Here is a 55,170-nt window from a genome sequence, read left to right as displayed (position 1 = left end):
TTTGACCATTTCTTAATTTTCTTTGGGGCCCAAACGGCCCAAACCTCACATGCACATGCACATGCAATATTATATATATATATATAGTCATCTTATATTATCTTTTATCTGATTACCATATTTGGTTATCAAATAATATAAGATACTGATGTTACTATTGGTAATATTTGAGGTAATCTTATTACCTCTATTTTTTTAGGTATTTTAAGATTACCAGAGTTATATTTTTTTGTTACAATTCTATCCATTATTAATAAAATTTTAGGACAATAATGCTTTTATTTTTAAATTTATTTACATGAATATAGCTTTTACTATTTCACCCCAATTAATTAACTTTTTGGACAAAATTACCCTTGAATTCAAAAAAAATTACAACCCACCCAAGCCACCACCCTTAGCCACCCGCCGCCGGTAACCATTGCCGTGGCCGCCGTCGGAATGGTGCATAAAAGGTCGAAAATGGTCGTCGTCGTGCGCCGATATGGCATGGTCGTCAATAGCCATCGATCTAGCCGTTGATTGCCAGATCAATGGATCTGGCCGTCTGTCAAGTCTGGCCATTTCCGACTAGATCTCTAGTTGGAAATTGCCATACGGCAGATGGAGGCCATTTCCTGCCTTCCGTGCGCTGTTAGGTTGCTAGATGCCGGCGGCCTGTGTTAGAGTCATGAAAGTGACTCTATTTTGATGATAAAAATACCCCATGTGTGATTAAATTGAAGTATTTTGAGACAATTAAAGAATTCATATATTTATTCACGAAAATCAGTTCCTAATATTTTTCTTATGAATTTAACGTGTTTGGAATGATTTTGGAAATGATATGAGTTGATATTAGGTTGTGGTTTATGGATTAGGGGTGATTTTGTCTCATTTATGCTGTTTAGGGGGTAAACTGTCATAGGGGGTAAACTATCATATTTATAAGGTTGATTTGTCACTTTTCAATTATGCAGGGACAAAAGTGATATTTTGCATTTTGTTCTATAAAAGAAAACGAAAAGTCGCAGATCAGGAGGCGCTGTTCATCCATCTTTTCCGCCGACGCTTCATCTTCCTTTCCGGTGACCTCCGGCGACGGTTCAGCTTCCTCGTGCACAGATCGTCGTCATCTCCATCGTCTCGGATCACCATCGTGGGAACCATCACGACACCGCAACTCTTCGTCTTCCACCACCATGACGTTTCGTCTTCCAAGCCAGTTTTGGCTGTTTTCCGGTGACGTTTCGGCTCCCCAAGACCTGATCTGAACTCCCTATCACCAGAGCTTTTCATCGGTATTTTCGGATCCCATTTCCGCCACCGTTTTCCGGAAGACCTGTTGGAAAATTAACGTTTTTCGGCGAGTGCGGTTGTTCGTATTCCGGGTTGTCTGTTGGTCGTTTTCGCCCCTTCTTCGCATCATATCGCTATCGGTTACCTCATTTCCGCCATGGTAAGCTTCGTTTCCACCGTTTCAGCCTCCGTCATCATCACCATGAACGGCTAAGTTCCCGATTGTCTGTTACGGCATAGGCGAGATCGAGATTGACTCCACGACTCTCCTCATCAGCTCTCGACTAGTTGGATGAGCCCGATTATAGGACATTTGGTAGTATTGTGCTTCAGATTATATTTGTTTTCGTTTCATGTTTGATTTCGATACTTTAATATGATTTGAGCATAACTTGTGATGAATATTGTTGTTCATTATGATTTAATGTTTTCATAGAACTTGCTGGATGATAAACGTTGGTTTGAAATAATTAAATAATGAATATTGCTTTTCATTACTTCGCATCGATTGTAATTGAGTTGTGTTCGGATTTAATTTAATTTCTACTATTGTTGCGTTTATTGTGAAGTTGGTTGATTGGAATATACGTGTTGACAAATTGTATTTGTTAATCGCATACCAACTAGTGGTATTGTCTTGTAGCGTTTATCGGCGTTCAATGATAGTCTTTAACCAATCGAACTTGAGTGATCGAGTGAGATATGATAGATTATACCTAGAGTGTCGGGAGGCCATTTCATTGATTTACCTTGCCTTGTCGGTTTAGGGGATCGTAGAGGGTGGAGAAGAATTGTGTGAGTCGGTCTCGTGTCGAACCAAAACTGTAACGGCAACATTTTTATTATAAAGTCTTTATTAGTTTTAATTTCACTTTTTCATTATTTGCATTTAGTCTATTTAGTTTCATTAATCAATTGCCACTTTCATTTCCGCTACTCAAAATACATTAGGTTGTTAGTCTTGCTCTCTGTGGATTCGACCCTGCTTACCGCTAACTACGGTATTTAGGTTTAATTTTGTGACTGTGACGACTGGTTCAACAGCCTGCGGTGGTTGTCAGTGGCCGGCAATGGCTGGGTTAGTGGGGGTGCTTTGTTGATTTTCTAAACTTTTATTTTGTAGTTGTTTTTGCTATGTTTTTAAATGGGGGGGGGGAGGGGGTTATAATAATCCAAATAATAATAATATTTAATTAGAAGACAATTCAGTAATTTAAATAACATATCCACCAATTTATTCCTCCCAACCAAATATATTAATATAACATACCCACCAATTAACCAAACACATTTTCCTAAAGATTCCCAGTAATCTTCAAGGTAATCTATCTTTCTAATAATCCAACATTCCTTGTATATATATATATATATATATATAACCTCTTTATAATCATAATGGTGAGACTAACTAATTTTATTACTATAAGGAGATTATAATTTAATGGAGGTATAGTTACAAAAATTATAGTTTTGACTTCTGATTTTATAATTCATGTTTTAGTAGTACAGTATTAGGATTTCAATTCATATTTTAGTAATATTAGGATTTCAATTCATATTTTAGTAATTGCCTACTTTTGAAACAGATAAAAGATCGTTTCTTAGAACTAGGAAAAATAAGTGGCATTGATGGAATTGTAAATGCAGTTGATGCATGGTCAATTGATGTGAAGCCATAGACAATTGTCAATGGTCTTAAGCGCTACAAAATTAGGACCATTAATGTCAATGAATTGCAAGTTACAAATGAAGTGGATGATGAGAATAAAAGAGTCACTATAGAATTGAGTGATTAGATTTGACAACTTCACTACACTAATTGAATGGATATTGATGTCTTTTTCAATTATCCAAATGAGCAACAAATCGTGTATGTTTTAACCAAAAGAGAAATCATTATTGCAATTGGACAAGAAGAGAAATGAAATAATCTTAAGGATAATAGTACGGAAATACAAAAAGTCTTGTGCCATGAAGCTCTAAACATGTTTGAGAAATTAAAAATATTTTAGCTTCTACAAGAAGGTATCCATACTAACGAGCTATTATGTACTCGTAAGGTAAAAGATTTGATAATAACTCTAAAGCATAAATCATTGTCCCAAACAATTTTAAATAAATATTTTATTTTATTTTAAACCTTTAATTTTACATAACATATATTTTTTTTGTAATTAATACAGATAATTATTACTATGTAGATGCAACTTTCCTTAAGGCGAGAATTAGAAAAATTATAACTTATTACAATGTAGAGTTTATTCTTATTTATAACTATTCCAAATTAGGACTATAATTTTTATGACTATATAGAGTTTATTCTTATGTAAAGTATCACTATAGAGATGTTTTACTCTCTATATATATATATATATATATCACATTAGCATTTGAGACGGTTGCCGTTTGCCATTTTCCGATCCAAATGTTTTGGCCTTTATCAAAGTGAATGTGAAGTTGCTGCTAGAGCATTTTGGGTAGAGGTGTTAAAAAAATGCAGAAATCAAACTGAACTAGTTTTTCGATTATTCGGAAAATCGGTTCGGTTTCAGTTCAAATAAATACAAAAAATGGTTTTCTGGTTCGGTTACCGATTTATCAGATTATGGGAATTGGTAAACCAAAACCGGTTTTATAAACCAGTTTATTATAAAAATAATAAAATAAAAAATAAAAAAATAAAACCAATTTATTATAAAAAGAATAAAATATAAAACCGGTTTAAATTAGGGAAAAATCAAAATAAATAAGTTAATTGTTTTTCTAGTTAACCGAAAAACCGGTTTTTCCCTTAATCGGTTTGGTTTTGGTTCAATTTTCCTGAACCGAAAAATCGGTTCAATTTAGAAAATCGGTTAATCGGTTTTGAACATCTCTAATTTTAGGTGATAGAAACTAAATAGAATATATGCATGGTTAACCTTAACAGTAACCATAGCCTAAGCAAAAATTAAAATCCTACTGATCTATTCTCATATATTCGGGTAAATTAATATAAGAAAGTTCTTTTACATTTTTCAAACCAAATAATTAACAATAATTTTTTTTTTTTTTTAATAAATACTATATTTTCATAAACTCTTCTTCTATAAATCTTGGTCGAACAAGCCGTACAAAATGGACCCTTAACAATATCCTTATAAATTAACTATTAATTCCTAATTAAAAATTGATTGTTATTAAGGTAATTTAATACTAATTGTTGAATGGACGACAATCCACTTGCTGTTATAAAATGATTTTCTGTTTTTTTTTTTAATATAGAAGACGATGATAATGTGTTCGTGTGTTCTAAATAAAGGAGAACTTGTTCTGTATTGTTATGTAAATGGCTCGGTAAATGATGGGCCATGAAGCCCATTAATTTGTGAAATTGGGCTTTGTGAAGGGCCCATTATGTGCCCAGAAGTCCTTAAACCTAATTTTCCCCATAAACCCTAAGAGAGCTTCAAAACCTTGACACACTTTTGAGTCGGATCCGCACCACCAACGGCACCAGAAAATGGCTAGTCTAATCCCTGAAACAACCCAGAAACTCTTCAATCCGGAGACCCTCCGCTCCGCCGCCAAACAATCGGAGCGCTGCCTTATCGTCCCCGTCCGTCTCCGCCGTGCAATCAAAAGATACATCCGAGGTTAGCTACTGAGTAACTATCTTATCATACAAATAATTTTGTTTTTAACATATATATAAACAAATGAAATTAATATTTCTTTTTGAAAAATTATGTGTAGAGCAAGATGAGCCACACATGAAGAGGAAAGTGTTGAGGTTGTCAGAATCATTAAGCGAAATAAAGGGTGTGAATCGGATGCTAACAGAGTCCTCTTCAAAGGAGCGTTTTGAAGACCCTTTTAAGTCCATGGAGCAATCAAAGAGGTGGAAGATCAAGAGCGCTTATGGAGACATTGGTCTTAAGTACAGGGACGATGAGAGTATTGCTTATGTTGCTTCAAGAATGCCTGCCGTTTATTCTGCTTGTTATAGAGTTCTCTCTGAGGTATTCAATATTTAAATTTGTTGGGTAATTTTTTGTATTCTTTATATTAGCTTTATCATATAATATAGTAGTGGAAGCAATGGGGCAGACGTTTTTTTGGCAAACCATCTGAAGAATAGAGGTTTTGATGAGAAGATTGTATTGAATTTGTAAATATAATTTGGGTTTTCAGGTTCGAAGGAGGTTACCAGGTTTCTCACCTGCAAGAGTACTAGATTTTGGTGCTGGCACTGGTTCAGCTTTCTGGTAACAGCTCAGTTTGATTGCATACTTATGGTTTTCGGTGATTGAGATGTGGGATGGTTTTCGTCTTTTTTATTGTAGCGGACTTTTATGTAACTTGAATGAAATATTGTCAGGGCATTGCGAGAAGTTTGGCCTCGCTCTTTGGAAAAAGTGAATATAGTTGAACCATCCCAATCAATGCAGCGTGCAGGTCAGAGCCTTACACAAGGTAATTGTCAATCTGAATATTTTTACTATTCATTTGATTAACCATGGTTAGAAATTTACTTGATAGTGGGTCAATTTAGTAATTGCTCTCTGCCAGTCGCAGTTGTACAATAGTTCAATTAAATGACTATAGGATTGTGGAATGTCTGAATTCATGAATCCTACAGAACCTCATTATACAATGGTTTGTTTGTGATTTACATATTTATGAACTTGTTACATAGTTTAACTAGGTTTGGCATTCATTCAAGACTTTTGACTCCTGACCAACTCGTTAAATGTTTCCTTACATGTCCGACATCCTTTCAAGCAGTTGAATGGTGAGGCATTTAAGTTATATTACTGGCTGTCATCATATGTGATTAAAAAGTAGATGTTCTGTTTACTTTCCAGTATTACTAGATTGTATGTATTTTGATTATTATTATCATTATCTTTTAAACCAAAACTTATGTATCAAGTAATGTAATCGATTATGATTTTAACTCATTTCGTAATTGTTTTAGGCCTGGAGAATTTGCCTCTTATTCATAGCTACGATAGCATTCAAGCGCTAAGTAAAGATATCAAAAAGTCTGAGAGGGAACATGACCTTGTAATTGCTGTAAGTTGTATCTTTAGGATTCTTTGTAAATTTGCCTGAAATTGTTAGATTTTGGCTTTGCATGAATTTTTGTTATAACATGTTTGTATTTGATAAAGTATTTTTCAAACCAGTGTAATGTGCTTCTTCGTATGTGGCCTTTGGCTGGTGCTAATTAATATTGATTATCTTGGCAATGGGGTTAAGTCTTACGTGCTTGGGGAGATACCGTCGCTGAAGGACCGAATTACTATAGTTCGCCAACTTTGGGATCTTACAGGGGATGTTCTGGTACTGTTCCTGGCTTATCAATAAGTTTCATGTTTCACTTTATAATTGTGCATGATGGAGGGATTCTGATGATTATATATTTCTACTTAATGCTATGCATGAAAAAACACACAATCTTTACATTTTGATAATATCCTGATTTATAGAATTGCTCGTCAATCTGTTATTATTTGCAAAGTTTTTATATTGGCAATTTTCAGTCTAACATGTTTTCCTTTGATTTCTGTATCATCAAATGCTGGACAGGTTTTAGTTGAACCGGGTACACCACAGGGATTTAGTATCATATCTCAAATGCGGTCTCATATATTATGGATGGAGAAAAGGGTGAGCTCATTTAGGATGCCTATTCAACATTTGTCACAGAGAGTGTCTTGTGTTTGTCATTTTATGATTTTACTTTTTTTTTTTTTTTTTCTCCAATTCTCAATTCATTCCTCTTTCATCATTTCCTAGAAAAGCCGGAAATCTGAAGCTCGTAAGTCTAAAGGTGTAAACAACAAAAATTCGAACGAGGTCGCAACTCTCAGAAGTGGTGTGCATATAGTTGCTCCTGTGAGTACGGAAATATTTTCTTGTTTTCTCCTGTGTGTCATGCTAATATACTCACTAAGTTTCCTCACCTCCTTATTCCTTCTTCTACCCAGTTTTCTTGTCCAATATTTTATTTTCTTGTTGCAGTGTCCTCATGATGGACGTTGTCCATTGGTGAATTCCGGAAAATACTGTCATTTCGTTCAGCGTTTACAGAGGACAACATCACAGCGTGCATCTAAGGTTCCTCCTTGACCCACTTTTTGCATGGTCTCCCCCTGCAAGAATCTTTATTTTACCTGTTATGTAGCTGTAGTGCAGTTTTTTGAGTGTGAACTAGGAATTGGTTTCTTTTCTTATCATGTTAACCCATTTGCTTTGTTATCATAAAGGTTAATTGCTACGTAGTCTTATCCTCACTAGTGTCAATGTTACTTTGACAGGGGTACCCAAGTAAAATTTTAAGCTATTTTTGGCACAGCATTTTCAACTAGAGTTTTAAATAATAGAGGCTTATTTGTGATTGTTTTGTAGCACACGAAGGGTAAGCCTTTACGTGGATTTGAAGACGAGAAATTTTGCTTTGTTGCTTTCAGACGTGGACAAAGACCTAGGTTAGTAGTCTTGAGTGCTGTTCTTAAATTTGTGAATTGGGTTATTTACCAATTAAATGTTTCTATTTCTAATATAGTCAAGTATCAATAAGATTCTCTACGAAACCAATCGAACCTGCTATTTTTGCCATGTCATCTAGTCAAACAAAGGATTCCTTTGCTGCAGAATGGAATTGTGTGAACCACCTTCTGATTTGTCTATATATTTTCTTTTTTGATGATTGACTAAAACAATCATACGAGCCCTGATTGACCATGCTGATGAGCCCTGATGACGGTGTTATCGTGGGGGCAATGATTTGAGTTCTAGGGGTGATGTCTGCATGAATTATATTAAGGTTCACAGAGAAGAATCAAAGTCAACTTGTTGGGAGTTGAATGATCTAAGTGCATTCACCTCATAAAAAAAAAAAAAAAAAAAAGTTTTTCTCAATTATTTATCTCATGATTGGGACAGGGAACCCTGGCCGCTTGATGGTATGAAATTTGATACTTTGAAGGAGCAAAATGCTAAAAGAAATCCAGAAGATCTTGAAATCGACTATGGTACATCTCAAACACTCTGTATTCCTCTTAGCCCTAATTACCCAGTGTACTGAAATAATTAATAGGTTTCATCTAGTAACAGAAGATCTGTCGTGCTCTAATTTTGATATTCTATCGTTGGTACTTACAGAGGATCTACTTAAATTACAAGCCGAAGCCGAAGATAGGCGACATGAGTTAGTAAATCCAGTTTATTATGACTCTGATGGTGATGATGATGTTGACAAAGATTTAGAGGTGGAAGAGAAAGAAGATAAAACAGGCCTTGCTAATGTTGGGGGTGGCTGGGGAAGGATTATCTTTGGTCCTGTTCAAAGGGGCAGGCAGGTTACCATGGATGTCTGTCGATCAATCAAAAGGGATTGCTCAGAGGGCACATTTGAGCATGTTGTTATGACACGGAGCGAGAATCCTAAATTACATCGTCTGGCTAGGAAATCTTTCTGGGGTGATTTGTGGCCCTTCTAAACCCAAATTAACCTATTTGTTTTCCTTTTAATCACTTATGTAAATAGTTTAGTATCAGTAAGAAATCATCTTTGTATTTTGCCCCAAAAAACTGCGAATATTTCAACAAATGGTGATCAAATGTCAGACTTGGAATGTCACAAGTTCATATTCTTTGTATCTCAAATTTTATTTTAGATATGGAATTGAATTTCTACTTCTTGTCTCAGCAGACAGCAGCCTTCATTTGTTTTCTGTGCTGGCCATTGAACACATTCACACTTTCATTGAGCTTTGTCAAAGATGTCTAGCTAACGGTTCACATTTATTAGCCGTGTTTAGATGCGGATATTCCGGAATTTCTGATGCTCAAATAGTCAAATGGTTATAAATATATCAACTATAACAGATTCTTTTCTCTCCTCACAGAATTATATTTTCATTAAATTAATGTTAAGGATTATAATTTCAAGATTTTTTTTTTTAATGATTATGGTATCAGCTTAGGTTATACGCACCTCAACTAATTTTTCGAGGCTTTGAAATTATTGATTAAATAACAGTTTTAGTAGTTACCCTTTTATACAATCAAAGAACGACTGGAACTCGGAATCTTTTGAGTAATACACAGTTCTTGTGGGATCACTCAACCACCTAGATCAATATTATATTTTATTCTTGGATCTTCGAAGATTACGTAGACAACAATCGCCATTAAGGGTGTGTTTGGTTTATGGAATGTTGGATTACTAAGAATGTTAGATTACTGGAATCTTATACTACCTTGAAGATTACTAGGAATCTTTAAAAAAATGTGTTTGGTTAGTTGGTGGGTATGTTATATTAATATGTTTGGTTAGAGGGTATGTTATATTAATATGTTTGGTTAGAGTGTATGTTATATTAATATGTTTGGTTAGAGGGAATAAATTGGTGGGTATATTATTTAAATTACTAAATTGCCCTCTTTTTAAATATTAATATAATATTATTTTTATTATTAATTTTTTAATAATTTTTTTAACCCCCAATATTGCAGATTTAGCTAAAACACCCCAACTTATATAAAACTCTAATTTATGAAAAAATCACCACCACCCCCACCCCTTGCCACCGCCTGTTGCCACCGTAAACCACTATTGGAAGTCGCCGTGAGTAGCTCATCGTGATCGCAAGGCTCCGATATGGTAGTTTCTAGCCATATTGATGGCCGAAAACGGCCATATGAGGCCAGATCTATTATGGCCATTTCTTGCCAGATCCTTGGCCATTAGCGGCCAGATCTGGGCGAGATCTAACCGTTAATGGCCAGGTCCATGACCATTAACTGCAAGATCCCTGTTTCCGGCTATCAATATAGCTAGAAACGACCATATTAAAGCCTCTCGGAGCCTCCCAACGACTCTCGATCATTTTTAGGGACTCCGATGACTTTCTGACGGTGGTTCGTGGTGGTTGTCCCGTTGTCGACAGTGGTGGCTGGGTGGTGATGGTGGTTTATAATTTGTTTTAAAAATAAGGACATTATTGTCCAAAACCTTAATTAAACAAGGGTAAAATTGAAATGATATATCAATTATTATCTAAAATTTTTATTAATAAGGGATGAAATTGTAACAAATATAAGATTACTTTGATAATCTTATAATACCTAAGAAAATGAAGGTAATCAGATCACCTTTAATATTGTTAACAGTAACAACTATTGATAATATGAGATTATCAAAATTTTATATTATTGAATAATTAAACATAATAATCAAATAATATAAGAAATAACTACACACGTTAGATCAGCTCCACCCCTAATAGCTAAGAAAGGAATGCAAAGTAAGAAAGCCATCTGACAAAACTGACGTGACAGACCAACTTATTTATTCTTTAGTTATGAACATGATACAAAATGGTTGGTAGATAATATTATTTAATGCCACTAGAATATGCTGGTTGGCTACTTCTAATTGACCAGGAAACTCAACGCAATAGATTTACAATTTACAAACATTCATCAATCACTAGAGACATTAACAATCAAACAGATCGAAAAGGACTTAAATCGATCAAGTTGACATCCAGTTTACTTAATTGAGAAGCAGATCATCCTGATCATACTCTTCAAGAAATCCATCAAGAAAGTTTAGAAATGAATTATCGCATGCATTATTATCAGTCAAACTGTAGCATTCTTCGTTCATGTGAGCGTTGTTAGCTTCTTCTTCTTCTTCTATAAGAGGAGGCCAGCATGGAGCTGGAGAATCATTCAACGCAACTTCTGGATCATCTGCTTTAATAATATTATCTTCTCCAAGGCTAGATAATGACGATGATCCACTTGCCACGTTCTCAAAACCCATGTTACTGATTGCATGGAAGTATGGAGAAACCTTAACAGCCTTGGGTAGATACACTTTGGTCTTTGTAATTGTCTCTTCGTTTGCAGTCGTTTTCTCCTCGTTCTTCTTCTTGAGTTTCTTTTCAGTTGTGGACTGGCTCCTTTTCTTCACCGCTTTTGATGTTTTTGGTTTACTTTCTTCACCTTTTTCCACTCTTTTGCTCAGATGAGAATTCCAGTAGTTTTTAATCTCATTGTCGGTTCGACCTGGAAGCCTTTTAGCAATGAGAGACCAACGATTTCCAAGAAGAGAATGAAGCTTGATGATAAGTTCCTCCTCATCTGGTGAAATGTTTCCTCTTTTAATATCAGGTCGCAGATAGTTCATCCATCTCAGCCTGCAACTCTTCCCACATCTAAGTAGCCCTTCACACAAACAAATCAAACAATCAAAATCTGACCAATAAAACTGAATGAATTAACATATATACATACTAGTAATATTTCTTTAGATTATATATTAGTATTACCAGCATTTTTAGGCAGATTTCTCCAGTGGCCTTCACCATGAACTCGAATATAGTTAACGAGCAAAGCATCTTCTTGGACACTCCATGGACCTCTATACAAACCCACTTTAGCACAACACGGGGCTCTTCCCATTTTTACTCTCTTGCGAAATATCTCAATGCCAATGAAAGAGAGAAAAATCAAGTCAAGCACAATTAGCTAAAATTCCCTGGCCACCATTTAAAAGGCCAGGAACGATGTGACATGANGGGAATCAAACCTAAGACCGTGTGTCTATCCACACTATCCCTAATTCATCATAACCGTCTGGGCTACTTATAGAAGGGTTCAATTTTTATACTCATTTTTTTAGTACTTAATATATATATCCAATTAAAATGGTAATTATACAACTAAGCATTTCTTAATCAATTTTTATACTCATTTTTTAGTATATAATATATATGAATTAATATAATTAATCTAAAAAAGAAGAAAATAAGAGTAACATAAAAGATACCCAAAATGAGTTTATTATATAATATGTTAGTCTTGATTATGAATAAATCTTTGTGGCCCATGAGAGAGCTTTTGAAGGGGAAGTCATGGCGTGGAAGATAAGTAGTGAAGTTGAGATTCTTCAATCATATGGTAGAGATTAGAGAGGAAGAAGATAAAGAAAATGAAGTTTAGTCTTCTATATATATTTAATTTATTTATTTTTTAGATGGAATGTTAATTTATTTTTTTATCTTATATTAAAGTTATCACATCTTATAAAAACATCGTTAGGTGAAAGATGTTTGCGTGAAACCTAAAAACAAGTTCTTATGAATTAATCTCGGTACATAATTAACGTCAAATATATTGATTGAATAAAAAGGAGCCATTTGGTGCACCCAAATTAGATTTGCCAAGAAATTGACCCTACACCATACAAAAACAACAAAGCAGATTTTGCTTTCTTAAAGCATGTTTGGATGGTAATCTTAACATGTTACATGTCTACTTACAAATGGAGGGCATAGGGTTTAGGGTCGGACCCATGTCCGAACCACCACTTAAAAGCTCAAGTCCTTGTGGTCTGGTTAGTCATTGTGGACCATAATCAATTACTTGGTCTTGAAATTTTATAAATGTAAATTGAAGTGGGGCTCAATTGGGTCAGGTCTTAAATTAAAGAAACAGACAAGGGAACCTCTTAAAGTCGTAGAAAATGGCATATGACCAACTCATACTGAGACATTAAATCGGCAAAGATTACAAAGTCATTTTCACTTTCCACTTAGCTTGTTGGGAGTAAGCTCAGCTTCTTGGGAGTGATACACAAATGTATGTTAGAGCGACTTAAAAGGAGAGAAACTACCTTTAGGTAGCTTGGTGGTTCGCTTAAGACTCTTGGATGTACTAGTTAAGAGGTCCTGAGTTTGAATCCTTACAACTATTAATAAGGGGTAGCTATTGGAAGCTTACCTGATTATTAATTTTAAGGTCCCAAGAGACTACTTGAGGGACGCCCCTGCTGGCCCGAACACCCTTGGATACCAATTAAAAAAAAAAAAAAAAGGACTTAAAAGGAGAGGGCTAGGTGGTGTTGTTCTCCTCTAGGATTCATTCAACGTTTTGGGCTTGTAGAATTGCCACCAACCCATGAAATCTCAACCCAGAAGTGCTTAAAAATTGTGTTAATGGATCCTATATATCTTCTATAACCTGATCTCCTTATTTGCTGAACACAACATTCGACCACCCAAAATCATTTTTGTTGTGCCTAAAAAGTCACACTGATGTCAGCACAACAAGTGCCTAAAAGACAAAGTGTACTAGCTGTCAAGCCTATACCACCTCAAAGATATTTAATACCAACCCTATCTCATTTTAAGATAAAGACGAATGAGAGCTCTCCATGTGTCAAGGCAACTTGCAAAATCACTCATTACATTGATTTCAAAGGTGTATAAATGGGCACCTCTCTTCGTGAAAAATGAGAGGCTGGGCATATGAGAGTTAGGCACATGAGAGCTTATTTTTCTCTGTAAACAAAGTATTTCTTCATCTTTGTACGCCTTACAAGTAATATCATGGAAATAGTAAGAGAATAACAAAATAACAGTGGATGTATGATTCGCTTTAAGCATCCGAACCACTTTAAAAATCTCTCTTGCCAATCTATTATTTATGTTTCTGCAAACATATATAATCTCGGGACCATAAACACTTCTATGTTTTTCATTCACTTGTAATTTCTAAGCCAGCTTAGCACTTTACACTTGGGAGTCGTTGGTGTCAAAATGAAGCATCAATAGTTTGGTGCTAGAGGGAGGGCATGATTAACATTAGCTCTCCATGTTTTTCCAGCAAGCCTCAAAATCTTCACGTCATCTGATGTGGAGATCCGAGCAGGATGAAGTTTGAATCTGGCAATGTGTTGTAGCCCTTCGAGTTGGCTTTCTGATGGTCCAAGAATTATCCGAATCTGAGGTTTAGAACTCAAGTTATCATCAAAATATTAAAGCCTATTCCGAGAGCTCTCTGATCGCGTGGTCAGATCATAGATTGCACGCTCAGATCACTCTAATCTTCAACTTCAAATCACGTGGTCAGATCGTAGATTGCACGCATCAGAGGTCTCAGATTGTGTGGCCAGATCACATATCACACGTATCAGAGCTCTTCGATCGCATGGTCAAATCATAGATCGCACACATCAGAGCTCTCGGATCGCGTGGCCAGATCACAGATTACATGCATCAGAGCTCTCCGATCGCGTGGTTAGATCGCAGATCGCACGCTCAGATCGCTCAGATCTTTAGCTTAGATCGCTGATCTTTAGCTTCAGAGCGAGTGGTCAGATTGCAGACCGCATGCATTAGAGCTCCCTGATCGCATGGTCAGATCGTAGATTGTACGCTCAGATCGCTTTGATCTTCAACTCTCGGATCGCGTGGTCAGATTGCAGATCGCACGCATCCGATTTCTCAGATCGCGCATTCAAGATCGTTGAGATCATGCGTTCAGATAATTTAGATCACGCTTCTGAGTGCTTAGATCGCTGATCTTATGTTCTTAGATCCAGCTTCGCGCTTTCTTATCGAACTTCCTGTGTTCTCAGATCAAGCATCGCGCTTTCTGATCGAACTTCCTGTGTTCTCAGATTAAGCTCTGTATGCTCTCTGATCGAGCTCCGTATGATCTTAGATCAAGCTCTTTATGCTCTCTGATCGAACTCTTTATACTCTCTGATTAAGCTCATAAGCTCGCTCGTTTGCTTAAGATCGCATGCATCAGACTCTTAGATTGAGCTCTTTATGCTCTCAGATTGAGCTCTTTATGCTCTCTGATCGAGCTCCTTATGATCTCAGATTGAGCTCTTTATGATCTCAGATCAAACTCCTTATGCTATCTGATCGAGCTCTTTATGATCTTTGATCGAGCTCTTTGTGCTCTTAGATCAAACTCCTTATGATCTCAAATCAAGCTCCTTATGCTATATGATCGAGCTCCGTATGATCTTAGATCAAGCTCTTTATACTCTCTGATCGAGCTCCTTAAGCTCATAAGCTCGCTCGTTTGCTTGAGATCGAGTGCATCAGACTCTTAAGTCGAGCCTCTATCAGATTGCGATCAGCTCCTAGCTCTCAAATCACGATCAACTCTCAGCTCTGAGATTGCGAACAACCTCAGGTCATGTTCTCAGCTCTTAGATCGCAATTAGTTCTCAGTTATCAGATTGTGACCATATGCCAGCGTAAAAAAAAAAAAAAAAACACGTAGAAAACTTAAAACAGCCCCAAAACATGCCGAAACGGTGGATTTTGGCCCCGAAAATGGCCCCAACTAAGTTTCCCCATTGCTAAGACATAGAGCTCGGAAGAAGCTTTTCGTNGCATAGTTCGAGCTCTTCAGTCCGAGACTGCAGCCTATAGCACGACAACCATTCAGACCTAAGACATAAGTTTTTGAAGTGCAATTACGTACTCCAAAAACTAGGGGGGTTTTGTTATGCGTAAAAAATCACCTTGATGTCAGCTCAACAAGTGTCTAAAAAATGAAGTGTACTAGCTGCAAGCCCATACTGCCTCAGAGATATTTTATATAAACCCTATCTCATTTTAAGATAAGGATGAATGAGAGCTCTCCATGTGTCAAGATAACTATCAAAAGCACTCATTACATTGACTTCGAAGGTGCATAAATTGACACCTCTCTTTACAAAAAGGAGAACCTGGGCAGATGAGAGGTAGACAAACATTTGAGCTTCATTATTTCTCTCTGTAAACAAAGTATTTCTCTATTTTTTTATGCCTTACGGGTAATATCATAGAAATAGTTGGAGAATAATAAAATAACAGTGGATGTAGGATTTACTTTAAACATCCGAACCACTATAAAAACCTCTCTTGCCAATATTTTTTTTTATGTTTCTGCAACATATATAATCTCAGCACCATATTCAAATCTCATGGATCCATCACGTGTAATTTCTAAGACTCTCTTAGCATTTTGCAAGTGCGAGTCGTTGGTGTCAAAATCAAGCATCAATAAGTATATACTCAAATTTTTATTGCATTTGCACAATGTAAACTCATTTTGTTACATGAATCATATGTCGTTTGCTTAATAAGATTATAATAATATAACCGTGCAATGCCTATTGATTCTTTTTGTATGTATTGGGCTTTTGGTGGTTGGTCTTTGTGTATAGATTACAATAGTGATAGAATTTGAGGTGGGTCTGACTCCTCATCCAATAAGGTTTTATTGAATAGAAGAATTACTCTCTCTTATAAACCAGTAGACTTAAGCATGTCTAGTCGGTGTTGGACTCCAATACTCCCCTTTATAATCAAGCCTATATATGTTGGGTCATGCCTATTAATGGAGGTAGTTGCTGGCTCTAACTCTTTACTCGCTAGTCAAACACTTAGCTCAACTGGGCCTAGCTCTGATATCATGATAGAATTTGAGGTGGATTTGACTCCTCACCCAATAAGGCCTTATTAGGTGAGGAGTCATACCTACCTTAAATTTTATCATGGAATTAGAGCCATGTTTGTTTCTCTCTCCCCTCTTTGGTTGGGGCAATGATGGGTTTGGACCTTTGCCTTGCACGCAGAGTGTGAAGAAGGGTGTTAAAAGTTGAATTTGTCTCACATCACCCCAATAGTGGGCTATTACGGTGTATGTTAATGGTTGGACTCCCTCATCCCTTGAACTAGCTTTTGGAAGTGAGTTCTACCCAAGCCCACTTTATCAAATATCTGCCCTGTTTTTGTGATGCTGATATGCTTACGTGTATGCTTCATCAAGACTAGCTTGTTGGTTCATAGGGATTGTAAATCCTTGCTTCTTTTTATTGTTTTTTGTTTGGTCCTTGGGCATGTCCAGGAAACCTAACTCTCTAAGAAACCTCCTTGGTGGTCTGATTCTTTATTCTTTATAATATCACCTCTTTACCTAAAACAAGAAACGAAAAGGATGACTATATAACCAGAGCTTGGACTGGAGTTGAGCTATATACTCAAATTTTTATTGCACAAAATCTGTAAAGTTTATTATTATTTTGCACACAATGTAAACTTATTTTGTTACATGAATCCGTTGTCGTTTGCTTCATAAGATTATAATAATACTTTTGATGCTTGATTTTGACACCAACTATTCATGCATGTGAAGTGCTAGGCGGACTTAGAAATCACACGTGGTACGAAAGTGTAAAAAGAGAGATTGAGCAGGTAGCAATTTTTAAAGTGGTTCGGATGTTCTAAGGCAGATCCTATGTCCACTGTGATTATATTAATGGTTGATTACAATCAAGTCGCACTCGGCGAGCTGAACTACAATAGAAAAAGTAAAATAAAAATAGAGAGAGAGAGAGAGAGAGAGAGTATGTTTTGTGCGGTGGATGAGCCAATCCTATAAAATAGAGGAGAACCCTCTATTTATAGTCGAAGGATTCAAGCTGGTAATTATGAATCTACGTGCGGGCAGGTGTGGTACAATTCCTAACCCGTTTCCTATTGGTTGTCTATACGAGAGATATCCTTAAATCGCGTAGGGCTTCAATAGGTAGACAATTCCTAGTCACTCATAAGTTTGGCGTTCACCTGCCTCACTGGCGATGACCTTACCCCTCTTGTCCTTGCGGGACATGGCTGTATCCAAATGGCAGAAAACCTTCCTAAATTCTGATTGACTTCTACTGATTTAAGCTTATGTCAGCCCTGGTTTTTGGGCATAACAAATACAATCGTATCTTGAGTTTGGACTGGAGCAAGCTTTAAATCCAGCTAGTGTTCCTCAAATTTTTTTTGGCCAAGAGCTACCACGTTTTAGATTTATACTATGATTCTTGAGTTTGCTGGCACTACGGAGACTGTTCGTGAATGGAAGAGAAGAATCCCTATCATTTAGACCACACATTCAATTGTGTTCCCAAAACAATGAATAATTAAAATATACATATTTTAAACCATATGATCAACAGTAGGTAAATCAGATCTTAAAAGTATTTTGATCGATCTACATTATTTTGTTGTACTGACCAAGCATCAAGACTTTGAATTATTGAATATATGAATTAACTCAACGAACAAGAACCCTTTTTTTTTTTTGTGATGATCGTGAGTGTCGGATCAGTTTACATGTATCTCAAATAATTTCCTAAAACCCTAGAACTATCGACCAGCTAAAAGCTTTAATGGTTACCCTTATTAGTAACAGGTGAGAGACTCGAACTCAAGAGTCCCTTGTCGAATCACTCAATCACCCAGAAGTAATTATTTATATTATAACAAGAACTTATTAAATTACGAGGAGTGATTGGGATGAAGTTGCAAATTGGAGTAGTAAAAGTGAACAGCATACGCATGAGCAGAATATAATGCAGGAAATATAACGTGCTCCAGAATCCTTGGTCTCGTAACTCGTTACGTTGTTTGAGATTTGAACGATAATATAATCCACAAGACTGGCAACTTGGCTGACCTCTAAAAAAAATCTAACAAAAGGTGCTTCTTGTTTACCACATAATTGGCCATGCAATCAGCCCTCTTGACTTTTGTATTTATCAATCAGTTGTGAATCATATTCATGGAAGTCTGATCTTATTTTCTTTTAATAAAGTTTTGAAAAAATTGGGAGCTGTTTGTATTCTATGAAAGCATCTCTTTCAGTTACCTTTGCAGTGGGAACTGGGAAATCCTTCTTTTTGGACTCTACTGGAAATATAGGTAAGCTGTTCATTTTTATTATTTTGTAAATGAAATAATAATTATCGCATGGAATTAATTTAATAGTCCATAAAGAAGTAACTACTAATTATCTCTTCATCGTTCACTCTATAAATTATTCTGACTTTTCTAAACAACATAATCAACGATTACATCATAATTAAAGAATTGAGCATGCTTTCTTAGACCATTATACAAGATTTGACAACCTCAATTCAGCTCACTAAGGATACGTAGTACGAATCTCAATTCAACCTACTAAATTTGACATTCTTGTTTCCCTTTATCAATCCAAAAAGCGGTTGACAAATTAAATGTCAGGATTTCAACTAGAATAAGAGTCAATAAAACATCAATATTTCTACTATAATAACATTTAGAGTCAATAAACCATCAATAAAAATATCTTAAGTAAATGTAAACCTATATATTTGAAATGACATGTTGAGGGACGTAGCTAACGTATTAGATATGGGTTCACTTGAACCCATTCAAAGTTTGAAAAAAAATAAAAAAAAAAGTTTATACTTTACCTAAATTTATATTGACCCCACAAAAATTTGTATTAATTAACAAATTTTCACATTTTCTCTCTTCTTTTGTCTTCTTCATTGCCTCTCATCTTCTCTCATACTTTCTTCTTCCTTTAGTTGGATTAAACAAGAAAACCTACTTATTTGAAGATCACAAGGCAAGACGATACTCTTTTATTATTATTATTATTATTTTGCTTAAAAATCTCTTCTTTTATCTTTCTTAATTGATGAAAAATCATAAGTTATGGATTTTTGTTGAGTTTAATAAATGAGTTTGAAATGAGAAAATGAAATTCCTAGATTTTGATGTGGGTTTTGATTTAGTCTTATTTAGGTTGAGATATGAATTAATTAATTGTTGTTTTAAGTTAGGTTTGATAAATTGGGTTTAAAGAATTGATGAAACCCTAAGTTGTAGAGATTTTGAGATTTGGTTAAATTTTGATATATTGGTTAATTGCTTGATGTTTAAAGCTTCATTTGATGACTTTTCATGGGTTTATGATTTGAATTTTATTGGGTTATTAGAAATTGTTTTAAAAGCTTAAATTATAAGATTTTGGACTTGAGCTTTTAATTGACCCCACTAACTAAAAATCGATGTTGTACAATATATTCTAATGAAAATAACCATGGATATGCCCAAATGCCATAATTAGATTCTTGTTAATTTGCATTGGTTGATTATTTTGATGTGGGCATCAATATATTTTCGGTACAAGATCCAATGTTAATTAATTGTTAGCATGCATACAAATTAATAAAGTTAATTCTTTCATGCAGAATATGATTTATAAATTAACTAATTAAAGCAAGAAATATATACGTAATCTATATTAATTTAAGGTTCCATGAACGCGCACGCGCGCGCGCACACACACACACACAGATATATATATATATATATATATATATGGAGAAGGTAAGAACGTGAAAGCAGCACAATAATATGCCCAGTTCACCTAAATCAGAGGACCACACTTATTAGATCTCGAAAAGATATCGCGAAACAAAAAGAAGGTAGAAAGCAAATAGGATCAGGAGGTCTTTAATTATTTACTTGGACTGATATGAAATAAATGATAGGGGGGATTGACTTTTTTTCTGGTTTCTGTTGTTTGTTTTTTTTTTTATTGAAATTTTTAACCTCCGTGTCTCCAGTCATTACGATGGACACTGCTTATGCTCTCTCGAAGCTCGCTAACGTTTTTGCACACAAGGAGCTTGCTCAGAGAATCAAGGTATACGTGGGATTTTTTTTTCTTTATTTTGTTATTTAAAAAGCGAATTTTGTTGTTTTCCTGTGATTTCTTGAGGATTGTTGATTAATTCTTATATGTTTGTTAATATGCAGCAGCAAATGGATGCCAAACGTGACTGTGAATTGTGTCACCGGGATCGTGAGAACCCGTCTCACTAGAGAACGAGAAGGCTTTCTCACAGGTCAAATATTATCATTATTATATGAAATTGATGATTCTCTTTAATCTCTCATTCTTTAATTAATTAATTATTATGCAGATCTGTATTCTTCTTGACCTCAAAGCTTGAAGACCATTCCTCAGGTAATTAAATTTACAAAGTGTTAATTTCTTTTCTTTTTGATTCTGTGTTGTTAATGAATATCTAAAATATTTGGTGTATTGTTGTAATTGTAGGCTGCTGCTACGACCGTTATGTTGCTGTTCATCCGAGACTTGAAGTGTTTTCTGGAAAGTATTTTGCGGATTGCAACGAAGCTTGGACGTCAAAATTGGGATCAACTCAAATGAAGCTGCAAGATTATGGCCATCTCTGAACTTTTGGTTTCTACAGACCCTAAGAAGTCTCTGATATCAACGCAAAGCCTTGGATTTAAAAAGACATTTAAATAGAACTACGAGAGAGAATGAAGTCTTAGTTGTACATGATCAAGGAAGGGAGATCAGAAATATATATACTTATATAGTATAGATAACACAATGCATACAAAATTTAGATGAGTATAATTATAATGAAGATAGAGAGATAATTAATTAATAGATAAACAAGCTTAAAAAATACGTGGTTTGAGGTGTTGTAGAAGTTAGGCAAGTTGTGAGATATGAACTGATTATATATATAATATCACATGATTATGGAGTTAGAGTTTTTGTTGATGTGGAAACCCTAATCAGATTGTTAATATGATGATCGGTTTTGTTTATTAAGAACTGGGGGAGGTGGGTTCGTGGCATGTGGTGGTATTTTAGAAGAGATCTTTGTGGTAATGCTGTGGGCGGCCCTACTACATGCGCCAGCAAGTTTGGTGGTGGGAGGGAACATGCGTTTAGGAAAGAAAATTTCAATTCATTACTCGTACGTGTTTTAATTAATTAATTAATAATATTATAATTTAATTATGTTTTTTGCAAAGACCATCATTAATCCACAATGCAAAATTAATGAGACTCGTAAATTTGACTCCTCTCAGTTGTCGTTAATCAACAATAATACTTACAAAAAGCCGCCAGTTACAGAGAAACCCTAGTCACCGTTTTCAGAGTTAAGAGCTTCTCTGCAAGCAATATGACCATTGACCATTTATTAATTTTCTTTGGGGCCCAAACGGCCCAAACCTCACATGCACATGCACATGCAATATATTATATATATATAGTCATCTATATATCTTTTATCTGATTACCATATTTGGTATCAAATAATATAAGATACTGATGTTACTATTGGTAATATTTGAGGTAATCTATTACCTCTATTTTTTTAGGTATTTTAGATTACCAGAGTTTTATTTTTTTGTTACAATTCTATCCATTATTAATAAATTAGGACAATAATGCTTTTTATTTTAAAATTTATTTACATGAATATAAGCTTTTACTATTTCACCCCCAATATTAACTTTTGGACAAAATACGCCCTTGAATTAAAAAAAAATTACAACCACCCCAAGCCACCACCCTTAGCAACCGCCGCCGGTAACATTTGCCGTGGCCCCGGTCGGAATGGTGCATAAAAGGTCGGAAAATGGTCGTCGTCGTGCGCCGATATGCATGGTCGTCAATAGCCATCGATCTAGCGTTGATTGCCAGATCAATGGATCTGGCCGTCGTCAAGTCTGGCCATTTCGACTAGATCTCTAGTTGGAAATTGCCATACGGCAGATGGAGGCCATTCCTGCCTCCGTGCGCTGTTAGGTTGCTAGATGCCGGGGCCTGTGTTAGGTCATGAAAGTGACTTATTTTGATGATAAAAATACCATGTGTGATTAAATTGAAGTATTTTGAGACAATTAAAGAATCATATATTATTCACGAAAATCGTTCATAAATTTTCTTATGAATTTAACGTGTTTGGAAGATTTTGGAAATGATATGAGTATAATTAGGTTGTGGTTTATGGATTAGGGGTGATTTTGTCTCATTTATGCTGTTTGGGGGTAAACGTCATAGGGGGTAAACGTATCATATTTATAAGGTTGATTTGTCACTTTTCAATTATGCAGGACAAAAGTGATATTTTGCATTTTGTTCTATAAAAAGAAAACGAAAAGTCGCAGATCAGGAGGCGCGTTCATCCATCTTTTCCGCCGAAGCTTCATCTTCCTTTCGGTGACCTCCGGCGACGGTTCAGCTTCCCGTGCACAGATCGTCGTCTCTCCATCGTCTGGATCACCATCGTGGAACCATCACGACACCGCAACTCTTCGTCACCACCATGACGTTTCGTCTTCCAAGCCAGTTTGGCTGTTTCCGGTGACGTTTCGGCTCCCCAAGACCTGATCTGAACTCCTATCACCAGAGCTTTTCATCGGTATTTTCGGATCCATTTCCGCCACCGTTTTCCGGAAGACTGTTGGAAAAATAACGTTTTTCGGCGAAGTGCGGTTGTTCGTATTCCGGGTTGCTGTTGGTCGTTTTCGCCCTTCTTCGAATATCGCTATCGGTTACCTCATTTCCGCCATGGTAAGCTTCGTTTCCACCGTTCAGCCTCCGTCATCATCACCATAACGCTAAGTTCCGAGTGTCTGTTACGGCATAGGCGAGATCGAGATTGACTCCACGACTCTCCTCATCAGCTCTCGACTAGTTGGATGAGCCGATTATAGGACATTGGTAGTATTGTGCTTCAGATTATATTTGTTTTCGTTTCATGTTTGTCGATACTTTAATATGAATTGAGCAACTTGTGATGAATATTGTTGTTCATTATGATTAAGTTTTTCATAGAACTGCTGGAGATAAACGTTGGTTTGAAATAATTAATAATGAATATTGCTTTTCATTACTCGCATCGATTGTAATTGAGTTGTGTTCGGATTTAATTTAATTCTACTATTGTTGCGTTTTGTGAAGTTGGTTGATTGGAATGATAGTGTTGACAAATTGTATTTGTTAATCGCATACCAACTAGTGGTATGTCTTGTAGCGTTTATCGGCGTAATGATAGTCTTTAACCAAAGAACTTGAGTGATCGAGTGAGATAATATGATTATACCTAGAGTGTCGGGAGGCCATTTCATTGATTTACCTGCCTTGTCTGTTAGGGGATCGTAAGAGGGTGGAGAAGAATTGTGGATCGTCTCGTGTCGAACCAAAACTGTAACGGCAACATTTTTATATAAAGTCTTTATTAGTTTTAATTTCACTTTTCATTATTTGCATTAGTCTATTTAGTTTCATTAATCAATGCCACTTTCATTTCCGCTACTCAAAAACATTAGGTTGTTAGTCTTGTCTCTGTGGACTTCGACCCGCTTACCGCTAACTAGGTATTAGGTTTAATTTTGTGACTGTGACGATGGTTCAACAGCCTGCGGTGGTTGTCAGTGGCCGGAATGGCTGGTGGGTTAGGGGGTGCTTTGTTGATTTTCTAAACTTTATTTGTAGTTGTTTTTGCATGTTTTAAATGGGGGGGGAGGGGGTTATAATAATCCAAATAATAATAATATTTAATTAGAAGACAATTCAGTATTTAAATAACATATCCACCAATTTATTCCTCCCAACCAAATATATTAATATACATACCCACCATAACCAAACACATTTCCTAAAGATCCCAGTAATCTCAAGGTAATCTATCTTTCTAATAATCCAACATCCTTGTATATAATATATAATATATATAACCTTTTAAATCATAATGGTGAGACTAACTAATTTTATACTATAAGGAGATATAATTTAATGGAGGTATAGTTACAAAAATTATAGTTTGACTTCTGATTTATAATCAGTTTTTAGTAGTACAGTATAGGATTGCAATTCATATTTAGTAAATTAGGATTTCAATTCATATTTTAGTAATTGCCTACTTTTGAAACAGATAAAAGATCGTTTCTTAGAACTAGGAAAAAATAAGTGGCATTGATGGAATTGTAAATGCAGTTGATGCATGGTCAATTGATGTGAAGCCATAGACAATTGTCAATGGTCTTAAGCGCTAAAAATTAGGACATTAATGTCAATGAAATGCAAGTTACAAATGAAGTGGATGATGAGAATAAGGTCATATAGAATTGAGTGATTAGTTTGACAACTTCACTACACTAATTGAATGGATATTGAGTCTTTTTCAATTATCAAATGAGCAACAAATCGTGTATGTTTTAACCAAAAGAAGAGAAATCATTATTGCAATTGGACAAGAAGAGAATGAAATAATCTTAAGGATAATAGTACGGAAATACAAAAGTCTTGTGCCATGAAGCTCTAAACATGTTGAGAAATTAAAAATATTTTAGCTTCTACAAGAAGGTATCCATACTAACGAGCTATATGTACTCGTAAGGTAAAGATTTGAAATAACTCTAAAGCATAAATCATTGTCCCAAACAATTAAATAAATATTTTATATTTAAACCTTTAATTTTACATTAAACATATATTTTTTTGTAATTAATACAGATAATTATTACTATGTAGATGCAACTTTCCTTAAGGGAGAATTAGAAAAATTATAACTTTTACAAGTAGAGTTTATTCTATTTATAACTATTCCAATAGGACTATAATTTTTATGACTATATAGAGTTTATTCTTATGTAAAGTATCACTATAGAGATGTTTTACTCTCATATATATATATATATATCACATTAGCATTTGAGACGGTTGCCGTTTGCCATTTTCCGATCCAAATGTTTGGCCTTTATCTCAAGTGAATGTGAAGTTGCTGCTGAGCATTTTGGGTAGAGGTGTTAAAAAATGCAGAAATCAAACTGAACTAAGTTTTTCGATTATTCGGAAAATCGGTTCGGTTTCAGTTAAATAAATACAAAAAATGGTTTTCTGGTTCGGTTACCGATTTATCAGATTATGGGAATTGGTAAACCAAAACCGGTTTTATACCAGTTTATTATAAAAATAAAAAATAAAAAATAAAAAAATAAAAACCAATTTATTATAAAAAGAATAAAATATAAAAACGTTTTTTAAATTAGGGAAAAATCAAAATAATAAGTAATTGTTTTTCTAGTTAACCGAAAAACCGGTTTTTCCTAATCGTGTTTGGTTTTGGTCAATTTTCCTGAACGAAAAATCGGTTCAATTTGAAAAATCGGTTAATCGGTTTTGAACATCTCTAATTTAGGTGATAGAAACAAATAGAAATATGCAGGTAACCTTAACAGTAACCATAGCCTAAGCAAAAATTAAAATCCTACTGATCTATCTAATCGGGTAAATTAATATAAGAAAGTTCTTTACATTTTTCAAACCAAATAATTAACATAATTTTTTTTTTTTTTATAAATACATATTTTCATAAACTCTTTCTATAAATCTTGGTCGAACAAAGCCGTACAAAATGGACCCTTAACAATATCTTATAAATTAACTATAATACTAATTAAAAAATGATTGTTATAGGTAATTTAATACTAATTGTTGAATGGACGACAATCCACTTGCTGTTATAAAATGATTTTCTTTTTAATATAGAAGACGATGATAATGTGTTCGTGTGTTCTAATAAAGGGAACTTGTTCTGTATTGTTAGTAAATGGCTCGGTAAATGATGGGCCTATGAAGCCCATTAATTTGTGAAATGGGCTTTTGAAGGCCATTATGTGCCCAGAAGTCCTAAACCTTATTTTCCCCATAAACCCTAAGAGAGCTTTCAAAACTTGACACACTTTTGAGTCGGATCAGCACACCAACGGCACCAGAAAATGGCTAGTCTAATCCCTGAAACAACCCAGAAATCTTCAATCCGGAGACCTTCCGCTCCGCGCCCAAACAATCGGAGCGCTGCCATCGTCCCCGTCCGTCTCCGCCGTGCAATCAAAAGATACATCCGAGGTTAGCTACTGAGTAACTATCTATCATACACGTAATTTGTTTTAAAAAATATAGACAAATGAATTAATGTTTCTTTTGATAAATTATGTGTAGAGCAAGATGAGCCACACATGAGAGGAAAGTGTTGAGGTTGTCAGATCATGAGCGAAATAAAGGGTGTGAATCGGATGCTAACAGAGTCCTCTTCAAAGGAGCGTTTTGAAGACCTTTTAAGTCCATGGAGCAATCAAAGAGGTGGAAGATCAAGAGCGCTTAGGAGACATTGGTTTAAGTACAGGGACGATGAGAGTATTGCTATGTTGCTTCAAGAATGCCTGCCGTTTATTCTCTTGTTATAGAGTTCTCTCGAGGTATTAATATTTAAATTTGTGGGTAATTTTTTGTATTCTTTATATTAGCTTTATCAATAATATAGTAGTGGAAGCAATGGGCGACATTTTTTTGGCAAACCATCTGAAGAATAGAGGTTTTGATGAGAAGATTGTATTGAATTTGTAAATAATTTGGGTTTTCAGGTTCGAAGGAGGTTACCAGGCTTCTCACCTGCAAGAGTACTAGATTTGGTGCTGGCACTGGTTCAGCTTTCTGGTAACAGCTCAGTTTGATTGCATACTAATGGTTTTTGGTGATTGAGATGTGGGATGGTGTTTGACTTTTTTATTGTAGCGGACTTTTATATAACTGAATGAAATATTGTCAGGGCATTGCGAGAAGTTTGGCCTCGCTCTTTGGAAAAAGTGAATATAGTTGAACCATCCCAATCAATGCAGCGTGCAGGTCAGAGCCTTACACAAGGTAATTGTCAATCTGAATATTTTACTATTCATTTGATAACCGATTAGAAATTACTTGATAGTGGTCAATTTAGTAATTGCTCTCTGCCAGTCGCAGTGCAATAGTTCAATTAAATGACTATAGGATTGTGGAATGTCGAATTCATGAATCCTACAGAACCTCATTATACAATGGTTGTGTTTGGATTTACATATTTGAACTTGTACATAGTTTAACTAGTTTGGCATTCATTCAAGACTTTTGACTCCTGACAAATCGTTAAATGTTCACATGTCCGACATCCTTTCAAGCAGTTGAATGGTGAGGCATTTAAGTTATATTACTGGCTGTATCATATGTGATTAAAAAGTAGATGTTCGTTTACTCCAGTATTACTAGATTGTATGTATTTTGATTATTATTATCATTATTTTAAACCAAAAACTTATGTATCAAGTAATGTAATCGATTATGATTTAACTCATTTCGTAATTGTTTTAGGCCTGAGAATTTGCCTCTATTCATAGCTACGATAGCATTCAAGCGCTAAGTAAGATATCAAAAAGTCGAGAGGGACATGACCTTGTAATGCTGTGTAAGTAAGTTGATCTTAGGATTCTTTGTAAATTTGCCTGAAATTGTTAGATTTTGGCTTTGCATGAATTTTTGATAACATGTTTTTTTATTTGATAAAGTATTTTTCAAACCAGTGTAATGTGCTTTATCGTATGTGCTTTGGCTGGTGCTAATTAATATTGATTCTTGGCAATGGGGTTAAGTTACGTGCTTGGGGAGATACCGTCGCTGAAGGAGCGAATTACTATAGTTCGCCAACTTTGGGATCTTACAGGGATGTTTTGGTTCTGTTCCTGGCTTATCAATAAGTTCATGTTTCACTTTATAATTGGGCATGAGGAGGGATTCTGATGATTATATATTTCTACTTAATGCTATGCATGAAAAAAACACACAATCTTTACATTTGATAAATACTGATTTATAGAATTGCTCGTCAATCTGTTATTATTTGCAAAGTTTTTTATATTGGCAATTTCAGTCTAAAATGTTTCCTTTGATTTCGTATCATCAAATGCTGGACAGGTTTTAGTTGAACGGGTACACCACCGGGATTTAGTATCAATCTCAAATGCGGTCTCATATATATGGAGGAGAAAAGGGTGAGGCAGCTTCATTAGGAGCCTATTCAACATTGTCACAGAGAGGTGTCTGTGTTTGTCATTTTATGATTTTACTTTTTCTTTTTTTCTCCAATTCTCAATTCATCCTTTTCATCATTTCCTAGAAAAGCCGGAAATCTGAAGCTCGTAAATTAAAGGTGTAAACAACAAAAATTCGAACGAGGTCGCAACTCTCAGAGTGGTGGGCATTAGTTGCTCCTGTGAGTACGGAAATATTTTCTTGTTTTCTCCTGTGTGTCATGCTAATATACCACTAAGTTTCCTCACCTCTTATTCCTTCTTCTACCCAGTTTTCTTGTCAAATATTGTATTTCTTGTTGCAGTGTCCTCATGATGGACGTTGCCATTGGTGAATTCGGGAAATACTGTCATTTCGTAGCGTTACAGAGGACAACATCACAGCGTGCATCTAAGGTTCTCCTTGACCCACTTTTTGCATGGTTCCCCTGCAAGAATCTTATTTTACCTGGAGTAGCTGTAGTGCAGATTTTGAGTGTGAACTAGGAATTGGTTTCTTTCTTATCCTGTTAACCCATTTGCTTGTTTACATAGAGGTTAATTGCTAAGTAGTCTTATCCCCACTAGTGTCAACGTACTTGACAGGGGTACAAGCAATTTTAGCTATTTTGGCACCGCATTTCAACTAGAATTTTAAATAATAGAGGCTATTTGTGATTGTTTTGTAGCACACGAAGGGTAAGCCTTTACGGTGGATTTGAAGACGAGAAATTTTGCTTTGTTGCTTTCAGACGTGGACAAAGACCTAGGTTAGTAGTCTTGAGTGCTGTTCTTAAATTTGTGAATTGGGTTATTAACAATTAAGTTTCTATTTCTAATATAGTCAAGTATCAATAAGATTCTCTACGAAACCAATCGAACCTGCTATTTTTGCCATGTCATCTAGTCAACACAAGAGTCCTTTGCTGCAGAATGGAATTGTGTGAACACCTTCTGATTTGTCTATATATTTTCTTTTTTGATGATGACTAAAAAAATCATACGAGCCCTGATTGACCATGCTGATGAGCCCTGATGACGGTGTTATCGTGGGGGCAATGATTTGAGTTCTAGGGGTGATGTCTGCAGAATTATATTAGGTTCATAGAGAAGAATCAAATCAACTTGTGGGAGTGAATGATCTAAGTGCATTCACCTCGTAAAAAAAAAGGTTTTTCTCAATCATTTATCTAATGATTGGGACAGGAACCTGGCCGCTGATGGTATGAAATTTGAATTTGAAGGAGGAAAATGCTAAAGAAATCCAGAGATCTTGAAATCGACTATGGTACATCTCAAACACTCTGTATTCCTCTTAGCTTAATTACCCAGTGTACTGAAATAATTAATAGGTTTCATTAGTACAGAAGATCGTCGTGCTTAATTTTGATATCTATCGGTGGTACTTAAAGAGGATCTATTAATTACAAGCCGAAGCAGATAGGCGACATGAGTTAGTAAATCAGTTTATTATGACTCTGAGTGATGATGATGTTGACAAAGATTTAGAGGTGGAAGAGAAAGAAGATAAACAGGCCTTGCTAATGTTGGGGGTGGCTGGGGAAGGATTATCTTTGGTCCTGTTCAAAGGGGCAGGCAGGTTACCATGGATGTCTGTCGATCAATCAAGGGATTGCTCAGAGGCACATTTGAGCATGTTGTTATGACACGGAGCGAGAATCATAAATTACATCGTCTGGCTAGGAAATCTTTCTGGGGTGTTTGTGCCCTTCTAAACCCAAATTAACCTATTTGTTTCCTTTTATCACTTATGTAAATATTTAGTATCAGTAAGAAATCATCTTTGTATTTTGCCCCAAAAAACTGCGAAATTTCAACAAATGGTGATCAAATGTCAGACTTGGAATGTCACAAGTTCATATTCTGTATCTCAAATTTTATTTTAGATATGGAATTGAATTTCTACTTCTTGCTCAGCAGACAGCAGCCTTCATTTGTTTTCTGTGCTGGCCATTGAACACATTCACACTTATTGAGCTTTGTCAAAGATGTCTAGCAACGGTTCACATTTATTAGCGTGTTTAGATGCGGATATTCCGGAATTTCTGATGCTCAAATAGTCAAATGGTTATAAATATTATCAACTAAACAGATTCTTTTCTCCCTCACAGAATTATATTTCATTAAATTAATGTTAAGGATTATAAATTCAAGATTTTTTTTTTAATGATTATGGTATCAGCTTAGGTATACGCACCTCAACTAATTTTCGAGGCTTTGAAATTATTGATAAATAACAGTTTTAGTAGTTACCCTTTTATACAATCAAAGAACGACTGGAACTCGGAATCTTTGAGTAATACACAGTTCTTGTGGGATCACTCACCCCTAGATCAATATTATATTTTATTCTGGATCTTCGAAGATTACGTAGACAACAATCGCCATTAAGGGTGTGTGTTTGGTTTATGGAATGTTGGATTACTAGAATGTTAGATTATGGAATCTTATACTACCTTGAAGATTACTAGGAATCTTTAAAAAAATGTGTTTGGTTGTTGGTGGGTATGTTATTTATAATATTTTGGTTAGAGGGTATGTTATATTAATATGTTTGGTTAGAGTGTATGTATTATTAATATGTTTGGTTAGAGGGAATAAATTGTGGGGATATTATTTAAATTATAAATGCCCTCTTTTAAATATTAATATAATATATTTTATTATTAATTTTTAATAATTTTTTAACCCCCAATATTGCAGATTTAGCTAAAACACCCCAACTATATAAAACTCTAATTATGAAAAAATCACCACCACCCCCACCCTTGCCACCGCCTGTGCCACCGTAAACCACTATTGGAAGTCGCCGTGAGTAGCTCATCGTGATCGCAAGGCTCCGATATGGTAGTTTCTAGCCATATTGATGGCCGAAAACGGCCATATGAGGCCAGATCTATTATGGCCATTTCTTGCCAGATCCTTGGCCATTAGCGGCCAGATTCGGGCGAGATCTAACGTTAATGGCCAGGTCCATGACCATTAACTGCAAGATCCTGTTTCCGGCTATCAATATAGCTAGAAACGACCTATTAAGCCTCTCGGAGCCTCCCAACGACTCTCGATCATTTTAGGACTCCGATGACTTTCGACGGTGGTTCGTGGGTGGTGTCCCGTTGTCGACAGTGGTGGCGGGTGGTGATGGTGGTTTAAATTTGTTTAAAAATAAGGACATTATTGTCCAAAACCTTAATTAAACAAGGGTAAAATGAAATGATATATCAATTATTATCAAAATTTTTATTAATAAGGGATGAAATTGTAACAAATATAAGATTACTTTGATAATCTTATAATACCTAGAAAATGAAGGTAATCAGATCACCTTTATATTGTTAACAGTAACAACTATGTAATATGAGATTATCAAAATTTATATTATTGAATATAAAACATAAAATCAAATAATATAAGAAATAACTACACACGTTAGATCAGTCCACCCTAATAGCTAAGAAAGGAATGCAAAGTAAGAAAGCCATCTGACAAAACTGACGTGACAGACCAACTTATTATTCTTTAGTTATGAACACTGATACAAAATGGTTGGTAGATAATATTAATTGCCACTAGAATATGCTGGTGGCTACTTCTATTGACCAGGAAACTCAACGCAAAGATTTACAATTTCAAACATTCATCAATCACTAGAGACATAACAATCAAACAGATCGAAAAGGACTTAAATCGATCAAGTTGACATCAGATTACTTAATTGAGGAGCAGATCATCCTGATCATACTCTTCAAGAAATCCACAAGAAAGTTTAGAAATGAATTATCGCAATGCTTATTATCAGTCAAACTGTAGCATTCTTCGTCCATGTGAGCGTTGTTTAGCTTCTTCTTCTTCTCTATAAGAGGGAGGCCAGCATGGAGTGGAGAATCATTCAACGCAACTTCTGGATCATGCTGTTAATAATTTATCTCTCCAAGGCAGATAATGACGATGATCACTTGCCACGTTCTCAAAACCCATGTTACTGATTGCATGGAAGTATGGAGAAACCTAACAGCCTTGGGTAGATACACTTTGGTCTTGTATTGTCTTTCGTTGGCAGGCGTTTTCTCCTCGTTCTTCTTCTTGAGTTTCTTTTCAGTTGTAGACTGGTCCTTTTCTTCACCGCTTTGATGTTTTGGTTGACTTCTTCATCTTTTTCCACTCTTTTGTCAGATGAGAATCAGTAGTTTTTTTAATCTCATTGTCGGTTCGACCTGGAGCCTTTAGCAAGAGAGACCAAACGATTTCCAGAAGAGAATGAAGCTTGATGATAAGTTCCTCCTCATCTGTGAAATGTTTCCTCTTTTAATATCAGGTCGCAGATATCATCCATCTCAGCCTGAACTCTTCCCACATCTAAGTAGCCTTACACAAACAAATCAAACAATCAAAATCTGACCAATAAAACTGAATGAATTAACATATATACATACTAGTAATATTCTTTAGATATATATTAGTATTACCAGCATTTTTAGGCAGATTTCTCAGTGGCCTTCACCATGAACTCGATATAGTTAACGAGCAAAGCATCTTCTGGACACTCATGGACCTATACAAACCCACTTTAGCACAACACGGGCTCTTCCCATTTTCTTCTCTTGCGAAATATCTCAATGCCAATGAAAGAGAGAAAAATCAAGTCAAGCACAATTAGCTAAAATTCCCTGGCCACCATTTAAAAGGCCAGGAACGATGTGACTGAGACTATTCTGAGGTCATCTTTTAATTATATTCACAACCAATACAAATTTATAACTTTGACAATAGAAATATCAAATGATAGAGCCATACATTCACCTGCTATATATATTATAAAGGATTCTTCAAATGATTAACTTATTCCATTGATTATTAATCCTCAAGATAAGGAAACTTCAACTACACTCTCTTCTAAATATATCTTATATTCTCTTAACGGTTGCTTCTCAAACTTATCTTCTGATAATAAATTCGTTGATGATAGTGACTGTTAAGCATATTATTTGACCGATTTTTACATTCCAATACGTATGCCTACTTTATTTTTAACAATATATTTTATTTTCAACCATAATTTGACCGTTTATATAAGTCTTCGAAGCTGGAAATAAAAAATCACAGATCCCCGCTCCTTTCAGTTCTCATCCGTTGAATATTTGGATGACTGCATTGTTAAGAAAAAAATAAATCTTTGACCGCTACGGTAATTACTTTGGATGAAGATAATGGCTTTAGTTTACACTACCTCAAGAAACGAAAACGGCGACTATATAACCAGAGCTTGGACTGGAGTTGAGCTATATAGTATTGATTGCCTAAAAATCACCTGATGTCACCTTGATGTCAGTTAACAAGTGCTAAAAACAAAATGTACTAACTGTAAGTCCATACCATCTCAGAGATATTTTATACCAACTTATCTATTTTGAGAAAGACAAATGAGAGTCTTCTATGTATCAAAACAACTTGCCAAAACCATTCATTACGGTGACCTCAAAGGTGGATAAATTGATACCTCTTTTCACGAAAAAGAGACGCGGGCAGCTGAGAGTAGACAAACATTGAGCTTCATATTTTCTCTGTAAACAAAATATTTCTCCATCTTTGTATGCCTACAGACAATATCATAAGAAATAGTCGGAGAATAATAAAATAACAGTGGATGTAGATTTGCTTAAGCATCCGAACACTATAAAACATCTCTTGCCAATCTTTTATTTATGTTTTGCAACAGATATAATCTCAGCACATATTCAAATCTTATGGACCATCAGTGTAATTTCTAAGACTCTCTTAGCACTTGCACTGCGAGTCGTTGGTGTAAAAATCAAGCATCAATAGTTTGGTAGCCATGCAGGTCTCGAACCTGCGTCCAGCACTCCGATGGCATGGTCAGATCGCAGATCGCACACATCAGAATTCTCCGATCACGTGCCAGATTGCAGATCGCACACATCAAAGCCCTTAGATGCGTGGTTAGATCACTATCGCACAACATTAGAGTTTCTTGAATCGTGTGGTCAAATGACGATCGCATGATTAGAGCCTTAGATCGCGTGGTTAGATCACATATTGCAACACATCAAAGTTCTCGAATCGTGTGGTCAAATCGCAGATTGCACGCATCAGAGTTCTCCAATCACATGGCTAGATTGCATATCGCACACATCAGAGTTTCTCGATCGCCCATGGCCAAATTGCAGATCACACGTATCAAAGCCCTCCGATCACGTGGTTAGATCGCAAATCTCATGCATCAGAGTTCTCGGATCGCGTGGTAGATCACAGATCATACACATCAAAGTTCTCGGTAGCGTGGTCAGATCTGTAAGAGATGATTCGAGTTCTTGGGTTGCGTGGTTAGATCGCAGATCGCACATATCAGAGTTCTCCAATCGGTGGCCAGATCGCAGACCGCACGATCGAGGTTCTCCGATCGCATGGCCAGTTATAGATCGCATGCATCAAAGCCATCAGATCGCGTTGTTAGATCACAAATCGCACACATCAGAGTTCTCGGATCGTGTGGTCAAATGCAGATCGCACGCATAAGAGTTCTCTAATCGTGTGGCCAGACTGCATATCGCATGCATCAGAGTTCTATATCGTATGGCCAGATTACAGACGCACACATCAGAGCCCTCCGATCGCATGGGTAGATCGTAAATCTCAAGCATCAGAGCTCTCAGATCGCTGTGTCAGATAGAGACGTACACATCAAAGTTTGGATCACGTGGTTAAATCGTAGATCGCATGCATCAGAGCTCTCAATCGTGTGGTCAAATCGCAGATCGCACTCTCAAGATCGTTGAGATCATGCGTTCAGAAATTAGAAGTGTTTCCAAGCGGCCAGATCGCGCTTTCAGCTCTAGATCGCTGATCCGAGTTTCTCAGATCAAGCTTCGCGTCTGATCCAACTCTTGTGTTCTCAGATCGAGCTTCATGCTTTCCGATCGAACTACTTTTGTTTGATGATTGAACTCCTTAAACTCTAGAATCGCAAAGAGCTCTCAACTCTCAGATCGTAAAAAACTCTCAAGTTCTCAGATGAGCTCTCTTATGCTCTCAAATCGAGTCTTTATGATCTCAGATCGAGCTCTTTATGCTCTCTGATAAGTTTCCTTATGCTCTCTAATTGAGCTCATAAGCTCATTCGTTTACTTGAGTCGTGTGCATCAGATCGTTAGATCGCATGTCTCAGACTCTCAGGTTGAGCTCCTATCAAATCGGATCAGCTCTAGCTCTCAAATCAGATCAGTTCTCAATTTGAGATTGTGAACAGCCTCAAGTTGTATTCTCAGTTCTAATCACGATTAGTTCTCAGTTCTCAGATAGCTACCAGTTGCCAACGTTAGAAAAAACACATAAGAAAACTCAAAACATCCGAAACATGCTGAAATGGTGGATTTTGGCCCTGAAAATGGCCCTAACTTGGTCCTCAGTTGCCACGATGTATGAGCTTAGAGCAAGCTTTCTGTGGAATCTTATGGGTTCCCAAAACTCTTCGAATTAAAAGTTATGATGTTTTAGTTGGCTTATCCGTTAAGGCCTCTAAACAAGTGCGTTTGGACTTCTGACGTTAGCACCCTTTGGAATTTATTACTGGATATTTCATGTCAGTTATCAGATCGTGCTCAGCTTTGGATCGCTCCAATCTCTCAGATCACAGTCCTAGCTCTTAGCACCTATTACGCCAAGCATAGTTCGAGCTCTTCAGTTCGAGACTGCAGCATAGTTGTGACAACCATTCAGATTTAAGACATGGTTTTTGAAGTGCAATTATGTACTGCAAAACTGGGGGGTTCTGGTATGCCTGAAAAATCACCTTGATGTCAGCTCAACAAGTGCCTAAAAAACGAAGTGTACTAGTTGTCAAGCTCATACGCCTCAGAGATATTTATATCAACCCTATCTCATTTTTAATATAGGATGAATGAGAGCTCTCCATGTGTCAAGGCAACTTGCAAAAATACTCATTACATGACATCAAAGATGCATCATTGACACCACTCTTCACAAAACGAGAGGTTGGGCAGAAAGAGAGCTAGACAAATATTTGAGCTTCATTATTTCTCTCTATAAACAAGTATTCTCCATCTTTGTATGCCTTATGGTAATATATAGAAATAGTCAGAGAATAATAAAATAACAGGGATGTAGGATTTGCTTTAACTCTCGAAACCACTATAAAAACCTTCTTGCCAATCTTTATTTATGTTTCTACAAACATATATATCTCAGCCACATATTCAAATCTCACGGAGCCATTACATATAATTTCTAAAAACTCTCTTAGCACTTTGCATGTGCAAGTCGTTGGTGTCAAAATCAAGAATCAACAAGGATATACTCAATTTTTTATTGCATTTGCACAATGTAAACTCATTTTGTTACATGATCATATGTCGTTTGCTTAATAAGATTAAATAATATAATTGTGCAATGTCTACTGTTCTTTTTGTATGTATTGGGCTTTTGGTGGTGGTCTTTGGTGTATAGATTACAATAGTGATAGAATTGAGGTGGGTTGACTCCTCACCAATAAGGTCTTATTGAATAGAAGGATTCTCTTCTTATAAACCATAGACTTAAGCATGCTTAGTCGGTGTTGGACTCCAACCATCCCCCTTACAGTCAAGCCTATATATGTTGGATCATGCCCTAAGGAGGTAGTTGTGGGTTCAACTCTTCACCCGCTAGTCAAGCACTCAGCTCAACTAGGCTAGCTCTGATATCATGCTGTAGAATTGAGGTGGCTTGACTCCTCACCCAATAAGGCCTATTAGGTGAGGAGTTAGGAAACCTTAAATTTTATCATGGAATTAGAGCCATATTTGTTTCTCTCCCCCTTTGGTTGGGGCGATGATGGGTTTGGACTTTGTCTTGCACGCTGAGCGCGAAAAGGGTGTTAGAGTTGAATTTGTCTCACACCGCCCCAATAGGTGGCTATTACGGTGTATGTTAATGGTTGGGCTCCCTCTCCTTGAACTACTTTTGGGAGTGAGTTCTACCCAAGCCCACTTTATCAATATCTGCCCCTATTTTGTGATGCTGATATGCTTATGTGTTGCTTATCAAGACTAGCTTGTTGGTTCATAGGGATTGTAAATCCTGGCTCTTTTTATTGTTTTTTGTTGGTCCTTGGGCCATGTCCAGGCAACCTAACCACACTCCCCTAGACACCTCCTTGGTGGTTGAGTTCTTATCTTCTTAAATATACCCTTTTTACCAAAAAAAGAAATGAAAAGGAGACTATATAACCAGGCTTGGACTGGAGTGAGTACATACTCAATTTTTATGGCATAAGCTGTAAAGTTTTTTTATTATTTTGCACACAATGTAAACTCATTTTGTTACATGAATCCTTTGTCATTTGCTTCATAAGATTTATAAACTTTGATGCTTGATTTTGACCACAATCTTCACGAGTGTGAAGTGTAAAGGGACTTGACATCACAGTGATATGGAAGTGTAAAAGAGAGAGTGAGCAGGTACAAATTTAAAGTGGTTTGGATGTTCTAAGGCGGATCGTGTGATTATATAATGGTTGATTACAATCAAGTCGCACTCGGCAAGCTGAACTAATAGAAAAAGTAAAATAAAGGAGAGAGAGAGGAGAGAGAGAGTAGTATGTTTTGGCGGTGGATGAGCCAATCCTATAAAATAGAGGAGAGCCCCTTATGTTATAGTCGGAGGATTCAAGCTGGTAAATATGAATCTACGTGTATGCAGTGGTGTGTTACAATCCTAACCCGCTTTTCATATGTTGTCTGTACGAGGATATCCTTAATACGAGTAGGACTTCACATGTGGACAATTCCTAACAAACTTATAAGGTGGCGTTCACCTGCATCACTGCGATGACTTTTCCCTCTCGTCCTTGCGGGACGTGCTGCATCCAAACGGTAGAAAACCTCCTAAATTCTGAATTGGTTTGTTCTACATGAATTAAGCTTATGCCAGTACTGGTTTTGGGCATAACAAATACAATTGTTCTTCGAGTTGGACGGAGTGTGCATTTATTTTTAATAAACCATATTATTTTTATATGGCATTTCACTAAATAGATAATTCTCAATAATAATTACTTTCCCAATTTGTTAGTGATAACCAGTAATCACTGTTTATATAAACTCTTCTTTTTCTATGCAAAAGAAGTTACAGAGAACCTAAAACATTACATAGAACCAAACTATAAGATAGAAAAACAAGATCAATAGTTTATAAGAAAGTCTGTTATTCTTCACCGAAAGGTATTGTTGATGCTTAATTTTGCCATCAACTAATTACACGTAGGAAATGCTGAGTTGACTTAGAAGACACATGTATATATGGGGATATTGGATTAAGTAAAGGATGAAGAACAATGTTTAAAGTGATTCGGATGCTTAAACAAGCGAATCCTACATCCACTGATATTGTATTAATATATGAGATCAGGTTGCGTCTAGCGAACTGATTTATAGCTTAGAGAATACAAGTGAATACACGAGAGAGAGAGAAAGAGAGAGAATGTATGCTATTTCAGAGAAAAATTAGTTAATCTCACAAACGGGAGAGGAGCCCTCTATTTATAGTGGGATAAATTGAGGTAATGATTAGTTGATTACTGAATCTTTAAGTGGGTCAGATTGTCATGCAAATCTTTTTTTGTGTTCCGTTGCTTACCTGCTCGAGTGATTTCCTCGATTTGTATAGGGATTGGACACGTGGACCTTTTTCAGCCTTTTGTCAATCTGGCACATACCTACTACACTGGTAGGAGCATGCCGCTCACGTCAGCATGGGATGTGACTGCGTCTGAATGGCTGCAAAACCTATCTAAACTCTAACCGCCCATGGAGTAGCATCAACCCTACTTTTTCAGGCATAATAGGTATGTACTTAGATTCCCCTTTTTTGATTTATTATTGTTGATATGTATTGCTTACAATGTAAACTTTTAATTTAAATTAAAACGTAAGCATTGTGTCATTAGTGATTAAGGGTCAAAGATATGGGCATTTGACTAGAAAATAAAGGCGATGAATTGCCGATTATTTCGAAATGGATTAGACCGAATTAGCATTAAAAAATGAAAATCCCCCTTAATCATGAATCATGCACATAAGTTTAATCTTGATCAATCAAAGCCAAATATCTAATCCTCTAAACCTTTTCTCTCACTTAATTGATTAATCTTGGCCACCAATCGCCATTATAAAATCTCCTCCCAACCTTCTCTTTTCCTTTAGCTCTTAACCACATTTTCAGTCTTTCATTGATTATTATTAGCTTTTCAGCTTTCCCAAGCAAAGCCATAGCTGTTACTACAGACTACAGTATCGCCATATTTTACAGTCTCTCTTTAATGCAAAGCGGCTTTGGCAGCAAAATCTGACAAACAAACAAACTCTTTTAATTGCCTGTTTTCTTAGCTCTCTCTCAGTATCTACGACAACACGTTTGTTATTTGATTCCTTTTTCTTCAGTAGTCAACTAAGTCAATCGCTCAGTAGCCAGAGATTCTTCAACTGTAAACAAAGAAGAATCGAAGATGCTCGACACTGTGAAGTACCTTATCGGCGCAGCTGGCGCCAGTGGCTACGGCTCTAAGTCCACCGCCGAGGAAGTCACCGAAAACTGTCCTGATTTGCGATCCATTACCGTCATCATTACCGGTAACTTTACCTTTACTTTAAGGGCTTATATATATGAAATATGATCAATCTTGATGATCGACTGAGAGGACTGATTTTTTGGTTTTTTTTTCTGTTTGAACTAGGTGCCACGTCAGGGATAGGAGCCGAGACGGCTCGGGTGTTGGCCAAGCGACGCGCGAGACTGGTGCTACCGGCTCGGAGTCTCAAAGCTGCTGAGGAGGCCAAGGCGCGTATCACGTCCGAGTGTCCCGATTCGGAGATTGTTGTTATGGCTCTTGATCTTAGCTCTCTCAAGTCCGTTAGAAACTTCGTTTCAGAGTTCGAGTCTCTCAAGTTACCTCTCAATCTCCTCATGTAAGCATCCAAACTTCCGTTTTGCGTTCTCTTTCATTCATTATCTGTCCATTTTTATTCTGTTTGGTTGCCGAGAAAATCCAATAACTCGCTACTTTCATTTTTTGTTGTTTGCTTAAAGTTTTCACCAACCAAACGCAACAACCTTACACAAAAGAACTCATTGTCATTTGATAATTAACATATTTAATTTAAATTAAACATTTTTTAAATTTCTTTTTTATTGGTTGATCTAGAAACAACGCTGGCAAGTTTGCACACGAGCATGCAATATCTGAAGATGGAATCGAGATGACCTTTGCTACTAATTATCTAGGTAATTAATTATACAAAATCAAATGTATTAAAATTATTTGGTGAATTATGGCTGATATTTTGATGAATTTTCAGGTCATTTTTTACTGACTAAACTCTTACTAAAGAAGATGATTGAAACTGCAAAAGAGACGGGCGTTCAAGGCAGAATAGTGAATGTATCATCCAGCATCCACACTTGGTTCGCCGGCGATATGATCCGATATCTCGCACAGATATCGCGAAACAAAAGGTAAAGTTAGAAAGCAAACAGGATCAGGAGGTCTTTAATTATTTACTTGGACTGATCATGAAATAAATGATAGGGGGATTTGACTTTATTTGTTTCTGGTTTCTGTTTGTTTATTTTTTATTTTTTTAATTGAATTTTTTTACTCCCTTGTCTCCAGTCATTACGATGCGACACGTGCTTATGCTCTCTCGAAGCTCGCTAACGTTTTGCACACCAAGGAGCTTGCTCAGAGACTCAAGGTATACGTGGGATTTTTTTTCTTTATTTTATTTATTTAAAAAGCGAATTTTGTTGTTTTCCCTTTGATTTTCTTGAGGACTATTGTATTAATAATTATATGTTTGTTAATAATGCAGCAGCAAACGGATGCCAACGTGACTGTGAATTGTGTTCATCCTGGGATCGTGAGAACCCGTCTTACTAGAGAACGAGAAGGCTTTCTCACAGGTCAATATATTATTATTATTATTATATGAAATTGATGATTTCTTTAATCTCTCATCTTAATTAATTAATTAATTATTATGCAGATCTTGTATTCTTCTTGACCTCAAAGCTTTTGAAGACCATTCCTCAGGTAATTAAATTTACAAAGTGTTAATTTCTTTTCTTTTTGATTCTGTGTTGTTAATGAATATCTAAAATATTTGGTGTATTGTTGTAATTGTAGGCTGCTGCTACGACCTGTTATGTTTCTGTTCATCCGAGACTTGAAGATGTTTCTGGAAAGTATTTTGCGGATTGCAACGAAGCTTGGACGTCAAAATTGGGATCCAACTCAAATGAAGCTGCAAGATTATGGGCCATCTCTGAACTTTTGGTTTCTACAGACCCTAAAGAAGTCCTTGATATCAACGCAAAGCCTTGGATTTAAAAAGATAATTAAATTTAGAAACTACGAGAGAGACTGAAGTCTTAGTTGTACATGATCAAGGAAGGGAGATCAGAAATATATATATACTTATATAGTATAGATAAACACAAATGTATACAAATATTTAGATGAGTATAATTAGTAATGAAGATAAGAGATAATTAATTAATTAGATAAACAGCTTAAAAATATAGGTGGTTTCATGTGTTGGTAGAAGTTAGGCAAGTTCTGAGATATGAACTTGATTATATATATAATTATACAATGATTATGGAGTTAGAGTTTTGTTGATGTGGAAACCCTAATCCAGATTGTTAATATGATGATCGGTTTTGTTTATTAAGAACATGGGGGAGGTGGGTTCGTGGCATGTGGTGGTTGATTTTAGAAGAGTATCTTTGTGGTAATGCTGTGGGCGGCCCTACTAACATGCGCCAGCAAGTTTGGTGGTGGGAGGGAAACATGCGTTTAAGGAAAGAAAATTTCAATATCATTACTCGTACGTGTTTATTTAATTAATTAATATATATTATTAATTTAATTAATGTTTTTGCAAAGACCATCCGTTAATCCATCAATGCAAAATTAATGAAGACTCGTAAGTCGTAAATTTGACTCTCTCAGTTGTCCGTTAATCAACAATAATACTTACAAAAGCCGGCCAGTCACAGAGAAACCCTAGTCATCCCGTTTTCAGAGTTAAGAAGCCTTCTATGCAAAAAAAATGAAAAAATATGACCATTTTGACCATTTCTTAATTTTCTTTGGGGCCAACGGCCCAAACCTCACATGCACACACACACACACACACACACACACACACACACACACACATACACACACATATATATATAGGGTGTTTGGTTCGGGGTATTAGAGATTAATGGATTAAGTCATCTTATATTACTTGATTATTATGTTTGGTTGTCAAGTAATATAAGATACTGATAATCTTCAAATATCAATAGTGGTTACTATTGATAATATTTGAGGTAATCTAATTATCTCAATTTTCTTAGGTATTCTAAGATTACTAATATTATCTTTTTTGTTATAATTCTATCCCTTATTAATAAAATTTTAGGACAATAATGCCCTTTTAAATTTATTTACATGAATATAGCTTTTACTATTTCACCCCAATCAATTAACTTTTTAGACAAAATTACCCTTGAATTCAAAACAAATTACAGTCTACCCAAGTCACCACCCCCAGCCACTTGTCGCTGGTAACCACTGCCGTGGCCAGTCACCGCAGTCGAAATGGCCGCCGTGCGTCGATATGGCGTGGTCGTCAATGGCCATCGATCTGCCCGTTGATTGCTAGATCAATGGATCTGGCCGTCGACAGTCAGATCTGTTAGGTTTGGCCATTTCTAGCCAGATCTCTGACCGGAAATGGCCATACGGCACACGGAGGCCATTTCCTGCCTTCCGTACGTTGTTAGGTTGTTGGAAGCCAATGGCCTATGGTGGTTGTCGACAGTGGCTGGGTTGGTGGGGGTGCTTTGTTGATTTTCCAAACTTTTATTATGGGGTTGTTTTTGCTAAGTTTTTAAATGTAGGGGGGGTTATATAATCCAAATAATAATAATATTAAAAAATAATATAATAATAATATTTAATTAAAGGGCAATTCAGTAATTTAAATAACATACCCACCAATTTATTCATTCCAACCAAACATATTAATATAACATACCCACTAATTAACCAAACACATTTTCCTAAAGATTCTCAGTAATCTTTAAGGTAACATATCTTTCCACTAATCTAACATTCCATGAACCAAACGCCCATATATATATCACATTAGCATTCGAGACGGTTGCCGTTTGCCATTTTCCGATCCATATGTTTTGGCCTCTATCAAAGTGAATGTGAAGTGGCTGCTAGAGCATTTTGGGTAGGGGTGTTAAAAAAAAATGTAGAAATCGAACTGAACTGGTTTTTTGATTATTCGGAAAATCGGTTCGGTTTCGGTTCAAAGAAATACAAAAATTGGTTTTCTGGTTTGGTTACCGATTTACTGGATTATGAGAATTGGTAAACCAGAACTAGTTTTATAAACTGGTTTATTATAAAAATAATAAAATATAAAACCGGTTTAAATTAAGGAAAAATCAAAATAAAAAATAAGTTAATTGGTTTTCTAGTTAACCGAAAAACCGGTTTTTCCCTTAATCGGTTCGGTTTCGGTTCAATTTAGAAAATCGGTTAATTGATTGTAAGCACCTCTAATTTTGGATGATGGAAACTAAATAGCCTAAGCAAAAATTAAAATTAAAATCAAAAATTAAAATCCGACTGATCTATTCTCATATATTTGGGTAAATTGATATAAAAAAGTTCTTTTACATTTTTCAAACCAAATAATTAACAATTTTTTTTTATAAATACTACATTTTCATAAACTCTTCTTCTATAAATTTTGGTCGAACAAGCCGTACAAAATGGACCCTTAACCATATCCTTATAAATTAACTATTAATTCCTAATTAAAAATTGATTGTTATTAAGGTATTTTAATACTAATTGTTGAATGGACGACAATCCACTTGCTGTTATAAAATGATTTTCTGTTTTTTTTTTTAATATAGAAGGCGATGATAATGTGTTCGTGTGTTCTAAATAAAGGAGAACTTGTTCTGTATTGTTATGTAAATGGCTCGGTAAATGATGGGCCATGAAGCCCATTAATTTGTGAAATTGGGCTTTGTGAAGGGCCCATTATGTGCCCAGAAGTCCTTAAACCTAATTTTCCCCATAAACCCTAAGAGAGCTTCAAAACCTTGACACACTTTTGAGTCGGATCCGCACCACCAACGGCACCAGAAAATGGCTAGTCTAATCCCTGAAACAACCCAGAAACTCTTCAATCCGGAGACCCTCCGCTCCGCCGCCAAACAATCGGAGCGCTGCCTTATCGTCCCCGTCCGTCTCCGCCGTGCAATCAAAAGATACATCCGAGGTTAGCTACTGAGTAACTATCTTATCATACAAATAATTTTGTTTTTAACATATATATAAACAAATGAAATTAATATTTCTTTTTGAAAAATTATGTGTAGAGCAAGATGAGCCACACATGAAGAGGAAAGTGTTGAGGTTGTCAGAATCATTAAGCGAAATAAAGGGTGTGAATCGGATGCTAACAGAGTCCTCTTCAAAGGAGCGTTTTGAAGACCCTTTTAAGTCCATGGAGCAATCAAAGAGGTGGAAGATCAAGAGCGCTTATGGAGACATTGGTCTTAAGTACAGGGACGATGAGAGTATTGCTTATGTTGCTTCAAGAATGCCTGCCGTTTATTCTGCTTGTTATAGAGTTCTCTCTGAGGTATTCAATATTTAAATTTGTTGGGTAATTTTTTGTATTCTTTATATTAGCTTTATCATATAATATAGTAGTGGAAGCAATGGGGCAGACGTTTTTTTGGCAAACCATCTGAAGAATAGAGGTTTTGATGAGAAGATTGTATTGAATTTGTAAATATAATTTGGGTTTTCAGGTTCGAAGGAGGTTACCAGGTTTCTCACCTGCAAGAGTACTAGATTTTGGTGCTGGCACTGGTTCAGCTTTCTGGTAACAGCTCAGTTTGATTGCATACTTATGGTTTTCGGTGATTGAGATGTGGGATGGTTTTCGTCTTTTTTATTGTAGCGGACTTTTATGTAACTTGAATGAAATATTGTCAGGGCATTGCGAGAAGTTTGGCCTCGCTCTTTGGAAAAAGTGAATATAGTTGAACCATCCCAATCAATGCAGCGTGCAGGTCAGAGCCTTACACAAGGTAATTGTCAATCTGAATATTTTTACTATTCATTTGATTAACCATGGTTAGAAATTTACTTGATAGTGGGTCAATTTAGTAATTGCTCTCTGCCAGTCGCAGTTGTACAATAGTTCAATTAAATGACTATAGGATTGTGGAATGTCTGAATTCATGAATCCTACAGAACCTCATTATACAATGGTTTGTTTGTGATTTACATATTTATGAACTTGTTACATAGTTTAACTAGGTTTGGCATTCATTCAAGACTTTTGACTCCTGACCAACTCGTTAAATGTTTCCTTACATGTCCGACATCCTTTCAAGCAGTTGAATGGTGAGGCATTTAAGTTATATTACTGGCTGTCATCATATGTGATTAAAAAGTAGATGTTCTGTTTACTTTCCAGTATTACTAGATTGTATGTATTTTGATTATTATTATCATTATCTTTTAAACCAAAACTTATGTATCAAGTAATGTAATCGATTATGATTTTAACTCATTTCGTAATTGTTTTAGGCCTGGAGAATTTGCCTCTTATTCATAGCTACGATAGCATTCAAGCGCTAAGTAAAGATATCAAAAAGTCTGAGAGGGAACATGACCTTGTAATTGCTGTAAGTTGTATCTTTAGGATTCTTTGTAAATTTGCCTGAAATTGTTAGATTTTGGCTTTGCATGAATTTTTGTTATAACATGTTTGTATTTGATAAAGTATTTTTCAAACCAGTGTAATGTGCTTCTTCGTATGTGGCTTTTGGCTGGTGCTAATTAATATTGATTATCTTGGCAATGGGGTTAAGTCTTACGTGCTTGGGGAGATACCGTCGCTGAAGGACCGAATTACTATAGTTCGCCAACTTTGGGATCTTACAGGGGATGTTCTGGTACTGTTCCTGGCTTATCAATAAGTTTCATGTTTCACTTTATAATTGTGCATGATGGAGGGATTCCGATGATTATATATTTCTACTTAATGCTATGCATGAAAAAACACATAATCTTTACATTTTGATAATATCATGATTTATAGAATTGCTCGTCAATCTGTTATTATTTGCATAGTTTTTATATTGGCAATTTTCAGTCTAACATGTTTTCCTTTGATTTCTGTATCATCAAATGCTGGTCAGGTTTTAGTTGAACCGGGTACACCACAGGGATTTAGTATCATATCTCAAATGCGGTCTCATATATTATGGATGGAGAAAAGGGTGAGCTCATTTAGGATGCCTATTCAACATTTGTCACAGAGAGTGTCTTGTGTTTGTCATTTTATGATTTTACTTTTTTTTTTTTTTTTTCTCCAATTCTCAATTCATTCCTCTTTCATCATTTCCTAGAAAAGCCGGAAATCTGAAGCTCGTAAGTCTAAAGGTGTAAACAACAAAAATTCGAACGAGGTCGCAACTCTCAGAAGTGGTGTGCATATAGTTGCTCCTGTGAGTACGGAAATATTTTCTTGTTTTCTCCTGTGTGTCATGCTAATATACTCACTAAGTTTCCTCACCTCCTTATTCCTTCTTCTACCCAGTTTTCTTGTCCAATATTTTATTTTCTTGTTGCAGTGTCCTCATGATGGACGTTGTCCATTGGTGAATTCCGGAAAATACTGTCATTTCGTTCAGCGTTTACAGAGGACAACATCACAGCGTGCATCTAAGGTTCCTCCTTGACCCACTTTTTGCATGGTCTCCCCCTGCAAGAATCTTTATTTTACCTGTTATGTAGCTGTAGTGCAGTTTTTTGAGTGTGAACTAGGAATTGGTTTCTTTTCTTATCATGTTAACCCATTTGCTTTGTTATCATAAAGGTTAATTGCTACGTAGTCTTATCCTCACTAGTGTCAATGTTACTTTGACAGGGGTACCCAAGTAAAATTTTAAGCTATTTTTGGCACAGCATTTTCAACTAGAGTTTTAAATAATAGAGGCTTATTTGTGATTGTTTTGTAGCACACGAAGGGTAAGCCTTTACGTGGATTTGAAGACGAGAAATTTTGCTTTGTTGCTTTCAGACGTGGACAAAGACCTAGGTTAGTAGTCTTGAGTGCTGTTCTTAAATTTGTGAATTGGGTTATTTACCAATTAAATGTTTCTATTTCTAATATAGTCAAGTATCAATAAGATTCTCTACGAAACCAATCGAACCTGCTATTTTTGCCATGTCATCTAGTCAAACAAAGGATTCCTTTGCTGCAGAATGGAATTGTGTGAACCACCTTCTGATTTGTCTATATATTTTCTTTTTTGATGATTGACTAAAACAATCATACGAGCCCTGATTGACCATGCTGATGAGCCCTGATGACGGTGTTATCGTGGGGGCAATGATTTGAGTTCTAGGGGTGATGTCTGCATGAATTATATTAAGGTTCACAGAGAAGAATCAAAGTCAACTTGTTGGGAGTTGAATGATCTAAGTGCATTCACCTCATAAAAAAAAAAAAAAAAAAAAGTTTTTCTCAATTATTTATCTCATGATTGGGACAGGGAACCCTGGCCGCTTGATGGTATGGAATTTGATACTTTGAAGGAGCAAAATGCTAAAAGAAATCCAGAAGATCTTGAAATCGACTATGGTACATCTCAAACACTCTGTATTCCTCTTAGCCCTAATTACCCAGTGTACTGAAATAATTAATAGGTTTCATCTAGTAACAGAAGATCTGTCGTGCTCTAATTTTGATATTCTATCGTTGGTACTTACAGAGGATCTACTTAAATTACAAGCCGAAGCCGAAGATAGGCGACATGAGTTAGTAAATCCAGTTTATTATGACTCTGATGGTGATGATGATGTTGACAAAGATTTAGAGGTGGAAGAGAAAGAAGATAAAACAGGCCGTGCTAATGTTGGGGGTGGCTGGGGAAGGATTATCTTTGGTCCTGTTCAAAGGGGCAGGCAGGTTACCATGGATGTCTGTCGATCAATCAAAAGGGATTGCTCAGAGGGCACATTTGAGCATGTTGTTATGACACGGACCAAGAATCCTATATTACATCGTCTGGCTAGGAAATCTTTCTGGGGTGATTTGTGGCCCTTCTAAACCCAAATTAACCTATTTGTTTTCCTTTTAATCACTAATGTAAATAGTTTAGTATCAGTGAGAAATCATCTTTGTATTTTGCCCTTAAAAAATGCGAATATTTCAACAAATGGTGATCAAATGTCAAGACTTGTAATGTCACAAGTTCATATTCTTTGTATCACAAATTTTATTTTAGATATAGAATTGAATTTCTACTTCTTGTCTCAGCAGACAGCAGCCTTCATTTGTCTTTTGTGCTGGCCATTGAACACATTCAAAGTTTCATAGAGCTTTGTCAAAGATGTCTAGCTAACGGTTCACATTTATTAGCCATGTTTAGATACGGATATTCCGGAATTTCTGATGCTCAAATGGTTATAAATATATCAACTATAACAGATTCTTTTCTCTCCTCACAGAATTATGTTTTCATTAAATTAATGTCAAGGATTATAATTTCAAGATATTTTTTTTTTTTTTAATGATTATGGTGCTGGCATTGGTTATACACACCTCAACTAATTTCTCGAGACTTTAGAATTATTGATCAAATAACAGCTCTAGTAGTTACCCCTTTAAATAATCGAGGAACGATTCGAACTTAGAATCTTTTGAGTAATACAGTTCTCGTGGGATTACTCAACCACCTAGATCAATATTATAATTTATTCTTGGATCTCTAAAGATTACGTAGCTAGCTACAACAACCGTCATTAAGGGTACGTTTGGTTCAGGGAATGTTGAATTACTGAGAATGTTAGATTACTGGAATCTTATACTGCCTTGAAGATTATTGGAAATCTTTAGAAAAATGTGTTTGGTTAGTTGATGGGTATGTTATATTAATATGTTTAGTTAGGGGGAATAAATTGGTGGGTATGTTATTTAAATTACTAAATTACCCTCTCTTAAAATATTAATATAATTTATTTTTATTATTAATTTTTTAATAGTTTTTTTAACCCCCAATATTTTAGTTTTAGCTAAAACACCCCCACTTATATAAAACTTTAATTTATGACAAAATCACCCCCACCCCCTACCGCCGCCTGCCGCCACCGCAAACCATCGTCGAAAGTCGTCAAAGGTCGCTGTGAATAGCTCATCGTGATTGCGAGGCTCTGATATGGCCGTTTCTAGCCATATTGAGGGCTAGAAACGGCCATATCAGGCCAGATCTATTCTAGCCATTTCCTGCCAAATCCTTGGCCATTAGCGGCTAGATTTGGGTGAGATCTAGCCGTTAACCTCTAGGTCCATGGCCATTAATGGCCAGATCTATGGTCGTTAAAGGCCAGATCTGGCCTAGATCTGGCCTGATATGACCATTTTTGGCCATCAGTATGACTAGAAACGACCATATCAAAGCCTCTCGGAGCCTCCCAGTGACTCTCGGTCATTTTTAGGGACTTCAGCGACTTTCCGTGGTCCATGGTGGCTGGCCGGCTGTCAGCAATGGTGGCGATGGTAGTCTATAATTTGTTTTAAATATAAGGACATTATTATCTAAAACCTTAATTGAACAAGAGTAAATTGAAATGATATATCAATTATTGTCTAAAATTTTTATTAATAAAGGATGAAATTGTAACAAAAATAAGATTACCTTGATAATCTTATAATACCTAAGAAAATTGAGGTAATCAGATTACCTATAATATTATTAACAACAATAATTATTAATAATATAAAATTATCAAAATTTTATATATTATTGAATAACCAAACATGATAATCAAGTAATCGTAAGATAAGAAGTAATCTTAATTATTTCCACGCCCATAATAGTTAAGAACGAAATGCAAAGTAAGAAAGCCATCTGACGAAACTGACGTGACAGACCAACTTATTTATTCTTTAGTTATGAACATGATACAAAATGGATGGTAGATAATATTATTTAATGCCACTAGAATATGCTGGTTGGCTACTTCTAATTGACCAGGAAACTCAACGCAATAGATTTACAATTTACAAACATTCATCAATCACTAGAGACATTAACAATCAAACAGATCGAAAAGGACTTAAATCGATCAAGTTGACCTCCAGTTAACTTAACTGAGAAGCAGATCATCCTGATCATACTCTTCAAGAAATCCATCAAGAAAGTTTAGAAATGAATTATCGCAGGCATTATTATCAGTCAAACTGTAGCATTCTTCGTTAATGTGAGCGTTGTTAACTTCTTCTTCTTCTTCTATAAGAGGAGGCCAGCATGGAGCTGGAGAATCATTCAACGCAACCTCTGGATCATCTGCTTTAATAATATTATCTTCTCCATGGCTAGATAATGACGATGATCCACTTGCCATGTTCTCAAAACCCATGTTACTGATTGCATGGAAGTATGGAGAAACCTTAACAGCCTTGGGAAGATACACTTTGGTCTTTGTAATTGTCTCTTCGTTTGCAGTCGTTTTCTCCTCGTTCTTCTTCTTGAGTTTCTTTTCAGTTGTGGACTGGCTCCTTTTCTTCACCGCTTTTGATGTTTTTGGTTTACTTTCTTCACCTTTTTCCACTCTTTTGCTCAGATGAGAATTCCAGTAGTTTTTAATCTCATTGTCGGTTCGACCTGGAAGCCTTTTAGCAATGAGAGACCAACGATTTCCAAGAAGAGAATGAAGCTTGATGATAAGTTCCTCCTCATCTGGTGAAATGTTTCCTCTTTTAATATCAGGTCGCAGATAGTTCATCCATCTCAGCCTGCAACTCTTCCCACATCTAAGTAGCCCTTCACACAAACAAATCAAACAATCAAAATCTGACCAATAAAACTAAATGAATTAATATATATACATACTTGTAATATTTCTTTAGAGTATATATTAGTATTACCAGCATTTTTAGGCAGATTTCTCCAGTGGCCTTCACCATGAACTCGAATATAGTTAACGAGCAAAGCATCTTCTTGGACACTCCATGGACCTCTATACAAACCCACTTTAGCACAACACGGGGCTCTTCCCATTTTTCCTCTCTTGCGAAATATCTCAATGCCAATGAAAGAGAGAAAAATCAAGTCAAGCACAATTAGCTAAAATTCCCTGGCCACCATTTAAAGGGCCAGGAACGATGTGACATGAGACTATTCTGAGGTCATCTTTTAATTATATTCAAACCAATACAAATTTATCAACTTTGACAATAGAAATATCAAATGATAGAAGCCATCACATTTCACATGCTTATATATATTATAAAGGATTCTTCAAATGATTTAACTTATTCCATTGATTAATTAATCCTCAAGATAAGGAAACTTCAACTACACTTCTCTTCATTAAATATATCTTATATTCTCTTAACTGGTTGCTTCTCAAACTTATCTTCTGTATAATTAAATTTCGTTGATGATAGTGACTTTTAAGCATATTTATTTGACCGATTTTTACATTCCAATACGTATGCCTACTTTATTTTTTAACTAATATATTTTATTTTCAAACATATTAATTTGACCGTTTATATTAATGTCTTCGAAGCTGGAAATAAAAATCACCAGATCCCGCCTCCTTTGAGTTCTCATACGTTGAATATTTGGGATGACTGCATTTGTTAAGACTAAAAAATAAATCTTTGACCCGCTACGTTGTAATTACTTTGGATGAAGATTAATGGCTTTTAGTTTACCTACCTCAAGAAACGAAAACCACGACTGTATAACCAGAGCTTGGACTGGAGTTGAGCTAAGTATTGTTATGCCTAAAAAAATCACCCTGATGTCAGCTCAATAAGTGTCTAAAAAATTATCCTGGTGTCATTCTGATGTCAGCTCAACAAGTGTCTAAAAAATAAAGTGTATTAGCTATCAAGCCCATACCGTCTCAGAGATATTTTATACTAACCCTATCTCATTTTGAGATAAAGACGAATGAGAGCTCTCCATGTGTTAAGGAAACTTGCAAAAACACTGATTACATTGACCTCAAAGGTGTATAAATTGACACCTATTTTCATAAAAAGGAGAGGCTGGGCAGATGAGAGCTAGACAAACATTTGAGCTTCATTATTTTTCTTTGTAAACAAAGTATTTCTCCATCTTTGTATGCCTTATAGGCAATATCATATAAATAGTTGGAGAATAATAAAATAACAGTGGATGTAAGATTTGCTTTAAGCATCCGAACCACTATAAAAACCTCTCTTTTATTTATGTTTTTGCAACATATATAATCTCAGCATCATATTCAAATTTTATGGATCCATCACGTGTAATTTCTAAGACTCTCTTAGCACTTTGCACGTGCGAGTCGTTGGTGTCAAAATCAAGCATCAACAGTTTGGTGGCCCATGCAGGTCTCGAACCTTCGTCCAAGCACCCCGATGGCGTGGTCAAATCGCAAATCGCATGCATCAGAGCCCTCCAATCGCGTGATCAAATTGCAGATCACACGCATCAGAGTTTTCGGATCGCGTGGTTAGATTGCAGATCGCAAGCATCAGAGTTCTCCGATCACGTGGCCATATTGCATATCGCACGTATCAGAGCCCTCAGATCGCGTGGTTAGATCACATATCACACATATCAGAGTTCTCGAATCATGTGGTCAAATCACAGATCGCACGCATCAGAGTTCTCTAATCGCGTGGCCAGATTGCATATCGCACGCATCAGAGTTCTCTGATCGCATGGCCAAATTGTAGATCACACGTATCAGAGCCCTCCGATCACGTGGTTAGATCGCAAATCTCACGTATCAGAGTTCTCGGATCGCATGGTCAGATCGCAGATCATACGCATCAAAGTTCTCGGATCGCATGGTCAGATCGCAGATCATATGCATCAAAGTTCTCGGATCGCGTGGTTAGATCGTAGATCGTACGTATTAGAGTTTTCCAATCGCGTGGCCAGATTGCAGACCGCAAGCACAAGAATTCTCTAATCGCGTGGCCAGATCGCAGATTGCACTCATCAGAGCCATCAGATCGCAGATCGCACACATCAGAGTTCTCGGATCGTGTGGTCAAATCGTAGATCGCACACATCAGAGTTCTCCAATCGCGTGGCCAGACTGCATATCGCACGCATCAGAGTTCTCCGATCGCATGGCCAGATTCAGATCGCACGCATCAGAGCCCTCCGATCGTGTAGTTAGATCGCAAATCTCATGCATCAGAGTTCTCAGATCACGTGGACAGATAGCAAATCGTACACATCAAATTTCTCGGATCACGTGGTCAGATTGTAGATTGCATGCATTAGAGCTCTCCAATTGCGTGGTTAGATCGCAGATCACACACTTAGATAGCCTAGATCGCGTGGCCAGATCGCAGATCGCACGCTCAAGATCGTTGAGATGATGCGGTCAGATAATTTAGATCGCGCTTCTGAGCAGCCAGATCGCGCTTTCGAGCACTTAGATCGCTGATCTCGAGTTCTCAGATCAAGCTTCACGCTTTCTGATCAAACTGCTTGTGTTCTCAGATCAAGCTTCATGCTTTCTGATCAAACTACTTCTATTTTATGATTGAACTCCTTAAACTCTTAGATCGCAAAGAGCTCTCAAGCTCTCAGATCGTAAAGAGCTCTCCAGTTCTCAGATTGAGCTCCTTATGCTCTCAAATCGAGATTCTTATAATCTCAGATCGAGCTCTTTATTCTCTCTAATTGAGCTCCTTATGCTCTCTAATTGAGCTCATAAGCTCACTAGTTTACTTGAGATCGTGTGCATCAGATCGTTCAGATCGCATGCCTTAGACTCTCAGGTCGAGCTCCTATCAACTCGCGATCAGCTCCTAGCTCTCAAATCGCGATCAACTCTCAATTCTGAGATTGTGAACAGCCTCAAGTTGTATTCTTAGTTCTCAGATAGCGACCAGTTACCAACGTTAGAAAAAACGCATAGAAAACTCAAAACAACCTCGAAACATGCTGAAATGGTGGATTTTGGCCCTAAAAATGGCTCGAACTTGGTCCCCCATTGCCACGATGTAGAGCTCAGAACAAGCTTTTGTGGATATCTTACAGGCTCCAAAACTCTTCCCGGATAAAAAGTTATGGCTGTTTTAAGTTGGCTTATCTGTTTAAGACCTCTAAGCCGTGCGTTTGGGCTTCTGATGTTAGCTCCCTCCAGGAATTCATTTACTGGACATTTCATGTCAGTTATCAGATCGCGCTTAGCTTTAGATCGCTCCAATCTCTCAGATCACAGTCCTAGCTCTTAGCACCTTATTGCACCAAGCATAGTTCGAGCTCTTCAGTCCGAGACTGCAGCCTATAGCACGACAACCATTCAGACCTAAGACATAAGTTTTTGAAGTGCAATTACGTACTCCAAAAACTAGGGGGGTTTTGTTATGCGTAAAAAATCACCTTGATGTCAGCTCAA

The 55,170-nt window shown here is 36.2% G+C and overlaps 5 protein-coding genes across 6 annotated transcripts; 3 read left to right on the top strand and 2 right to left on the bottom strand.

The window, feature by feature from the left end:
- The first annotated feature begins 4,719 nt into the window (after positions 1-4,719).
- Positions 4,720-8,783, top strand: LOC116106566 (probable S-adenosyl-L-methionine-dependent RNA methyltransferase RSM22, mitochondrial). Its single transcript, XM_031392941.1, has 12 exons — positions 4,720-4,913; positions 5,014-5,279; positions 5,452-5,525; positions 5,639-5,733; positions 6,239-6,336; positions 6,523-6,606; positions 6,853-6,933; positions 7,063-7,161; positions 7,288-7,383; positions 7,675-7,754; positions 8,212-8,300; positions 8,431-8,783. Exons 1-12 carry the CDS (start codon positions 4,781-4,783, stop codon positions 8,766-8,768), a joined length of 1,533 nt encoding a protein of 510 aa, XP_031248801.1. The 5' UTR covers positions 4,720-4,780; the 3' UTR covers positions 8,769-8,783.
- A 2,045-nt stretch (positions 8,784-10,828) lies between these two features.
- On the bottom strand, positions 10,829-11,742 carry LOC116106607 (myb-related protein 308-like). The gene is made up of 2 exons (XM_031392972.1): positions 11,610-11,742; positions 10,829-11,505 (listed from the first exon to the last, which is right to left on the bottom strand). Exons 1-2 carry the CDS (start codon positions 11,740-11,742, stop codon positions 10,829-10,831), a joined length of 810 nt encoding a protein of 269 aa, XP_031248832.1.
- Positions 11,743-39,748: 28,006 nt separating this feature from the next.
- On the top strand, positions 39,749-42,529 carry LOC116106590 (short-chain dehydrogenase TIC 32, chloroplastic-like). Of its 2 annotated transcripts, none has more exons than XM_031392962.1 (8): positions 39,749-40,273; positions 40,378-40,609; positions 40,846-40,925; positions 41,000-41,156; positions 41,314-41,395; positions 41,516-41,603; positions 41,687-41,733; positions 41,827-42,529. In XM_031392962.1, the coding sequence occupies exons 1-8, from the start codon at positions 40,150-40,152 to the stop codon at positions 42,028-42,030; spliced, it is 1,014 nt and encodes a 337-aa protein (XP_031248822.1). In that variant the 5' UTR covers positions 39,749-40,149; the 3' UTR covers positions 42,031-42,529. The 2 variants fall into 2 exon arrangements, with proteins under 2 accessions (XP_031248822.1, XP_031248820.1); XM_031392960.1 differs by having other exon boundaries at positions 39,750-40,273; positions 41,513-41,603.
- A 2,278-nt stretch (positions 42,530-44,807) lies between these two features.
- LOC116106592 (probable S-adenosyl-L-methionine-dependent RNA methyltransferase RSM22, mitochondrial) lies at positions 44,808-49,065 on the top strand. The gene is made up of 12 exons (XM_031392964.1): positions 44,808-45,001; positions 45,102-45,367; positions 45,540-45,613; positions 45,727-45,821; positions 46,327-46,424; positions 46,611-46,694; positions 46,941-47,021; positions 47,151-47,249; positions 47,376-47,471; positions 47,763-47,842; positions 48,300-48,388; positions 48,519-49,065. The coding sequence occupies exons 1-12, from the start codon at positions 44,869-44,871 to the stop codon at positions 48,854-48,856; spliced, it is 1,533 nt and encodes a 510-aa protein (XP_031248824.1). The 5' UTR covers positions 44,808-44,868; the 3' UTR covers positions 48,857-49,065.
- A 1,573-nt stretch (positions 49,066-50,638) lies between these two features.
- LOC116106591 (myb-related protein 308-like) lies at positions 50,639-51,884 on the bottom strand. Its single transcript, XM_031392963.1, has 2 exons — positions 51,677-51,884; positions 50,639-51,572 (listed from the first exon to the last, which is right to left on the bottom strand). The coding sequence occupies exons 1-2, from the start codon at positions 51,807-51,809 to the stop codon at positions 50,896-50,898; spliced, it is 810 nt and encodes a 269-aa protein (XP_031248823.1). The 5' UTR covers positions 51,810-51,884; the 3' UTR covers positions 50,639-50,895.
- Between the last annotated feature and the right edge of the window lie 3,286 nt (positions 51,885-55,170).

The sequence above is a fragment of the Pistacia vera genome, unplaced genomic scaffold (assembly GCF_008641045.1).
Source record: "Pistacia vera cultivar Batoury unplaced genomic scaffold, PisVer_v2 Contig52, whole genome shotgun sequence".
Lineage (NCBI taxonomy): Eukaryota > Viridiplantae > Streptophyta > Magnoliopsida > Sapindales > Anacardiaceae > Pistacia > Pistacia vera.
Note: the sequence above shows the minus strand (reverse complement) of the source record. Positions and strands in the feature narration are given on the sequence as shown.

Coding starts and splice junctions, on each gene's coding strand:
- LOC116106566 (XM_031392941.1), top strand. CDS start 4,781: ATGGCTAGTCTAATCCCTGAAACAACCCAGAAACTCTTCAATCCGGAG. Junction 7,755..8,211: donor AGACGTGGACAAAGACCTAG/GTTAGTAGTCTT, acceptor TGATTGGGACAG/GGAACCCTGGCCGCTTGATG. Junction 8,301..8,430: donor AGATCTTGAAATCGACTATG/GTACATCTCAAA, acceptor TGGTACTTACAG/AGGATCTACTTAAATTACAA.
- LOC116106607 (XM_031392972.1), bottom strand. CDS start 11,742: ATGGGAAGAGCCCCGTGTTGTGCTAAAGTGGGTTTGTATAGAGGTCCA. Junction 11,506..11,609: donor AAATCTGCCTAAAAATGCTG/GTAATACTAATA, acceptor GTTTGTGTGAAG/GGCTACTTAGATGTGGGAAG.
- LOC116106590 (XM_031392960.1), top strand. CDS start 40,150: ATGCTCGACACTGTGAAGTACCTTATCGGCGCAGCTGGCGCCAGTGGC. Junction 40,926..40,999: donor CTTTGCTACTAATTATCTAG/GTAATTAATTAT, acceptor ATGAATTTTCAG/GTCATTTTTTACTGACTAAA. Junction 41,396..41,512: donor AGCTTGCTCAGAGACTCAAG/GTATACGTGGGA, acceptor TTAATAATGCAG/CAGCAAACGGATGCCAACGT.
- LOC116106592 (XM_031392964.1), top strand. CDS start 44,869: ATGGCTAGTCTAATCCCTGAAACAACCCAGAAACTCTTCAATCCGGAG. Junction 45,822..46,326: donor AGGTCAGAGCCTTACACAAG/GTAATTGTCAAT, acceptor TAATTGTTTTAG/GCCTGGAGAATTTGCCTCTT. Junction 47,250..47,375: donor GTGTGCATATAGTTGCTCCT/GTGAGTACGGAA, acceptor TTCTTGTTGCAG/TGTCCTCATGATGGACGTTG.
- LOC116106591 (XM_031392963.1), bottom strand. CDS start 51,809: ATGGGAAGAGCCCCGTGTTGTGCTAAAGTGGGTTTGTATAGAGGTCCA. Junction 51,573..51,676: donor AAATCTGCCTAAAAATGCTG/GTAATACTAATA, acceptor GTTTGTGTGAAG/GGCTACTTAGATGTGGGAAG.